At 38.2% G+C, this 60,948-nt stretch overlaps 5 protein-coding genes and 1 pseudogene across 6 annotated transcripts in view; 1 reads left to right on the top strand and 5 right to left on the bottom strand.

Moving 5' to 3' along the window:
- Positions 1–7,139: 7,139 nt before the first annotated feature.
- Positions 7,140–10,633, bottom strand: LOC146390201 (Fc receptor-like protein 5). Its single transcript, XM_084923229.1, has 5 exons — positions 10,545–10,633; positions 9,727–9,990; positions 9,349–9,606; positions 7,912–8,054; positions 7,140–7,289 (listed from the first exon to the last, which is right to left on the bottom strand). The coding sequence occupies exons 1-4, from the start codon at positions 10,612–10,614 to the stop codon at positions 7,918–7,920; spliced, it is 729 nt and encodes a 242-aa protein (XP_084779355.1). The 5' UTR covers positions 10,615–10,633; the 3' UTR covers positions 7,140–7,289; positions 7,912–7,917.
- Positions 10,634–13,422: 2,789 nt separating this feature from the next.
- Positions 13,423–16,537, bottom strand: LOC146390200 (type-2 ice-structuring protein-like). Its single transcript, XM_084923228.1, has 6 exons — positions 16,345–16,537; positions 14,939–15,015; positions 14,347–14,483; positions 14,138–14,257; positions 13,735–13,840; positions 13,423–13,596 (listed from the first exon to the last, which is right to left on the bottom strand). The coding sequence occupies exons 2-6, from the start codon at positions 14,997–14,999 to the stop codon at positions 13,523–13,525; spliced, it is 498 nt and encodes a 165-aa protein (XP_084779354.1). The 5' UTR covers positions 15,000–15,015; positions 16,345–16,537; the 3' UTR covers positions 13,423–13,522.
- A 5,123-nt stretch (positions 16,538–21,660) lies between these two features.
- LOC146390199 (Fc receptor-like protein 5) lies at positions 21,661–22,860 on the bottom strand (annotated as a pseudogene). Its single transcript, XR_014799407.1, has 3 exons — positions 22,854–22,860; positions 22,411–22,708; positions 21,661–22,299 (listed from the first exon to the last, which is right to left on the bottom strand). The product of XR_014799407.1 is annotated as an Fc receptor-like protein 5 (transcript).
- Positions 22,861–23,546: 686 nt separating this feature from the next.
- LOC146390198 (Fc receptor-like protein 5) lies at positions 23,547–36,187 on the bottom strand. Its single transcript, XM_084923227.1, has 5 exons — positions 33,389–36,187; positions 27,819–28,082; positions 27,429–27,686; positions 25,707–25,850; positions 23,547–24,010 (listed from the first exon to the last, which is right to left on the bottom strand). Exons 1-5 carry the CDS (start codon positions 33,417–33,419, stop codon positions 23,970–23,972), a joined length of 738 nt encoding a protein of 245 aa, XP_084779353.1. The 5' UTR covers positions 33,420–36,187; the 3' UTR covers positions 23,547–23,969.
- A 1,234-nt stretch (positions 36,188–37,421) lies between these two features.
- LOC146390197 (Fc receptor-like protein 5) lies at positions 37,422–47,136 on the bottom strand. The gene is made up of 4 exons (XM_084921008.1): positions 47,088–47,136; positions 39,781–40,044; positions 39,395–39,664; positions 37,422–37,540 (listed from the first exon to the last, which is right to left on the bottom strand). The coding sequence occupies exons 1-4, from the start codon at positions 47,116–47,118 to the stop codon at positions 37,422–37,424; spliced, it is 684 nt and encodes a 227-aa protein (XP_084777134.1). The 5' UTR covers positions 47,119–47,136.
- Positions 47,137–58,781: 11,645 nt separating this feature from the next.
- The window catches only part of LOC146390196 (uncharacterized), an 8,645-nt gene continuing 6,478 nt past the window's right edge, over positions 58,782–60,948 (top strand). The window contains exons 1-3 of the mRNA XM_084920996.1: positions 58,782–58,972; positions 59,727–59,911; positions 60,342–60,479. Of these exons, the coding sequence (XP_084777122.1) occupies positions 58,856–58,972; positions 59,727–59,911; positions 60,342–60,479 (440 nt within the window). The 5' untranslated portion in view covers positions 58,782–58,855. The remainder of the gene's footprint in view (positions 58,973–59,726; positions 59,912–60,341; positions 60,480–60,948) is intronic.

Raw genomic sequence — 60,948 nt, 5'->3', positions numbered from 1 at the left:
ATAAGGCAAAAAGAAAGTGCAGCTTTATGGTTTCATGGACAAAAGAATTTCTGTGGCTGCGATATGATGAGCTATATAACCAGGGGTGCACATAAGTGGTCCGCAGGTGCGCATTCGCTGTCAAAATAAAAAACACGCACAAGGGTTAGGGTTAAATTTAAAAACTGTACTTTTGAGTTAAAATATATATTTATAATTTTAATAAATGACAAATTAAAAAGACATGAACATTTTTTTTTGTATCGAAAAAATATCGAACTGTGACACCAAAGTATCGAACCGAACCGTGAATTTTGTGTATCGTTGCACACCTAATATATATATATATATATATATATATATATATATATATATAATGGAAATTATACTGCCATACTCACCACCAGCAGTGGTTACAGCCATCATTGCACAGAGAAGTGCACACAGAGTCAGCAGTTTCATGGTGGTGTTAGTGTCTCTGTGGAAAACAGAAAAAAAAGTTACTATCATAACATATAAAAACATGTATAGAACATATTAAGACCAGCGCTTATATACAGTTTATTAAATTTTATGCATTTATATAACCTGTAACTATTAATAAAACAGCAGTGACATATGTTGTTTTTCATACTCTTCTTGAATGAATAGTGTGTTAAAGACAAGCTGTGCTCTGGTGAAAATACACTGAAACCAGTGTTATTAACAGCATTTGATAGTCTACTATTATATAAAAAATTACATCATTGTGACTCTTTGGACCTGTACCTGTCATAAAAGAAACAAAGTGACTACATTTACTTCAATATGGGAGTGTTTTCAGAACCATCTTCTAGAAAAACCTGAGTGAGACATTTCTGTATCAATGACAGACTTCAGTGTCACACACTGATTTTCTTCCATTGATCCTCCATAAAACCATCAGGCTGGATCATAAGAGGTGGAAATGTTTCCATTGTGAAGGAACTGCAGAGCAGTAAACAGTTCATACTGCTAGCTTTCACTCTCCAGCAATGCAGTTGTATGTGGTGACACTTTTAGCAGACTGGTGCGAAAACAGCTCAACATATCTGCATTTCCTGCATACTCTGACCGGAACAGGGCATTATGGAAACCAGCAGCATATTTAAGGGTTTCTGGAAAATGATAAAATGGCCATTGTAGGAGAGCAGAGAATGACTCATCCTTTTCTGTCCATTCCTCCTCTTCAAGTCAAAGAAAAAGTGAGAAAGAGTGTCTATCAGGGCGATATTCTGAAACCTGATGTACACCACAGCACATATAGCAGACACGCCCAGCAGACTGGAAAAATCAATCAGAGTTATAGAAACACTGTTGAAAACACTAGCATTACATTTAAAACTGTAAAATCTGTCAAGCCGCTGCTGACAGTTTCACCTGGAGACTCCAGTTTGAAATTACAGTTAGCAGTGTTTGCAGGCTTGTTTTAAGCAGTTACTCAGTCACACTCCCAGACTCAATCATCCACCATGTCCACTCAGAAAGGGAGACAGAGAGAGAGAGAGGGGGCTTTCACTGAAAAGTATACTCAAAGAAAAGATAACAAACCATTTCTTCAAATCAAAGAAGCAATAATTCCCCCAAAATATTTCTCAAAATATTCCAGAACATTCATCCTAAAATAAAATTGATAATCAATGTTTGTAACATTACTTTAATGCCACAACCATTTTCTGTTTTACTCTGATGTAAATAACCAAAATGGCTTATCCAACTCTTATTTTGACTGTACCTGAAGCCAGGAAGGAAAGAATGAAGCAGCTCTCCAAATAAATGGAACGGCCTCTTCAAACACAGAGTGGAAATTGCTGCGGCCCAGGAAGCAGTGGGACACAGTTTCTCTCTGAGTGCCTGAGTTTTAAACTGTGACCTGCATTTACGTCATCAATGTCAACAGAAAGAGCCGTGGATTCATCTAAATTTAAATACAGATTCCAGCAATGACGCTACTTTCATAACTAAAGGAAATGTAACAAGACAACTCTTTCTTTCAGTCAACAGCATCATCCTCATTACTGTCTGTTTCCTGTCCGTGTGTTTTTCATATTGACTCTAAAACAGAATCTAGAATCTAAAAATAACTTAATGTCTGGGGGCAGCTTACTTCTCCGGTAGGCTGCTTCATTTCTGATGAACAGTGGAAAAGTGGACTAAGCCAAACACAGCCAAACTAAACTCCACTGAGCAGCTCAGAATTGGAGCCAGCTTTATGGCATAGTGGTGAGTCAACTGCTCCTGACCTTAACTGGTAGCAGTTACTGAGAAAGTTACTGGAATTGGCCATAGTCCAGGAAACAGTGGAACACAGTTTCTCCCCAAGTGCTTTAGGTGCAAGCATGCACATTTATAAAAACAACTTAAGTGTTTTTTGGAGGGGTTTTTTTGTTGTTTGTTTGTTTTGTTATTAAATGTGACCTGTAATTACTTCATCAATGCCAAACTGAACGAGCTTTAAATTAAATGGAAAATAAAATACAGATTCCAAGCTTTACTTGGAGATAAATTATCTGAATTTCAGGAGCGGGACCATGCCTCCAAACACACCCCTGCCAGTTCTTATCTATATATGACCCCCCAGTTCTACAAGCTGTTCATTTTTGATGTACCTCTTTCTTTATCTTGGGATGCAGGCAGGATACAATGGCTGCTGTTTTGCTCATCTGCAGGCGCATGTGCCTGCCTCCCAAATGGTACCCCAGATACTGTACCACCCTCTGTCTGACTGCACACATCTTCGGCTTGGCCATGAGTCCCATCTGCCTCAGAGGCTCGGCCAGACACTGCACATGCTCTGTCCAGGTGTCATGCTGCTTCATACTTGGATGATGACATCATCCAAGTATGAAGCAGCATATGCGGTGTGTGGTACATGAGGCTGTACTGTACTGCATTGCAAAATGCTGTTGCAATGCAGCAACATCTGCATTATTCTATTCTACTAATGAGGTAATTGCAGGTCACATTAAATTGAAAAAAGAAGAAGAAGATATTTTTATAAATGTGTGCTCCAACCTTAGGCACTCAGGGAATGTTCCACTCTTTCCTGGACTATGGCCACTGTTTCCTGGACTATGGCCATTTCCAGATTTTTTATTATTGTTTTCAGATGCAGTTTTTAAAAAAGGGAAAACAAGAAGAACTTATCTTTCAGTTAGTGCTCACATGAAGAGAGAAACATTTTGTGGAGGATTATTGTTTCTTGATTTATAGAAATGTTTTGTTGGCTTTTGTTTAAATAACTGCTTCAGAAAATGGCTGATCTCTCTCTCTCTCTCTCTCTCTCTGAGTGGACATGGTGGGTGGGTGGATCTGGGGATGCAGAATGACTCCATCACAGTTGTGGTCAGGTTGTCTGGGGTGTGGAGAATTTTTTTCGGTAACTGCTATCAGTTAAGGTCAGAAGCAGTTGACTCACCATGAGGTCACGGTTTCCTTCCACATACAGCTTTGCAAAAATTTCATAAAAAGCATTTGCAGCAACAAAAAACTGTTTCTGTGATGCTTAGAGCTCAAATTGCACTACTGGAAACAGTTTATTTTGATGCATATGCTGTTTTTTTGCAAATTTGTATTATAGGATTTATTTTTGTTTTTCCTGCAGTATATACAAATTGATGTAACTCAAAAATAAACCTATGAAGTCACTCAAAATAAATATCCTGTGGTTGGAAACTATTTTGTGCAACTTTTTTATATTTACAGTTTTGAGGAATAAACCTCTTAATTTTCTCTAACTAGAAATATATGTAAAAAAAAAAAAAAAAAGCCAAAAATGTTTTTTTAATTTTTTGTAGTTTATTGCACTTTTTTGCAATTTATGTAGTAATTATGCACTTAATGCATACATATTATTAAAATCTGGGCTACAATGGTTGTATTGATGTATAGCAACTTGAAATGCTCCCAAAAATGGCACTACAGCATGTAAAAATATAAAGATAAGCTCTGGCGGACTTGGTTCTATGGTAGGTCTTAAAGGGTTAATGCCAATCGAAAGAGCAGTAAATTCACTGTAAAATAAAATACAGGTTCCACCAGGGATGCTGCTTTTTTAACTAAGGAACATTTCACCTTGAAACTCCAGTCAGAAATTTTGATCAGCAGCATTATCCTGTGTGTTTCATGGACAAAATGTAGTTTCTTAAGCTCCGCCAGACTAATAATAGAGGCTCATTTTGAAACAACAGTTACTCCAAAAAAAGTTTTTCACTCAGTGTGTCCCATTTTTGGCAGTAAGAGAGGGGCGTTAGTTTCACTCTGAACCACAGGATTGCTGCTCAGGGACATCAGTACATCACACTACTATTTTCCAGGTTTTTGCAGACCTTTTCCATGCTGCTGTCTACACATACAGTGAATGTTTAACAGAAGTATGGTGCATACTGTTTCTGTATTTGTTAATAGAATAGAATAATGCAGATGTTGCTGCATTGCAACAGCATTTTGCAATGCAGTACAGTACGGCCTCATGTACCACACACCGCATATGCTGCTTCATACTTGGATGATGTCATCATCCAAGTATGAAGCAGCATGAGTCCAAGTAAAACTTAGACTCATTACGTTCTGGACCTGTGAGCGAAGCTCCTGGTTCTTGGTAGGTTATTACGAGAGAATTTGCTTCAGGTCCAGGAAGCAGTATCTGTACAACACAGAGTCTTGACTTAGACATGTTTCACCAGGAAACAAAGTGTTTGTAATGCTTCTTAGTTAAGCTCAAAGTTACTTCCTAAGTGGCAAGGACTTTGTGATCAGACAGCAAGGGGGAGACATAGACTATGAAGTGGTGTATTCAGACACGACTTCAATCATACAAATGTATTACCTCAACTTCCTCAAAGCATGAGGGGGACTTGAAGAGATCTGTGTCTCTGGTGAGGTAGAGAAAGACTGAATTGAGTGAATTGGGGCCTGAGGTGCAGTTCAGGAAAGAAAATAGTAGTTTAGACCAGTTGTTGTGCACATAGATTCACAAATCCCACCAGAACATGGAGCTGCTGACTAAGTAATTAACAATATAATGATACATTTGTTTATTTATAAGAACATTATTGTCCACTGACTGTATGTTGAGCAAATAGTGGACCCAAATGCAGACAAAAAACTGAATGTAGAATGAATAAAAAGCCCTTTGTTAAGGGTGATTATATGAGTACAAATAACAAGATAAAGTGAACAGGGACGAAAACTAAACTAAAACCTAAACTGGAAGAAACTAAACTATGACAACTATGACAAAAGACATGAACATGATTCAGGGCAGGAGCATGTGAGAAGCTATGAGGAAAAAACATGAACATGGAACATGAGCATGACCTGAGTTGAATCGTGAAATACGTGAGCTTAACGTTACGTGGAGGAAAGAAACACAGATGATCTGACAAAGACTGAATGAAAACACACAGACTAAATACACAGAGGGGTAATGAGGGAAGTGGAAACACCTGGGGAAAAGCTGGCACTAATGAACATAATGACATCACAGGGAAAAAAGTACAACTAAACACATTCAGCATAGAAGACACAGGACACCCAAGACTTTCAAAATAAAACAGGAAACACAGAGACATGACAACACAAACCTGACAATATGGAACACACAGACATAAAACACAGACTGAACAAAAAACAAAACACATAAACCAAGGAGACAGATGATAGTAATGGTTAAACCAAAGCTAACTCAACCATAAATAAGAATAATACAAGAACTTAAAATCAGTTCTGACGTCACTAGCCGTGTCTGGGCCTAAACTCCGCTGCAGGTCCATATATCAAACGATCACTATGGCATTACTGAGAGTTGAAAAACTGTCTAAAGTCTTTCATCTTTAATAAAATGATCAGCGTTCTGCTCTACAAGGTGTAACAATTGAGTTTAACATCCAGGCATCCATGACAACAGAATTTATGACATTTAACGGAGTTAGAAGTTAGCAGGAAGTTAGCTCGCTAGCTTCTATCTAAATACAATATAGCATGTCCTGACTGCGGGGTTTTGGAAACAAATTCAAACGTTCAGCTCTGTTATCACTTCCAACATAAATGAAGACAGAAAACTAAACAGCAGTGACGTTTGTAGGGTTACTGAAGTTTGGCTAGCTGGTATATAATGATGTGCTACGTGACCGCTAGCGACACAGCTATGTTAGCATAATATAAACAAGCTAACTTTTTTTCCACTCGAAAAGTTAACGTGAGTGTTCTCGGTGGTCAGGAATAAATGTAATCGCATGGCAGGATGCTGTAAAAGGACCAAACTTCAGCCAGGAGAACAACTGAGATAATCCATCCACAATACGAGGTTAGTCATTCATATACTGCTGCATGGGCTGGGCTGTAGTTACATCCTAAGGTTTTAAAAACTGAGCTTAAATGAATGATTAGCGGTAATAAAAGCCGAGGGAGGTCAACAGTGATCACTGACTGTTTTAGGAGCTTTTTGAGATTAAATAGAAGAAAATACAAAACATTAAACATGTTAACAACACAAAAGCCATATTAAACACAGACTACGTTAGGCCCGGAAGTAGGATTCGTCACGTCATCACTTAACGACCGGATACTACAGTACGTATATGTGTGTTTTCGTCATGGAGCATTGTGCTTAGAAAGTTGAGGGGAATGATGAATTAAATCAATTTTGGATTAAGGCAAAATGTGGAACTAGTCATCACTATGGTTAAATAACAAAGCAGCCATAGCCCCACACCTTTATATGTGCAGTGCAATACAACATATCAACTGATAGCTCCACATGTAGCTCCACATTTGGTCATTTTTAGTTTTATATTGACGATAATTATGACATTATGACACAAGAAGGACGTTCTTTGTACCCCTGCTTTCCTAAAAGAAACTTTTTATAAAATGTAATACACAGAGCAAATAAGAAACATAATACATTACTTTTTATTTGATTTTAACTACAATAATAAAGACATTACTACGTTAGCATGGGAGTGTTAGTATTGACATATGAAGACTAGCATGAAGCTTGTGTACATTTTGACATTGACATAATCATTGTTTTTGTCTTTTAAACCAAAAACACATCAAATGTGAGAATTATGCAGTTTTCAGTTCAGCGCAAACAGCAGATTGATCATCAGGTCATGAGCTAACAGTGTAGGCAAAACATCAGCTGTTAAAAAGTTAAAAAAGTAAAACAAATAAAAATGTTACTTTAATCCTGGTGATACATTGATCGTTATTGTTCATCATGATCTTCATCCTCAGACACTCCAGTCAGAGATGATCAGACTCTCTCATTGTTGTCTCAGTTTCAGCTGCAGGAGGAACAGAAACTTTACGTAGTGGGACTTTTTTTAAAGCAGAATTTAATCCCATAAAAGGAGCGTTATATAACAGTTGCACTTTCTATTGTTGCCATGAGAACTAGCTCTGACCTCTGACCTCATTAACAACAATACGAATCCCTGATGATAACTGTCTGTCTTTATCTGCTGTGACATTTTTTTACTGAAATCACGAATATTTGTCTTCACTCAGTGAACATCAACATACAAACATGCCTGAGGTCACCTGATGAGCCACAACCAAGGATCTGTTTCACAAAGTGTAATGAGTTGAGAAGCTTCGTTACACCACTGTGGTCAGTTGGCATCTACTGTCCAACTGGAAGAGGCTGCAAATGGAAGACGTGAATCTTTCACAGCAAGAGGTTAAAGTGTTGCTGCTGCTTTTAAGTTATTTTCAATCAGATGTATCCATCGCCTGATTTTATACTTGAATTATTGTTAGACTGACAAAATAAGTTTGAAAAATAGTTTTATGATGGATTTTTTTGACATTTGTTTGGCAGCTACGGTGCTGTATTGGACCTCTGACCCTGTGTGGAAATTGAATATATTATTCTAAAATATATATATTTTTTTGTTTTACTCTTACCTTGAGTCATCCTTTGCACATGGATATACACAGTATGAGTATACCAGTGAACAGGATGAACAAAAAGATTGTGTATGCCAGCCTGGGAAGAGACATCAGAGGAGGAGGAGAAGGAGGAGCAGCAGTCGTAGACGGAGCTCGAGCTGTGACACAGAAAAAGTTTTGTCATTATTTTTCCTGTTTAGGACCAAATGTTACATGAAAAGTAAATAAAGAAAATCCATCGTTCATGTAGTGTTGAAGAGTTTACTGTGTAAATGGACTAGCTCTTATAAAGCACTTTTCTACTCTCATTGAGCACTCAAAGCGCTTTATACAACTCGTACATTCACCCAATCACTTTTATCTACGGTTTTTAGTGCTTCTATCTAACATTCACTCGCATTCACACTTCAATAGATGCACCAGAGGGCAACATGGGGTTAGTATCTTGCCCAAGGATATTTGGCATGTAGACTGGAGGAGCCTGGGGTCAAACCACCAACCTTCTGGTGAGTAGGTGACCCGTTCTACCACTTGAGGTACAGCAACCCCAGTATGTGTGTATTTACATAAAAACATTCAACAGACACATCGAGGTGTGTCCGAAATGTGTTGTTTAACACTAAAACGGCCTTTCACTGCGTTTTATGGTGAAGCCACTGAATTTGCAGGAAGCAGCTCATATATAGTTTTTAATCAAAGAAACCTGAAGAGCTTCATGTGGATGACAAATTTTTCAGCAGTTTGCAGTTTGCGAATAAAAATGGGAGAGTTTGAAAAAGAACTTTGACCTTTAATTTGCGTTCACTACTGAGAATGCTAAATACAGACCCTGAACATTTTTGGGACCCTAAAAATGTTGGGACACTGTATGTAAGTAAATCTAATGCAGTGCAGGCCCATCTTGGGCCTAGTGAAGGGACAAGAGGGGGATAGGAGGCTCCTCCTTGTCTGCCGGAGACGAGGCTGGTGTGGACCTCGCTCTGGAGAAGGGATTCCTGGACTGCTGGTGGACCCGTAATGAACATCTGGCATAATTACACCAGGGAATTATAGTGAATATAGAAAATTGTATTTTTATGGGTTTTAGAATTGTTTTATTTAGTCTCCATGGGGATTTTAGTATATTGATAACATTTTATTTCATATGTTTTTTAAGAGTTGTTTTTTTTTTTTTTAATTTGTGCTCCCTGGTCTGGAAATAAACTGTTTCCGATTAGACCTGCTTGTGCCCTTGGTATTTGACTCGCTTGCTCCCCCTTGTATTTAAAATGATCATTCTATTCAGCATGACATTCTGGCGCATCAGCTTTCGTATCCGCATTACAAAGGCACCAAAAACTGAAACAGGAGGATGAGGGTTCTGATTTATAGTTTTACTCCTAGACTACTGGATACCTGTCCTTACAAGCCATCAGACGAAAGCTTCATGAAACTTAATATCATCATCATCACCTCTCACTTCCAGCCAAATCTCTGGTGACTCTCCTTTTGTGGGATGTTCACACTTGTAGAAGCCTTCGTTCTCCTTGGACACATGGATAAAGCTCAACCTTCCTTCAGACCTATTTCCAATAACAGCACCATTTCTGTAGAAAGCAGTACTGAAATTGGACGTAGACTCCTTTGCATATTTTTCCTTATAGGAGCAGTTTAGTGTCACACTGTCTCCCTCAGTCAGAGGAACAGCAGGACCCTGCAGGATGACACCAGCTGAAATGCAGAGAGAGAAACTGTGGTCTCTGACTCTGGTTTTTGTCCTTGGTTACAAAGTTACAAAAATGTGTTAATTTTATTTTCTTTAATATAAACTATCTGGCATTGCAAGCTTACTTGTCACTCTGATGTTGATGGTGTTGCTGCACTCCCCGCTGTCAGACTCACACCAGTACACTCCACTGTCTGATGGGTAGACACCTTTGATGATGCAGGATGACCCATTTAATTGGCCCCAAGTCTCACATGAAACAGAAGACCTTGTGGAGGTGTTTCTCTTCACTGTCCAGCTGCTGAAGCTACCTGGCACTGCACAGCTCAGAGTCACGGTTTCATAATAGAAGAAGACTGACCTGCTGGGATGGATGCTCAGAGTAGCAGCTGCAGGTTCAAAAACATCACGTCGAGACACATCAGTTAACATGCAGTATGTGGAGATCAATGACATGAACATCAGAGTAGAAACCTGTACTGATCGTAAGTGCTAAAAGAGACGGGAGACTCACAAAAGATTAACATGAGAGTCAGAATAAATATTCCATTAGACCAGCAAATATGAAGAGACGAGCTACAACAGCCATTATAACTAAAATTGGATTAAGATGTATATTATTCTGCTGTACATGCTTATATATAACAGTCACGGTCTGATGGGCTGTATCATTGGAGGGGCAAACAGGCATCCACTGTTTAGCATTAAAGTATAGTCTAGTGTTACATGTTACAGCTGCAGAGTCAGAACGACACCTTCTCAACTGTTTGAGGCTTTAAGAGCATTAAAAATAATAAATGAATCAATGCAGTTACACAGTGAAGACAGAAGACAAGAGGATTATTAATGTTCACACTGCACTGAAAAAGGCGACTCACAACCAATAAACCCATGTGTAAAATGAACTAAAAGTAACATCTGTAATAGAAACATATTGATTTACCTTTAACAAAATCCAAGCAGTGGATGAGAGTCCACAGTGAGAAAGTGAGAAGAGAATCCATGGATTTCATATTATAGAAAACAAACAAGTCCACAGTGTGTGGGAGAATAAAACATTTGTTTCTTCCTTCTTTAAATCAACACCCGTGTTTCAGTTTTAATCCCCGAATTAAGGAAGTGTGCTCAGATGGCCAGTTTTGCTTTTAAAGGTTACTCAGTGAATGTACTTGAAGTTTCTTTGTGTCAGTCAAAATAAGAGCTGGCTGACATAAACTATTGAAAAGTGTTTCAGTGTTTGATTATTTTATCTTACTAACCAGAGGAGACACTGGGTCATCTTTTATGAAAGGAACTTTCTAAACCAAGATTATAAGTATTTATATTACGTTATATGTAGTGTTCAGATTGCATTGAAACAAGCAACAAGTGTCAAAATGTCCACAAGGTGGAGACAGACAGACACACTAATGATGAGGACATTAGTGAGACTATTTTTCACCAGGAAGCATTTCTGATCACAGAGCTGAATTCAAGATTAAGGATATCGTTCATTGGTTTAAATATATATATAAAACAATCAGTATCAAAATAAAAGCTGATAGTTCAAATCCACTGAAAGGAGCTTTAGCTGTCAGTTTTGTAACCTTAGTCATGGCACATGTATTTATATTTGTCCACATTTAATTTGTGTAGATTATAATATACATGTGGGCAAACAGACCAAAGGACAACTTTTACAAGAGGGCAATAGCCGTAATCAATGCTAACAGCTGAACTTATTAGCTACCTCCCTGTACTTTTTGGGGGGGTAACAACAATAACAATAATAATATTTAAATTTATAACAAGGTATAATGATAACAATAATGTGCAATAACCATACACTTCTTCTTCTTTTTATTACTCAAGTTACTGTGTTGTGTTGTACATAGTGCAAATGTGGGACAGTTTTTCCAATTTCATTGTAGTATGTATGACTGTACAATGACAATAAAGAGTTATCTTATCTTACATTTATGTTGCATATTAGTTTTTGCAATATTATTTTTTTCTATTTATATAGTTCATTATCACTTATCTTACCTTATAATTTATTTGTGTGACATAAGTTATTTTTTGTGGCACCTTGTTGGACGTAATTTTGGTTCATCCATAATGTTTACAGTAGGAATGTTTTTGAAGTGTAACATGTGTCATGTGCATCAGGAAGATAACAGAGTAAAACGTTGAGTGCACACTGTCTTCCTGTGTTGGTGGTTATTAAAGAAGATATTTCTTTCATATTTCATCAGAAAAGAGCTGTCTCTGAGAGAGATCTTAAACATTTAACGGTCCTGAAACTATCAAATGGCATGAAGCAGAAAGCCTCGCTCATATAAGGTTATTACCTGGACTTCCTTATATGAACAAAATGCAATGGAGTACACAATTCTAGCCTCTTATGTTCAATACAATTTTGTTTTGCTTTTGAGACTCAAATTCACAGTGGTAATTTACTCAAGTGCTGTGCACAACAAGCGAGTCCTGTATTTCATGACATTTGTATTATGTCTATACTCATGCAGCACATTTTGAAACATGCTGTGGTTGCTGGACTGTTTGCTCTCCTTTTAGTTGTGGTGAGAATCACAGGAAATTGACAAGGTCAGAAATCATAAGGACACCCATGCCTCACACGTTCTTTGCTTACAAGGAGAGTAGCAGATGCTGCACGAAGCTTAAACAGTAGGCAAATAGTTGGTTCTTATGAAAGAAAACCATTTCTTGATGTAAGCTGGAGTGGTAATCATTTCCAGAGCCTTGGCACCACAGTAGCATGAACATTTTAAAACAAATTCTAAAATCAACTGGGAGCTAATAAAAAGAGAATAAAATAGGGATGATATGAGGTTACTTGCTACAGTGTGTTAAGAGTCTGGCTTCAGCATCGTGTATTGCCTTGAGACATGAAAGCGATGATTTATCTAAGCCAATAAATACAGGAATACAATAATCTAGGTGCAATGACACAAATGCATGAACAAGTTTTCTAGTGCAGAAGAGGAGGTCACAATTAAGAAATGTTCCTTAAATGAAAGAAACAGGTACATGAGATCAATTTTATATGTGAGTCAAAGCCCAAAGATGAATCAAATATTACAAACACTGGTCTTTGCAGAAAAGGAGGGAATGACTTGAGTGATTCTTGAATTAACATCAGGAGGCGCTACAATGCTAGCCTCAGTCTTGCCAGAGTTTAAAAGAAGGCAGGAGTCAGTCACTAATCTGGGATAAACAGGGTGGACAACCTGTCCAATCGGTGAACCTCAGCATATATAGCTGAATGTTATCAGTATAGGAATAATAAGAATGCAAGGAAAATACTGAATAACGCTAAACTAAAGGAATGTGGCCAGAAAGAAACTGAAAATAATAATTAATCCAGGATCGAACCTTGTATAATCATCAATAAGTCATTAGATTATTGTGTTTTATTATGCTTACTATCAAGGATTTAGGCCTTCATTTTTGTCATTTTCCCTGTGCTCAGAGATGAGTACATGCACAGCAAGCTACAGATATGTTTCCTTGTATTGTAATTGTCATGTAGAGAAAAATCTTAGTTTCCTCTTACTTTACTGTATACAAAGAGAGTACTAAGAATACTGTTGGCAGAAAGACAGAAAGTAGTTTAAAAAAAAGTTGAAATTATCATAGCATGCTCACCTAATCTGGCAGCACATTTAAACATCAAGGAGTAAATACAAATTGTACAACACATCTTAGGTGTAATGGTCTGGTAACTGGTCAAGATAACTTGTACATGCATACAAGGTAGAGAAAAAATAATGTATATAACTGCTTAAAATATGTGTATGTGCCACAAAAGAAGACGGACATGTTTGCTTGAAGCTTTAATGCCGCAAAAAAGAGCAAACACCATCATACATCAGTGTGTGTTTTATGGGAGTTTTGTGCTTGAGTGTCAGTCCAACACTGTCAATTGACAATATTCTTGGCGCAGACAGATGGCAGACGATATCCACACCATGCATCAAGCCAGCAATTTGAATCTGCAAGATTCAAGAGCAGAAATCATTCAAATGTTACTCAAATGAAAAACCTAAAGAACCAGCCTTTATGGCTTGTATATTTGATCACTTCAACCAGTCATACACATTAAGCACTCGTTGATAACTGTTCTAAATTACCTCGAGAACTCATCTGCAGACAGTTCTCATAGTAACCATTACTGGGCTCTCCCCAGCACCATTGTGAAAAGGAGAAACTGGTCCCATCACTCCAAAACCAAGTACCCTTGTAGAAGACAAAATTTGAAAAAAAAAAAAGTAGTTCAGACAGGCCTGTGTGTAATCCTAACCAACAGATCAGCTCACTTTAATGCAACCACACAGAACTCTCTGTATATCTAACTGGCAAATCTCACATTAGGCATATTATTTACCTGGTTAGTAATCTCTAAAAGGCAGATCCTCAGATCTCCACCCAAGATTGTTGATTGACAATTTTGACATAATATTGTATATGTTATCATTAGTACCTGCCTCAGGTTTCACTGCAGGTGGGAATTAACATTTTCTTTTGACAAAATACCTTGAGTCCTTTGCTTCCTCCAATCCAAACTGGTGTGTTGCCAAACAGCTGCATGATCCTGTGGTGCTCCCAGTAAGTGTGCACTGATGCAAGATTTGCCCCCAAGCCCCAGCAGTGTCTCTTCAATGAAGAGGGACAAAGCAGAGGTTTTTTAAAACAATGAGTGGTTCAATCAGGTGTTAAAGATGATAAAAGTAAAATAAAATTACCTTAGCAGAATCCCAACTCATGGGTGTTTGATTGTAGGTAAAGCAGCGACTACCGACTTGAGTCCAACCGTAAGGACACCGGGCTTGATTCCAACCATCAGGACAATAAATGCACCTCTTGACCAGGTGACTCTTGGCTGTGGACAAATGAACAGTTGTACATGTGTCTCTGGTTAATATCTTATTTTGTATTACTTTTAATTATTATATATCCAATAACTGACAAGTCATACAAGTAACATTGGACATATAAACAATAATTAAAGGTTTGGTGGTGTACTGGTGTGCAGTTATGTGTATGAAGTACAGGGCGTTGTCTTTCCTTCACGTTGATAGATTGATATATATATAGCTGTATGCTTTGTATTTATTAAGACAATATAATTAATTGTAACAATGGTAACTTATATATCTTTTCTATTATCTTGGATTCAGCATGACATTAGTTATTGAAAATCTGGAAAATGCATTTCACTTGTGGGCATCAATCCCTTTGCTTTAACTCTCACAAATAAGATGCATATTTTACTATTAATTTGTATTTTTAACTACACTCACATATAAATAATGGAAATTATACTGTCATACTCACCACCAGCCGTGGTTACAGCCATCATTGCACAGAGAAGTGCACACAGAGTCAGCAGCTTCATAGTGGTGTTAGTGTCTCTGTGGAAAAAAAAGCTACTATCAATTCAATGGATTGAAAAAGGATGAAAAAAATCTGAGTTTGTCACAGAACATTTACAAAAGATATTAAGACCAGCCCAACATACTGTTTATTAAATTTTACACATTTATATAACCTGGAACTATTAATAAAACAGCAGTGACACATGTTGTTTTTCATACTCTTCTTGTATGAATAGTGTGTTAAAGACAAGCTGTGCTCTGGTGAAAATACACTGAAACCAGTGTCATTAACAGCATTTGATAGTCTACTATTATATAAAAAATTCTCTTTGGACCTGTACTTGTCATAAAAGAAATAAAGCGGCTACATTTACTTCAATATGGGAGTGTTTTCAGAACCATCTTCTAGAAAAACCTGAGTGAAACATCTCAACAGACTTCAGTGTCACACACTGATTTTCTTCCATCGATCCTCCATAAAACCATCAGGCTGGATCACAAAAGGTGGAAATGTTTCCATTGTGAAGGAACTGCAGAGCAGGAAACAGTTCATACTGCTAGCTTTCACTCTCCAGCAATTCAGTTGTATGTGGTGACACTTTCAGCAAACTGGTGTGAAAAGAGCTCAACATATCTGCATTTCTGCACACTCTGACTGGAACAAGACATTGTGGAAACCAGCAGCATATTTGTGGATTTCTGCAAAATGATAAAATGGCCATTGTAGGAGAGATAAAATGACCAGAGCAGAGAATGACTCATCCTTTTCTGTCCATTCCTCCTCTTCAAGTCAAAGAAAAAGTGAGAAAGAGTGTCTATCAGGGCGATATTCTGAAACCTATACCACAGCACGCCCAGCAGATCGGAGAAACCAACTAGAGACTCCAGAAAAACTATTTAAAACATTAGCATTATGTTTAAAACTATAAAATCTGTGATGCCATGTGATGTTATAATTTAAGACAATTTCACCTCTAAACTCCAGTCAGAAACTACAGCTAGCAGTGTTAAGCAGTTACTCAGTCACGATCCCAGACTCAGTCATCCACCATGTCCACTCAGAAAGGGAGACAGGGCGAGATCAGGCATTCACAAAAGAGGCTATTTAAACAAAAGATAAAAAAACATTTCTTCAAATCAAAGAAGCAATAATTCCATTCAAATATTTCTCTCTTCATGTGTTTTCTTTCCAGAAAACAACATATGACTGCAAAACCAAATATTTTCAAACCATTTCAGATCATTCATCCTACAATAAAAGGATAATCAATGTTTGTAACATTAATTTAACATCACAATTTGTTTTCTGTTTTCTGCTGATGTAAACAACCAACATGGCTTATTTAACTCCTATTTTGACTGTACCTGAAGCCAGGAAGAAAAGAATGAAGCAGCTCTCCAAATAAATGGAACGGCCTCTCCAGGTTCCAACACAGAGTGGCAACAGTCGTGGTCCAGGAAACAGTGGGACACAGTTTCTCTCTGAGTGCCTGATTTTTAAACTGTGACCTGCATATACGTCAGTGATGTCAACAGAAAGAGGCTTAAATTCATTGGAAATGCAAATACAGATTCCATCAGTGACGCTACTTTTATGACTTTCATGACTAAGTGAAATGACACATGAACTCTCTCTTACAGTCAGCAGCATCACCCTCATTACTGTCTTTTTCCTGTCCAAGCCCTGCTGTGTATTTCATATTGACTCTGGCAGAATGCCTAAGCTCTTGGGGAAGTGGATCCAGGTGAATCATCTTTATGGATCCTGTTGTGTCTTCTTCAAACTTTCTAATTTTAACAAAGAAATAGTTATTCTCTTTTTTTATTTTAACCATCTACCTCTGATTCACCATGTCCCTGTGAATGACGCAGAGGGACTTTTGAATGTCCCTTTAAGACCTTTTTCACCTCACGTTTTTGTTGTTTAGTTTTAATGTTCTTCCTCTTTATATAAAAATTGAAAGTCTTCATCCATTACAACATCCTCCTCCTCCCACACTGACTGAGTTACTATGAAAGAATTTAGCCTGTATGTTCCTTCATTCCACCAACATCCACCGTTTCACCACCAGAGATGGGCAGTAACGCGTTACTGTAATCCGATTACTTTTTCAAGTAACGAGTAAAGTAAGGGATTACTATTGCAAAAAAGGTAATTAGATTACTGTTACTTTCCCGTAAGCACGCTGCGTTAAACAGCTGTGTGCAGATCAACAATGGATAATATATCGAGCGCGGGAGAGAGTATGAGCGTGCAGTGTTTAAAGCGTGGAAGTACTGACCTTACTTTGAGTTTGATTCTGTAAAAAGTGACAAAAACATTAGCGTCCGCTGTTCACTGCGTGGGAAGAAAACTTCTTTTTGCAGCGAAAAAAAACCCCTAAACTTCCAAGCAAGCACGGAGTGCGCTACGACGTAATGGGAAATTCACAGAGAAACTCCCGGATTCTTCCACTGACATAACTGCTGCGACACACCTGCACCAGGGCAAACATTCGCCTGCTAAACAGGTGAAAATAGAGCAACAGGACCGCTGAGTCTTTCATTTTATTTATTTTCTGCTGTGTTTTATGTGCATCTATTTGAAAGACTGAGTGCAAACACAAAAAAAATATCTTATTTTATGTGCAGGAATGTGCAGAAAATAGGTTTAAATGTTAAACAAATTTCTTCCAGTCAGTGAATGTTGCATATAATTTATTTTTTGCTTGATGCATAAAGTTAAAAGGTTAAAACTAATAAAACAAATTTTAAAAAGAGGTTTTTCATTTGATTACATTTTATATGATGGATTAGGCAGAAAAGTAGAATTGGGCTGAAAGATCTATCACTACCTACTCAGGGTATAAATCATGTTTTAATAAGTAACTAAGTAACTAATTACTTTTGAAAATAAGTAATCAATAAAGTAACGGGATTACTTTTGGGGGGAAGTAATCATTAATTAGTTACTGATTACTTTTTTCAAGTAACTTGACCAACACTGTTCACCACATTGCATGTAAAGTTCTTTCACCTTTTCACTCTTTTCCTTTTTTATCACTTACCTTGTGCCTTTTTCCATATCTACATTCATCTGTTTGTTACCTACTTGTTCAGCTGTCTCTACTTGGGATGATCCCCCATCCCGCATCTGAAGCATTTCATATTTTCAGATACTATATGAAGAACAAAGTAAAAGTTATCGATTCAACCTTGAAAAGCAATGCTCAATTCTTTATCCCCCGTGAGAGTCATTAAAACCTTTATTTTAAAGGAGAAAACAATGTTTTAAGCAAGGAGATTTGCAACCAAGAAGCATGATTTTAATAGCAAAGAGGAGCTGTGCATGCTTAGACAACTCCTGCTTCGTTTCTGATGAATGATGGAACACTGGTGATTGTAAATGGACTGGTTTTTACATAGCACTTTTTTTTATTGTACTTGAGCACTTGAAGCACTTTACACAACATGCCTCATTCACCCATTAATGCAAGAAACTTTTGTCTATGCTTTCTGTCTCTTTTTCCTTTTTTTGTGTTTTCTACTTAGCATTCACCACCAATCTTAACATGCTTTATCCAAAGCACGCTCTCTGCTGAATCACCCGTAATTATATTCAGAATGTTCAGTTACTTTGTTTTTAGGGCTTCTTTATCTTTCCATTCTGGACTTTCTCAGCGTGTAGGTTTAGCTACTCAGTATCTTGCCGGAGCTTCATTTTGCAATGCCACACCCGATCAACTATCCAACAGCCAAACTAAACTCCTTCACTGAGGAGTGGTGAGTCAGGTGCTCCTGAGCCGAGCTGGTAGCAGTTCCTCAGAAAAACCTCAGACAACCTAATGAGCAGCACGATGGAGTCATTCTGCATCCCCAGACCCACCCGTATACCTATATATATATATATATATATATATATATCCACTCAGAGAGAGAGAGATCAGGTATTCACTGAAGCAGTTATTTAAACAAAATACAACAAAACATTTCTATAAATCAAGAAACAATTAAAAAATGTCTTCATGTGAGTACTAACTTAAAGATAAGTTTCCTTTTTTTTACTGCATCTGAAACCAATAATAAAAGTCTGTAGAAAAAAATAACGTGGAAATGGCCATAGTCCTGGAAAGGAAACAATGGAATTGAGGTTGGAGCACACACATTTATAAAAACATCTTTTTTTTATTTTATGTAGTGTGACCTGCAATTACTTTATTAATGGCAATCAAAAGAGGAGTAAATTCATTGGAAAATAAAATACAGGTTCCACCAGGGATTCTGCTTTTATGACTAAGGAAAGTTTCATCACACCAGTCGGAAATTCTGATCAGGAGCATTATCCTCAGTACTGTGTGTTTCCCGGACAAAATGTAGTTTATTCAGAACTACCAGGCTAAAAATAGAGGCTGGGTTTGAAACAGCAGTTACTCAAAAAAAAAAAACAACCACAGGACTGCTGCTCAGGGACACCAGTGCATCACACTTTAAAACCAGAGTCTTCCTCAGTACCTTCATGCTGAAAAGTACACTATACCAATTTGGTGTCAGGTAGCAAATGGATTTGATTGCTACTGGGTAATTGACTTTACATTATTTGAAAAAAAATAATTACAAAGAATCACATTCTGATTTTATGCATATTACATGTTCAGATACTAGAAACTGGTGGAAAATTGAAATGTATTAATGGACCAATTCTTATGCTATTTTCCAGGTTTTTGTAGACCTTTTTCATGCAATGAACGTTTACCAGAGGTTTGGTGCATACTGTTTCTGTATTTGTTGTGTTGGACTGCAAAAGAACAGGCTTTTTTCCTGGCCTTGTCTTCAAACAATCTTAGTTCCTCCTGCCACAGATCCAAGCAGAGGTGATGAACAGATGAGGAGAGAGAGGAGTTCAGTCAGCATCAAATAAGTGCTCTGACATCTTGATTTTAAAGTGATGTCAGTTAAAAGAGGTGGTGCACATACATTACTTTTTATTTGATTTTAACCATAATAATAGAGACAAATATTACTACATTAGCATTAGAAGTGCTAGTATTGACCTATGAAGCCTAGCATGAAGCTTATTTGACATATCATTGTTTTTGTCTTTTAAACAAAAAACTCATCCAATGTAAGAATTCTGCAGTTTTCAGTTCAGCACAAAGAGCAGATTAAATCACGAGGTAACAATGTAGGCAAAACATACTGGTGATACATGATTGTTATTGTTCATCATGATCTTCATCCTCAGACACTCCAGTCAGAGATGATCAGACTCTTTCATTGTTGTCTCAGTTTCAGCTGCAGGAGGAACAGAAACTTTACGTAGTGGGACTTTTTTTAAAAGCAGAATTTAATCCCATGTAAGCAGTGCTATACAAAAGTGGCACTTTCTATTGTTGCCATGAGATCTAGCTCTGACTTCTCACCTCATTAACAACAATAAGAATCCCTGATGATAATTGTCTGTCTTTATCTGCTGTGACATTTGTGCTGAAAACATCAATATCTGTCTTCATTTAATGAACATCAACACACAAACATGCCTGAGGTCACCTGATGAGCCACAACCAAGAGTCTGTTTCACAAAGTGTAATGAGTTGTGAACCCACGTAATGCCACTGTGGTCAGTTGGCATCTACTGTCCAACTGGAGGAGGCTGCAAATGGAAAACATTCATCTTTCACAGCAATGTTAATGTGTTGCTGCTGCTTTTAAGTTATTTTCAATCAGATGTATCTATCACCTGATTTCATACTTGAATTATTGTTAGACTGACAAAATAAGTTTGAAAAAATAGTTTTATGGTGGATTTTCTGTCATTTGTTTGGCAGCTAAGCTATTTGTTTGGAGTTGTATCTGACCTTTGACCCTGTGGAAAATTAATATATTCTCAGTATGATTTTTTTGTGTTGTGCTCTTACCTTGAGTGAACTTTTTGCCCATGGATATACATAGTATGAGTATACCAGTGAACAGGATGAACAAAAAGACTGTGTAAGCCAGCCTGGGAAGAGACATCAGAGGAGGAGAAGGAGGAGGAGCAGCTGTAGATGGAGGTCGAGCTGTGACACAGAAACGGTTTTGTCATCATCTTTTCTATTTAGGAACAAATGTTACATGAAAAGTAAATAAAGAAAATTGACATTTCATGTAGTGGCACAAGATTGCTTCTAAAAACTGTGGAACGACTTTAGAATAGGTGCCAAGTGCTGTTACGTTAACTTTACCTTCCTCACTCTTTTGTCACGACCATGGTCCCTCCTCCTGCACATCTCCTGTGACTGAGAGGGCTTGTTACTAGCTGTGCTGGTACTACCCTTGATGGTGCACCAGTAGCCCTGACAGCTAAGATGTTGTTTACTTTACACATTTTTCTGCATGTATTGTGAGTTTATTTTTATTTTTCTCTCTTAGGGAAGTGCTCAGTATGCCAGATTACCAGTCCATGGCTGTCATCTGGCATTTCATTAAAAACAGACAGTCATGGAAATCACTGCATGGACTGAGGAACAGAAATCACTGAGTGCAAAGACAGTGCACAGTGTTTTGACAAGTGTAGGATAAAGTTCTAACATACAAAGAAGAAGCCATGATATAAACACGATCCAGAAACATCTTCTCTGTGCTAAAGTTAATATAAAATGGACTCAGGAAAAATCAGGAAACTATTCCCTGGTTGGATGAATCAAAATTGGAAATTATTTAAGGAAAACATGGAACCTTTGACCTCTGAAGAGAAGCAGGGTGTGCATTTGTGCCCTATGGGACTGACAGTTTGCACATCTGAAGAGGCACGATCAGTGCTGGAAGATATCTACATATTTGCCTTTGTCAAATCAAAGGCAAACCGGGAGTTAGAGAGTATTGTTGTGTAGGTGGGTGAAAAAGCTTAAAGGTTAATCTGACTCTATGGTTCAAATGTCTGACTGAACTATATGCTGCTGTGGTGCATTGTGGGTAATGTAGGCACCAAAAACAGAAACAGGATGATGACTGTTTTGATTTTGGTTTTACTCCTAGACTACCAGATAACTGTTCCTAAAAGCCATCAGACAAAAGCTTCATGAAACCTAACATCATCATCATCACCTCTCACTTCCAGCCAAATCTCTGGTGACTCTCCTTTTGTGGGATGTTCACACTTGTAGAAGCCTTCGTTCTCCTTGGACACATGAATAAGGCCCAACTTTCCTTCAGGCCTTTTTTCAAAAGAAGCACCATTTCTGTAGAAAGCAGTACTGAAATTGGACGTAGACTCCTTTGCATATTTTTCCTTATAGGAGCAGTTTAGTGTCACACTGTCTCCCTCAGTCAGAGGAACAGCAGGACCCTGCAGGATGACACCAGCTGAAATGCAGAGAGAGAAACTGTGGTCTCTGACTCTGGTTTTTGTCCTTGGTAACAAAACTTTATTTTCACTTAAGATACAACATCAACAATTTGGCATTACAAGCTTACTTGTCACTCTGATGTTGATGGTGTTGCTGCACTCCCCGCTGTCAGACTCACACCAGTACACTCCACTGTCTGATGGGTAGACAAATTTAATGGTGCAGGATGATCCATTTAATTGGCCCCAGGTCTCAGATGAAACAGAAGACCTTTGTGGAGGTGTTTCTCTTCACTGTCCAGCTGCTGAAGCGGCCTGGCACTGCACAGCTCAGAGTCACAGTTTCATAATAAAAGAAGACTGACCTGCTGGGATGGATGCTCAGAGTAGCACAGACCCATTTTATTCCCCTGATGTTCCACAGATCTGACTCCAACTAAGAACTTCTGTGATTTCCAAAAAGTACCACAGAGTGTCAAAACACTCAGAAGTCTATGCAGTTACACAGTGAAGACAAATGATAAGAGGATTATTAATGTTCACGCTGCACTGAAAAAGGCTCATGACTCACAAACCATAAACTCGTGTAAAAAGAACTAAAAGTAACATCTGTAAGAGAAACATATTGATTTACCTTTAACGAAATCCAAGCAGTGGATGAGAGTCCACAGTGAGAAAGAGACTCCATGAATTTCATATTATAGAAAAAAACAAGTCCACAGTGTGTGGGAGAATAACACATTTGTCTCTTCCTTGTTTAAATCAACACCCGTGTTTCAGTTTTAATTCTTAAATTCAGGAAGTGTGCTCAGATGGCCAGTTTTGCTTTCTACGGTTTTAAAGGTTACTCAGTGAATGTCCCCAAAGTTTCTGTCAGCCAAAATAAGAGCTGTCTGAGTTAAGCTACTTCAGTGCTTGATTATTTAATTACTAACCAGAGGGGACACTGGGTCATCTTTTATGAAAGGAACTTTCTAAACCAAGATTATAAGCATTTTAATTACTTTATATAAAATGTTCAGATTGCATTAAAATAAGCAACAAGTGTAAAAATGCCCACAAGGTGGAGACAGACAGACACAATGCTGATGAGGACATTTGTGAGACTATTTTTCACATTTTTTGATGTCAAAGGCACATCTGCCTGGTTACTGTTATTTCTTCATCCCACTTACCACAGCAGATAGTTTCTCTAATGCCAGGTTACAGATTAACACAAGAGTATCAGAGTATGTTTCATACATATATTTTTTTATGTATTTAGAACAGCAGTAATACAGACAGACACCGACACATAAAATGATACATTAAACCACAGGACATATTATAAATTAAAGAAGTATTTGACAAATCCCTTACAGCAGGTTTATAAAAAACAATATACTAGTTTGTATATACAATCCTATATAAAACAAATGCAGCCTGGAGCGTGAGCGGCACTGGTGAAGGTTTGCACTCGCAGAGTGCTTCTTCATAACATTGTGACATTCAATTTGTCCTTTAAACATAAAACTCATCAAATGCAAAAATGAGACAGTTTTCTGTTCAGTTTATATCATTTTAGATTCATACAAAATCGAACATCATTGCTGCTGAGAGGTTATTAAGGTTGAAAAGATCAGTGTAAGACTATTGCTTTAATCCCAGTGATATGTTGATTGTTGATCATCGTCTTCCTGCACTCGAGTTACAGACGATCAGGCCATTTCCTTTTAGCCTCAGCTCGAGCTGCAGGAAGAACAAAAACTATTTATAGTGCGACATTTTTCAAAGGTGACATTTAGTCATGTATAAGCTGCTTCATACAACAGCAACAACAACAACACCTCCTATTGTTTCCAGAGAACCAGCTCTGTTTCCACCTCATTGACTGTAATAAGGATATCAGATAACTGTCTGTCAGCTGTTCTGCCACAGAAATGACTCAACAGCAGCTGGAAACTTTGCTGTGAAACGTGATGCAAACAAGTGAACATCCATCCTCGCTGCAGGAGCATGAACATACTCAGACACAACCAGGGAGCTGCATCACATGGTGTTATTTGACTTTGCACCACTGTGGATGCCCCGCTCCCCTTAATGTGGTTAGACTGAACCAAAGATTATAATAACTGTTTCTACTCTATGGTTTCACTCAGTCAAACAGACGTTGCCTTCAGGTGACAGGTGACAGTTATCTATGTGTTAGGTCTGATATCATTAGCTTGTTCTGGCTCCAAATGCCCACCAAGCAGCAGCTTAAGAAGCAAAGGTAAAATGGTGAAATTCTGACAGTGAAAATGTCCAGGCCTGCATGAAAAAGAGGACATTTTAGATTTAATGGAGGCAGAAGTTAGTAGTAACCTATACTGTAGCCTTCTGACTGGTAAATAACCTGCTCTACCACCAATACATTCACACACACACACATAAAAAAATGACATTTTGGCTCACAGCACTGCATTAAACCCATAAATACTTGGTGCCAAGATGGGAAACACAACAATCAGCACTGAAATTCCATTACGATTACATAATTTCATATTTCAGACCTTAATGTGAGATTTTATCATTTTGCTCATTCTTTTCAAAGCTCTTGATTTTTTTAAAAAAGGTGAGGCCTACTCATTTCAAGCTGTAAGGTTGGGGAAACCTGCAGTCAGCTGAGACTGAAGAAGTCACTTGGATGAGTGACCAATTGTTTCTACCACTGAAAACATTACGTCCAGATGAGCAGAATCAACTTTTTGGGTTCAGGCATCAGGTTGATGCCTGATGCTTCAGGTCTGCAACCTCATGCAGTCAGATTCCATCTTTAAAGCAACTTTTGTGCCTGATGACTAAAGTAATAAAATCCAGCCTGAACGTCATGGATCTAAAACTGAACTTCAGAAATTTATTCACAAATAGTGACAGAGTGAGGTAATGCTACTTTTCTTTGATAATCTCCCAAAGCATTGCAATATACAGAGACAAATACCAAAACAACACTGGAGGTTTAAGAGTTATTATACTCTCAATAAGAACGCACATTTACAGCAGTGGTGTAGCTCACTGGGTTCAGCAGGTGATGCACATGTCATAAAGCTAATACAGAAACCTGGGCTTTTACTCTGAGTTCTGCTCCCAGCTTTCATGTCTTCTCTCCACTGTCTTATTGCAATAAAGGCCTTCCAAAAAAGTGCATGTTAAAGATCAGTAAGAGAGGCGCAGCATCTGCAAGTAAGCCTGCAACTAGTGTGGCACCATGCGCACAAGGGCTAATGGGTTAAAAGTCTGACATTGTGAACTTAATGTCCAGAGTGAAATTTTAGTTTTTGTAAAGTTTACTCATTATATATGATAATAACTCATTTTTGACATTGCTTCAGCACCTATGTCCTCTGACCCCTTAAAGATAATTGACATAAACCAACATAATCAGGATTTTTTGAAGTTTTCTTACCTTGAGCCCACTTCCTGTAGGTGTACACAGCCAGTATGAGTATACAAGTGTAGAGGATGAACAGCAGGATGGTGCTCAAAAGTTTGGGCAGAGCGATTGGAGGAGTAGGATCAGGATCAGGGGTGGTCACGGGAATATTATTCTCTGTTAGGAGATAAAGTTTTATCATCAGTTCTTCTGTTTAGAGCGAGCGTTAAAAAATGTTAATTTAAAATCCATATTTTGTGTTGATACATATGCAGAGTTTACTGTGCATTTCACAAAAACAATTCAAGGAACCACATCATGACATGAAAAATAGAGCTTCTGTGAAATGAGTCAAAGTTTTCAGCATAAAGATATGAGATGTATGACAAACCTTATACCTGGCCTACAGTACCACTTCCTGTGGTAGAACCGCTGCATATCCAGGAAGCAGCTCATATATGTGAAAAAACCTGACACGCTTCATGTGACATTTCATTTCATTTGCTACATAGTTAGATTTTTCAGATTGGTTTTATAATGAAACACACAGTCATTTCATTTCTGGATAAGAAAGCAAATTACTCCATAAATATTTTAAACCAAATCTAAAATTCTAGCACATTTCTCTTTTGACCTTTTTATTTATTTTCTTTTTTAGTAGGGATGTCGGCCGGCAGTGTGTTCTCATTCTGGGTCATCGATTAAAGCATTTATTTGCCAAATACCAGCTTCATTTACATCATAGTTGTGTGTTTAAGAAAAGAACTGGTTATTTTTCTAGTGTCTTCTCTAGACCCTAGGACTCTAAGACACCAGAAAAAACATGTGATAGAGTGCAAGATAGTGACTTTGTACTGTGTACTGTGTGCAGAAGTCAGGACGTCAGTGTCAGAGAAGTACACGACAAGGGTGTTGCAGGACATGTAACAGGATGAGACAGTCATGAGGGGCGTGGTGGGAATAACAGATGGGTTTATGATGGGGTTGGGATGACATCAGAGATCAGCTCTGAGCTCCTTATTTGAGATGGTGATGGACAAGCTGACAGATGAGGAGTTTCTGTGGACTATGATGTTTGCAGATGACACTGAAATTTGTATTTAGAGAGGAGTGGGGAACAGGTGGAAGAGAGCCTGGGGAGGTGGAGGTAAGTTCTGGAGATAAGATGAATGAAAGTCCCTAGAAGTAAGCTAGAATACATGTTTGTGAATGTGGGAGATAGTGCACAAGAGAGGCAAAGAAGAGAGTGCAGGCAAGGTGCTGTGGGCAGAGATGAGTGTCATGAGTGTGAGTTATGGCAAAAGGATAACAGGAAGAATGAAAGGGGGAATTACAAAATGATAGTTACAGCTGCTGTGATATATAGTTTGGACAAGGTAACACATCACTTCTCCCACCTCACAGCTGGAGGTGGGAGAAGTGACGATAAACAGCGAGAATAAAACTGAAAACTACTTGGTTAACTTTTGATTTAGGAATATAAAACTTTAGGTTAATCAATGTCCCGGAAACGTTAAGATTTAGTTTACTCTTTAAAACTTACAGCTTTAAACCTGACTTTCACCAGGCAGCATAGAGGGGTAGACATACTGGTGCATTATGGTGATACAGGTTTTGCTAATAAGTTGTGGTCAGGTTTATCCAACATACATCCCATTTAATCACCAAGTTATAACTGAAACTTCTTTATGTATGTAAAAGTATTTATAAGCTGTCAGACGAAAGCTTCATGAAATCTAACATCATCATCATCACCTCTCACTTCCAGCCAAATCTCCGGTGACTCTCCTTTTGTGGGATGAACACACTTGTAGAAGCCTTCGTTCTCCTTGGACACATGGATAAGGCTCAACCTTCCCTCAGACTTTTTTTCAAAAAAAGTACCATTTCTGTAGAATGCAGTAATGAAATTGGACGTAGACTCCTTTGCATATTTTTCCTTATAGGAGCAGTTTAGTGTCACACTGTCTCCCTCAGTCAGAGGAACAGCAGGACCCTGCAGGATGACACCAGCTGAAATGCAGAGAGAGAAACTGTGGTCTCTGACTCTGGTTTTGTTCTTAGTTACAAAAATTGCAAAATGTGTTAATTTTATTTTTACTTGAGATACAACATCAACAATCTGACATTACTTAGCAAGCTTACTTGTCACTCTGATGTTGATGGTGTTGCTGCACTCCCTGCTGTCAGACTCACACCAGTACACTCCACTGTCTGATGGGTAGACACCTTTGATGATGCAGGATGATCCATTTAATTGGCCCCAAGTCTCACATGAGAGAGAAGACTTTGTGGAGGTGTTTCTCTTCACTGTCCAGTTGCTGAAGCTGCCTGGCACTGCACAGCTCAGAGTCACAGTTTCATAATAAAAGAAGACTGACCTGCCGGGATGGATGCTCAGAGTAGCAGCTGCAGGTTCAAAAACATCAGGTTAAAACACATCAGTTGACATGTAGTACACGCAGTGTGAGAAGATCAATGACATAGATGCTGAAACCTTTTCTGCCACTGCATAGATTGAAACCAGCGACCGTTTTGGACAAAAGTTTCCACAAACTCAACATTGCCAAGAACGACATGGTAATGTTAGGCTTTTAAGCCCCACGCCCGCTACCAGGGGTAAAAAGGAGGAGCTCACGTTTAATCGGTTATAACACTGTGTCAGAAATATAAGTCCCGACATGTGTGGTATCCACAAAAACCTCTGAATCTCAGTTAAAATCTCATATAAACCATTTCTACAAAAACTAAACAGAACGAAAACAAGTCATGATTAAACGAACAGTTACGTAAATGTCTGCTAAACAAACAAAACCAAACAAGAAATTCTCCAGACTTTATGTAACCGGCTAAAGAAAGGTGAGTTATCTTCCAGAGATATCAACGATTCCAAACACCAAGTTTCACCACACTCTGACCAAAATTCACTAAATGAGCCGCAAAAGAAGACCACGAACACATAGCAGCGCAAATGCGCTAAGACAGAAATTGGCTTACTGTTCAGATTTCGCAGTTAGCCGTTAGCCACGTGATTATCAGCAGTTTCCACGGCTAACTAATCGCATCAGAGCCATTTCCGTCAACAACCTACATTTTAGACCCACCTACAGACACGTGACTGGATGGAGGTCACATGTAGTAATTTTGGGGCCACGTTGAGTTTGGCCTTGCAAGTTCTGATTGGTTGAAGTGACGGGAACGTGGCATCATTACTGTGATTCTATTGGCTAAAATGATTAAAAAGAGGTGTCAATCATGCAAATTTACCAAAAGAAACCAAAGTTACAGCCTCTCAGAGTTTAAAGGGCCAGAGGCCAATTAAACGCTACATGCGCATGGCAGAAAAGGGCCATTACTATGTAAATGTGTGGTTAATTCTTCAAAAATGTATTAAAAAACAAGCATTTTTAGGCATGTTAATAAAATTAATGAATTTCTGCTTAGTTTTATTTTGATACCAAAATTGTAAGCACAGAGTTTGTATTTGAGGAGAAATAATCAATTAATTTTGGGCATTTCATTTTAGAGCAGGAAGCTCAGAAACCCCTTTGGGGTTCAAGATTAATGATTTCTTTGAAATGTTTTCTTTCCACTTTAATCTCTAATTTTAACCTTATTCCATTTCAAAAAAAAAAGTAATTGGTTGCACAAATTTGAATTTATTTTCAATTTTCTCAAATCTGCACTGCACATCAAAAGAATACTTTCACGTTCAATATACATACACTTAATTCTTTTAGTAAGTGACGCTTAATGACACGGTCAGCTTTTCATGGTTGATCATGATTGACTACAACTGGTACTTTATGTCTGTCAGCACTAAAGGACTTGTTTCACAGCGCTCATCTGATTAACCAATACTCAAAAAATGGGAAAGTCCAAAGATCTGAATGAAGATCTAAGAAGTAACATACAAAGACACAGACTAAGACACACGATCTTGATATTGGGACAGAGGGGGAAACTACGGTGGCCCCTAGAGACAAAGCACGTACAAACTCCAAAACACTTGCAAACTCCAAAACACTTGCAAACTCCAAAACACATGCAAACCCCAAAACACAACGGAAGTGCTCCAGGACGCTAGGGGCAGTGTTGAGCTTTTGTTACCTAGTAACTACACAAGCCAGGAAGTACCAATGACCGGATTTGGGGTCTGCAGCCTTAAAGGCCGCATTTTAAGGCCGATTACGTCACAGCGACATGGCGAAGGCTGTCCCAATTCAAAGGCTGCTCGAAATGCGGCCCTCAAATGCGTCCTTAATTTCCCTGAATTTTAAGGATGGGTCGGTGTAGCCTTCATGGCCCAACATATCCCAGACTTCATAGCGCAGCAGTGGTGTGGATAATTTTGCCGAAAAAAACGGCGGAAGCGGAGCGGACAAAGAGTAAACTTTCAGAAGTAAGTACTGAATATTATGTCACTTATTTATGCGCAAATGTTTTTATAATGAAGAACATTAAAACATTACTGTTGGCCACATGTCGGGAAAGTTATGTGACATTAGCGATGTTTGTACTAACTTGATTTTAAAGCCTTTACTTCAAAATATACGCCGTTCAATAGTTGACTTTAATCTTACAGAGAATCTGATGATTTTATGGATAATTAAAGTCAGTCATATATCCACAAACACAACAGGCTGAAAGTCAGTGATGCTCCTCGGTTTGCAGTCCTGAATATCACGGCACAAGCAGGATTCACTGCACTGTTAATGTTAGCTATGTTATATTGCTGCCTCTGTTCGGTGGTGTCGAGCCAAACGGACTTTAACGTGTGTTTGAACGAGCTGACGGTTCACTCGTTAAGCTGAAAGAAAGATGCTTTAATCACAGGAGTCACACATGTGTCCACTGTACCATCTGGGAACTCTTCTTGTTGAGCACTCGTAATAACACAAACACTAAATCCTCCTGTTTGTAGCAGTGTATACACCTGAGACTGTCACCTGTCTGTCTGTCCTGCACTCTCTCTCTGTTTCTTTCTCTCTGATTGTGTAATAAAAGTATGAACATGTATTTATAAGTTATACTTGTGTTTGAATCCTGCAGCTTATCACACATTTGATTTCCATGTGTGACAACTGCAAGTGTCCAGAGTGAGGACAGACTGAGGGACCCACTGCTGCACATCATCTGTGAGGCTTTGCACCCCTGATGATCCACCAGGACAAACTCAGCAGTGTGTGAGGAAGAGGAGGAGGAAGAGCCAGCAGCAGCTGACAGATGGAGAGAATAGACAGACTGTTCCCTGTTTGTGAAGGACTGCTAGGAAAGTTTAACATAACTAATTGTCTGTCCTGAATCAGTCTTATTAGGTAATGTTCAAATAATTTTATCATTCCAGTGTTTTCAGTGTGGGAGAAAGTACTCAGGGCCTTCAAGTTACACACTATGAAAGGCAGCAACAAGTTTAATATTCAGAAACCTAAAGTATGTATCAGCAGCAGAATGGAGCTAAAAATAAATGTTTGTTTCAGTTCTATGAAGCTTTGAGTATTTTGGATTAGTAGCACTGCTATGTTTGTTGCATCATATTGCTGTAATTGTTTATTTGCTTTAAATATTCTGAGGTAAGTTGATCTATAGTGTTACATCATATTCTATAAGGATGTTATGTGTTTGTATACTTTCTGCCCAGTTTGACCCATTTAGCAGAAGTCAGCCTGTTTAAGGCTCTGATATCTATTCTGTATGACTTAAAGCAGTTATGACATGGTCTGATTTTCTCCCCCAATAAAGGAATATTTAATATATCAGTCTACTCTTCATTCTATCAGAAACAGTTATCACAGCTCGCACATTTGCTTTTTCCACACATATATAAGCATTGAGCCAAATTTAGTAATGCCAACATATTAAAAGAACAATATTTGTCTCTTATATATAATACATCTGTATATACACTGTCACAGATACTTGTCTTTAAGTGAAGCTTTAAGGTGATAGGAAATATAAATAAATGCAACTTGAATCTTTACTGAAGCTCAGTGTTTGGCACAGAGTTCATGTTCACTGCTGTAATGGCTAATAATGATTAATATAATAACTATAATATTGGCCATATTATATTTACATTACCAAAGTGATATGACTTTAGTCTCATGAACAACATTAACTAATTGTTATTTACTAACTAATCTTAAATGACTGTTCAGTACAGAAATGAAGCCCAAAAATCATGTTGTACTGTCCTGTGGTCTCAGCCTCAGATACTTATCAAATCACACAAAGCTCTTGTAGAAACAAACAAACAAATGAACAAAATATGTTCTCCTTCATTTCTGTCAAACAAAGTTGTATGACACGTTTCCAGCAGTTAGTATCATGGTTGCTAGGCAACCTGGGAAGCGCGACGGAGACTAGACCGTCCCATACAGACAAACTTGCCGTTTATTTTGCAAATCAAGCTCAACACTGCCCCTAGCGTCCTGGAGCACTTCCGTTGTGTTTTGGAGTTTGCATGTGTTTTGGAGTTTGTACGTGCTTTGTCTCTAGGGGCCACCGTAGGAAACAGACATGGGAACAAGACAAAAAGAGAAGATGGAGAGGACGAGAGACATGATGGGCTGTGGAGAACACACATGGATGCACATGAAGGACAGATGAGACAAGGATGAAACACAAGGAGGAAAACCTGGGACAACTAAGGGAGACAAGACACAGAGGGAGGGGGAGCAAGACCACAGAAGGCGAGCAGACACAGACATAAGTGGGGAAAGCTGTAAACTCAATGACATTAGAAGAACCAAAACTCAAACCTAAAACTTCTTAACAAAGCAAAAAAAATCAAACATCAACAAATATGTTAACCTAAAAAAGTAACCTCAAAGAGCTGGGTCAAAGACCCAGAACCAAAAGATTCTGCCAATAAGAGAGGTCAAACTTCCCATCAGAGTTATGCCTGCAGCTTGTTGTTGGCTGTCACTAATATTTGTTAAATGTTAACCAAATATTTCAACCTTTTTTTGTTTAGTTTTTTAAAGTCATTAAAGATGTAAGAACAGTGGAAGAAACCATTAAAAGCCCACAATTACCACAACATTCACTCACCTGATGAGTGTATGGAAACTTCTGACCATGAATGTTCAAGAAAGGTTAATGTTAGCTTCAGGGAAAACTAATCCATGTAAATATTCCACCATGTATGAAGTGATGGGAGTTATAACAACCATGACAGCTGATGTCGCATTTACGTGTGTGAGAGGAATTCAAATTCAAAATCATAAAATGCACAAAATCAGGAATCTGCGCAGCTAACAGGGGCTTAGAGACAGATTACACCCGAGGACTCAAGTCATCAGTCCATCACAGAGCTAAACGTTCACAGACAACCATCCTTACCTGTGAACAATTAAAATAACTAGTTAACCTAACAGGCATGTGTTTGGACCGTGGGAGGAAGTTAGACTACCAGGAACTCACACAGTCCAAACAAAGACACAAACTCCACTCAAAAGACCCTTTAAGCCTTTGGCTCTAAGCCAACACGGCTCATTTCTCAAATGATTTACAGAAGAAAAAGACAAATATGCTTTCTGATGTTCACATGTAGCAAAGTCTTTTAAAGAATTTCAGAAACTGCTTTTAAAACTTTAACCATCATTTAAGAATCGACTCATTGCAAATGAGAAAAACTGCATGCAAGCTATAAATGTAAAAACAAACAAAGATCTGTTGTTGACAAATATGAAATAAAAAGTCAGTTTTCTTACTGATCATGAGGCAGACTGGTGCGATCATCATCCTGTTTTAAAGATGACTTTGTTTGAAGCCTGAAAACAGTAATTTAAACCACATCCTGCCAAAGCCTTCTCACACCGTGCACAGCAAACACCCACAAAATAACATAAAAAAACTCATCAAGTACCCTATGCTGGACCTGCAACACCTTTGCATTTATATCTAGAGACCATAAAGTCTAAATGTCTTCTTTTTTTCTGTTCCTTTAGAAAAAGTAGTTGAATGTGTGGAACATTGGAACATTTTCTGTATTAATATTACAAATATAAGCCACGGTTACTTAAACTAGGCCTAAGGTTGTGCATGTGCACAGTGGTATCTCTGCTAAAGTGTAACACTAAATTCAATTTTATTTATACAGCACCAAATCACAACAACAGTTGCCTCAAGGCTTTATATTGTAAGGTAGATCCTACAATAATACATACAGAGAAAAACCCAACAATCATACGACCCCCTATAGCAAGCACTTTGGCGACAGTGGAAAGGAAAAACTCCCTTTTAACAGGAAGAAACTTCCAGCAGAACCAGGATCAGGGAGGGGCGGGGCCATCTGCTGCGAGGGGTGAGAGAAGGAAAACATGCTGTGGGAGAGAAACAGAGATTAATAACAAGTATTAGGTGTTCTGGTAACACCTAGTGGTAAATCCCGAAGAAATCTTGCCAAAGGCTATTTGAGGCAACCAAGTCTTGCATACTTTATCTTGGCATGTTACGCCAATTTTGTATTAAAAAGTGGTCAATAAAAAGAATAGAACAAGAAAATAAAATAAAAGAAGTTGCTCATCACAACTTTGATGTCAAGTTAAACATACACAGATTGTCTAAAAAGCTGCACTTGTAAGAATTCATATTAAATGTCTTAAGCTTGCATTGTACCCAAGGATTCTGTAAAATACTTACATACTGTATAAAAGATGTCAATACAGTGCTCAGAGGCACCAGGTTAAAAACGATTAATACCAAGATGCAGTTTACCAACATGTCTGTGCAAATTTGTGAAATAATAGTCTACTATGGCCTATTAAGAAAGAGATCACAAAAATCACCAAAATCGAAAGTTTATTTCAAGGTAATTTTGCAGTCCAAATTAAAATCTGAAGAAATTCTCTCCGGGCATTGTGTGTTTATGTGGACGAGAGAGTCACACAGCAACAACAAAGAGCATAATGTAGTGGTTATCCCGAGCATAAAAGTATGTTTTGTTGATATAGTGCAATGTAAGAGTTAATGGAGTTTTCAGAGTCTAGACAGTCAAAAATGGTAAATGGCCTGCATTTGTATAGCGCTTTTCTAGTCCCTAAGGACCCCAAAGTGCTTCACACTACATTCAGTCATTCACCCATTCACACACACTGGCGATGGCAAGCTACATTGTAGCCACAGCTGCCCTGGGGCGCACTGACAGAGGCGAGGCTGCCGGACACTGGCGCCACCGGGCCCTCTGACCACCACCAGTAGGCAAACATGGGGTTAGTATCTTGCCCAAGGATATTTGGCATGCAGCCAGGAGGCAGCCTGGGATCGAACCACCGACCTTCTGATTAATGGCTGATCTGCTCTGCCACCTGAGCTACAGCCACCCCCAAAACACCTTAACGCCCACTCACACTCTGGGCCAGCTGACCTCAGGAAATCACATGATCACTGAAATCACTGTGAGCGACCATCTTTGAACAGAGGTGGTGGCCTATGACACCAACTGTCTGCCATCCATAATCCAGTTTTGAAGGCGTCTGGGAAGGGACGTTAAATCCATACTGTAGATCTGTGCAAACACAGAATACTGATTAGCAGCAATATAACAATTAATTCAATTCAATTCAATTCAATTTTATTTATATAGCGCCAAATCACAACAAAAGTCACCTCAAGGCGCTTCATAGATACAGAGAAAAACCCAACAATCATATGACCCCCTATGAGCAAGCACTTTGGCGACAGTGGGAAGGAAAAACTCCCTTTTAACAGGAAGAAACCTCCGGCAGAACCAGGCTCAGGGAGGGGCGGCCATCTGTTCTCTACTAGTTTAATTTCTACCACTCTTGAGTTTATCTTGTTGTTTGGGTTGTCTTGTGTGTTTTATGGTTCCCTTTCATGTCATTGTTTCATCTGTGTGCCCTTCCTCAGTGTCTCCCAGTTAAGTCAGTCTTGTCTTCATGTTGTTTTGTCATTTTGTCTTTCTAGCCATGTCTCTCCTTCCCTCCCTCTCCCTCCATGTTTCTCCCTCTCTGCGTCCCTCGCCCTCTTGCTCATGTGTTTGTTTCATCTCCCTTACCTGTTCCCACGTTCTCGTTCTTGTGTTTCATCCTTTGTCTCCCCAGTCCATCATGTGCGTCTGTTACTGTCCGTCTTTCCTTTGTTCTATTGTCAAGTGTACATGTCCTTGTCTGGGTCTCAGTCTGCATTCCACTTCCTCTTTTTATTTTCATGATACCTTATCTCATCTGCATTGTGTTCAGTTTGCTTCCGCTGTCTCGTTATGTTTAATTTCTTCCTGCTGTGCTCCCATGTGTTTCCACTTTCCTTATCACCCCTTTGTGTAGAGGTTGTCTCAGTCTTTCCTTATCCCTGTTCTGAGTCTCTTCTCCCCTCCCCTCATGTTTCATGGTTTCCTAGTATTTTTCCCAGTTCAGGTTATTTTTGCGTTCTGATTTTTACTTATTTCTTATCCTTGTCTGTGCTTGGATCTGCAACTCGCCTCACATAATCTGCAACAGCAGGTCTTGACAGATCTATCCTCTCCTGCAGCAAGCAGCACCAAGCCGCTGTTTGGAAGGTCTTTGAACAACCATTTCACAGAAAGAGACTGTCATATAAAAAAAATGCACCATTATAATTTGTGTGTAAAGTAAAATTATTAATTTGTCTTTTTTCTTTTCTACCTAAAATAACATATTGGAATGCACTGGAATATTTAGATTATATTATTAGAAATAAACCACTACAAAAGTCACTGGGTGGAGCTATATTCTGAGGACACCACACCTCTGAGCCATTGACCTATGCTGTTGAAGTTGGAGTTGAAATCAGTCCATTGGTTTATATAAACATGGATCTAGGATGCAAGTCCTCATAACATAGCTATCCACTCACAGTGAATTTCTGAGTGGCTCTTTTCTAATCATAGACATTGAATATTCCAATATGATATTTTAGAAAAAGCAAAACAGTAGTTATTATTTTACTTTATACACAAATTATAACAGTGCCTTTTTTAATAGGACACTGTATCTGTAAAATTGTTGCTCAAAGAACTGACAGTTACATCGTGCTTGCTTTAACATTGTTTTTTCTTTTGGATTTTTCAATATGCAAGTGGCTTGCTTAGCGTTACTTGCTGAAGGAGAGGCTGGATCTTTGGATGGTTAGAGGTCAATCAGTGACGAACGCAGCACAGGCCTGTGGTGTTTCGACCCACAACCCTGAACTGGACAAACAGGAGAATATGGATGGCATCTTATTTTTCTGTACTGGACATTTTAAACATGTAATTTACCATATTATATATTATCATCAAGATATAAACTCTGCTGTGTAACAGGATCCTCTAATACTCATATGTTAGTCTAATGTATTCATATGTATTATTCTTTTAAACTTAATTATTAGCTTTTTGCATGTTTCCAGTTTATTACAGACTTCCTGGTGCTTTTTTAATCAGTTATCATGACCATGGTATTAAATTCCTGCTATTTACAGAAACTGCCACAGCTGTTCTCTGTGGTCATCACTATTCTTAAGTTTGTTTTGATTATTTATGTGGTTATCTATATGTTATTAAATAAAATCAGGCAGTGTTGCAAAATGCAACACTGCCTGATTACACAGAAACTCTTATTACACAGAAACTACCACAGGTAATTGAGTGGTAATAACTTATAAATTGCCACAAATCTGTTCAGGTTTGTTCAGTTTTTTTCTTCTTGTTGTTGTTGTTGTTTTGTAAGACGTTTTTTTAATTAAAAGAGAAGAAAACTGTTACTTACACTTTTGCCAAAGTTTCTAGAATTTGCACCAAGCAATGACAGCAATGACAGTGATGACAGTGATGACAACCCCACCAACAATGACACCAATGGCACCGGCACTAACAGGGTTGTTAGTGTTATCATTATCATTACCTGAAAAACACAGAGTCAATATGTCAACTTTTTTTTTTCTAACCATAGTCTTCTAAGAACACTTATCCTCCCATCAATCTCACAGCAGCAACATATCTGCCAAATCTTATTTGTTCTCTGTTTATCACAGATTTATAGTGATGATAACAGCATTCAGTCACTGGCCACAACTGTGCTGAGTCTGCTAGATCAAAGAGGAGGTGACATGTATCGGACTGAAAGCCATTGATTATTTTTCAATAGGCTGACAACATCCAAAATAACAGTTACAAGCTCAGACAGAACGCTTTATCCCCTAACCAGTCGCCGGTGACGTTTTTTTTCCAACGGTTCTCTAAACTACCGTAACAAACCAAACGGTTTGTGCAATCTTAAAAATTCCAACGGTTCCTGAAAGCAGCAACATTGCTTACCTTAATGATTTTAGTGTCACACTAGAGTCAGTGTCAACAGAAACATTGACAGTAGAGTCTGCATCACAGCAGCCCAGGGTTGAGAAAGAGTAAGTGAGTGCAAAAGAACCATACAGAAAACTGAATTTCAGCCCAGATCAGTGAGTAATGATGACAGGGTTTCATGGCAATAAGAACATTATGTGTTATGCCATGCTATTTTATTTTACAAACGACTTATCACCCATCAGCAAATTAGAAAAAGACGAAAATAAGCAAGACAATATCCTGATTTGCGTGTATTTACATATTAAAGCAACAACAAATGACTTGTTGCATACATGCAGGTTAATAAGGTTTTAAAATTGCATCATTGTAATTTAGACAGGACTCATTTTTGTTTTGTTTTTGCTTATTTTGATTTCACATCATGTTTGATGGAAAGAAAATCCAGACTTTAGATTAAATCTGAGCAGGATGACAATATTACATTTATATTTTTTTAACACAGGTACCTTGTATGGATCTTTTTGTGTTTAATTTTCTTTAATTAAAAGACCTAAATTTGTTCACCTGAAGCCTCCGTGACAAACAGGGAACAGCCGTCATGATCCTGGATCTGGTCACCCAGTGTTTATGTGTTGATCATTAATATTCTGTATATTTGTGGTTCTTGTGGTTTAGGGTTTTTTTTGTATTTATAGCTTCCTAAGTTATCTTTAGTATTTTGTGATTTGTAGTCTTTAGGTTTGGTTACTGTGCCTCCATTGTGTTCCTTGTGGTATGTCTAGTCACCCTGGTCCCTATGTTTGTGTATTTCCCGTTTTACTTTGACAGTCACGTGTCTTGTGCTAAAGTATCTGGTTGTTAAGTGTTGACTTATGAACCTAGCTTAGCACAAATATAGAAACATCCTCCAAAGAGCTGCTTTTTACTTTCTTGCTTTGAGTACATTTCAGAGACTTTACTTTTTTACTTTTACTTGAATAAAGAAGTTGAAGCCAACTCTGCTTCCTGCTGCTTCCAATAAAATAAACCTATTGTAACTCCTTATTCTGTGTGTTTCACTTCATAAGACAATTTTTCTGACACTTTGGTCCTTTGAGCCCGATTTCAACATCTCTCCTCTTCACTTCCACCAACGCTCACCAACACCGTGCACAGGGGAGACTATATGACTCCCGATAAAGACCTCTGCCCTATCACGTGCAAAGTGCTGTTTGGGAAGGTAAGGCCGGCAGCATGAAGGATCTATAAAACTTACAGCTTTAAACCTGACTTTCACCAGGCAGCATAGAGGGACATAGAGAACTGTGATGTACTATGGTAACAGGCTTTGTTAATTAGTTGTGGTCAGGTTTATACAAAAAACATCCCATTTAATCACTGAGTTATAACTAAAACTGCTTTATGTATGCAACAGTATTTATAAGCTGTCAGACGAAAGCTTCATGAAACCTACCATCATCATCACCTCTCACTTCCAGCCTGATCTCCGGTGACTCTCCTTTTGTGGGATGAACACACTTGTAGAAGCCTTCGTTCTCCTTGGACACATGGATAAAGCTCAACCTTCCTTCAGACCTATTTCCAATAACAGTACCATTTCTGTAGAAAGCAGTAATGAAATTGGACGTAGACTCCTTTGCATATTTTTCCTTATAGGAGCAGTTTAGTGTCACACTGTCTCCCTCAGTCAGAGGAACAGCAGGACCCTGCAGGATGACACCAGCTGAAATGCAGAGAGAGAAACTGTGGTCTCTGACTCTGGTTTTGTCCTTAGTTACAAAGTTGCAAAAATGTGTTAATTTTATTTTCTTTAATATAAACTTTGCATTGCAAGCTTACTTGTCACTCTGATGTTGATGGTGTTGCTGCACTCCCTGCTGTCAGACTCACACCAGTACACTCCACTGTCTGATGGGTAGACACCTTTGATGGTGCAGGATGATCCATTTAATTGGCCCCAGGTCTCACATGAGAGAGAAGACTTTGTGGAGGTGTTTCTCTTCACTGTCCAGCTGCTGAAGCTGCCTGGCACTGCACAGCTCAGAGTCACAGTTTCATAATAAAAGAAGACTGACCTGCCGGGATGGATGCTCAGAGTAGCAGCTGCAGGTTCAAAAACATCAGGTTAAAACACATCAGTTGACATGTAGTACACGCAGTGTGAGAAGATCAATGACATAGATGCTGAAACCTTTTCTGCCACTACACAGATTGAAACCAGCGACTGTTTTGGACAAAAGTTTCCACAAACTCAACATTGCCAAGAACGACATGGTAATGTTAGGCTTTTAATGATTTCTTTAAAATGTTTTGTTTCCAGGGTGGAATCACTTTAATCTCTAATCTTAATCTTTCATCTTTATTCATTTCACAAACAATAATTGGTTGCACAAATTTGAATTTATTTTCAATTTTCTCAAATCTGCAACGGTTCAAAATAATACTTTTAGGTTCAATAAACACACACTTAAATCTTTTAGTAAGTGACGCTTAATGACAAGGTCACCTTTTCATGGGTGATCGTGATTGACTACAACTGGTACTTTATGTCTGTCAGCAGTAAAGGACTTGTTTCACAGCGCTCATCTGATTAACCAATACTCAAAAAATGGGAAAGTCCAAAGATCTGAATGAAGATCTAAGAAGTAACATACAAAGACACAGACTAAGACACACGAGCTTGCAGTGTTGGTCAAGTTACTTGAAAAAAGTGATCAGTAACTATTTACCGATTACTTCCCCAAAAAAGTAATCCCGTTACTTTACTGATTACTTATTTTCAAATGTAATTAATTACTTACTTAGTTACTTTTAAAAACACGATTTACAACCTGAATAGGTGATAAAGCATAGATCTTTCAGCCCAATTCTACTTTTTCTGCATAATCCATCATACAAAATGTAATCAAATGGAAAAGTCTCTTTTTAAAACGTGTTTTATTAGTTTTAATCTTTTAACTTTATGTATCAAGCAAAAATTTAATTATATGCAACATTCTCTGACTGGAAGAAATTTGTTTAACACTTAAACTTATTTTCTGTACATTCCAGCACATAAAATAATTTTTTTTTTGTGTGTGTGTGTGTTTACACTCACTCTTTCAAATAGATGCAAGTAAAACACAGCAGAAAATAAATAAAGTCAAAGACTAGCGGTCCTGTTGCTCTATTTTCACCTGTAAAGCAGGAGTAGGGCAGGCGGAGGTTTACCCTGGTGCAGGTGTGCCGCAGCGAGCAGTTGAAGAATCCGCGAGTTTCTCTGTGAGTTTCCCATTACGTGGTAGCGCACTCTCGGTGCTTGCTTGGAAGTTTAGGGGGTTTTTTTCGCTGTAAAAAGAAGTTTTCTTCCAACGCACAACGGACACTAATGTTTTTGTCACTTTTTATGGAATCAAACTCAAAGTAAGGTCAGTACTTCCACGCTTTAAACGCTGCACGCTCATACTTTCTCCCGCACTCAATATATTATCCATTGTTGATCTGCACACAGCTGTTGTCACGAACGTCGCACTCGCTTACGTCACTGTCATGAGACATTCTCGCAAAAAAATCACGGTTTTAGTAACGCAGTAACGCAGCGTTCCTACGGGAAAGTAACGGTAATCTAATTACCGTTTTTGCAATAGTAATCCCTTACTTTACTCGTTACTTAAAAAAGTAATCAGATTACAGTAACGCGTTACTGCCCATCTCTGCGAGCTTGACATTGGGACAGAGGGGGAAACAGACATGGGAACAAGACAAAAAGAGAAGATGGAGAGGACGAGAGACATGATGGGCTGTGGAGAACACACATGGATGCACATGAAGGACAGATGAGACAAGGATGAAACACAAGGAGGAAAACCTGGGAACAACTAAGGGAGACAAGACACAGAGAGAAGGGGAGCGAGACCACAGAAGGCGAGCAGACACAGACATAAGTGGGGAAAGCTACGGTGGCCCTGAGAGGCCAAACGGACTGCAACTTCAGAACACACTTGCAAAAAGAAAAATGCTGCAAAAAGAAAAACACCTGCAAAAAGAAAAACACCTGCAAAAAGAAAAATGCTGCAAAAAGAAAAACACCTGCAAAAAGAAAAACACCTGCAAAAAGAAAAACGCTGCAAAAAGAAAAACGCTGCAAAAGCACACAACACAACGGAAATGTTTCTGGGGAGACAATAACCAGACAGACCAGTTGCACGAACCAAAACATGTATGTATGGCTGTTTCCCAATTCAGGGTCTGCAGCCTTACAGTACGCAGCCTTAACGGTCCTCAAGGGCCGCGTACTCAAAGACCGCTGAGGCCGGAAGTGCGAGGCTTGTAGGCTTGTGAAATGGGACGGTCGCGCTGCCCAGGTTGCCTAGCAATCATGATACTAACAGCTGGAAACGTTTCATACAGCTTTGTTTGACAGAAATGAAGGAGAACATATTTTGTACATTTGTTTCTACATGAGCTTTGTGTGATTTGTTAAGTATCTGAGGCTGAGACCACAGGACTGTAAAACATGATTTTTGGGCTTCATTTCTGTACTGAACAGTCATTTAAGATTAGCTAGTAAATAACAATTAGTTAATGTTGTTCATGAGACTAAAGTCATCTCACTTTGGTAATGTAAATATAATATGGCCAATATTATAGTTATTATATTAATCATTATTAGTTATTACAGCAGTGAACATGAACTCTGTGCCAAACACTGAGCTTCAGTAAAGATTCAAGTTGCATTTATTTATATTTCCTATCACCTTAAAGCTTCACTTAAAGACAAGTATCTGTGACAGTGTATATATAGATGTATTATATATAAGAGACAAATATTGTTCTTTTAATATGTTGGCATTACTAAATTTGGCTCAATGCTTATATATGTGTGGAAAAAGCAAATGTACGAGCTGTGATAACTGTGTCTGATAAAATGAAGAGTAGACTGATATATTAAATATTCCTTTATTGGGTGAGAAAATCAGACCATGTCATAACTGCTTTAAGTCATACAGAATAGATATCAGAGCCTTAAACAGGCTGACTTCTGCTAAATGGGTCAAACTGGGTAGAAAGTATACAAACACATAACATCCTTATAGAATATGATGTAACACTATAGATCAACTTACCTCAGAATATTTAAAGCAAATAAACAATTACAGCAATATGATGCAACAAACACAGCAGTGCTACTAATCCAAAATACTCAAAGCTTCATAGAACTGAAACAAACATTTATTTTTAGCTCCATTCTGCTGCTGATACATACTTTAGGTTTCTGAATATTAAACTTGTTGCTGCCTTTCATAGTGTGTAACTTGAAGGCCCTGAGTACTTTCTCCCACACTGAAAACACTGGAATGATAAAACTATTTGAACATTACCTAATAAGACTGATTCAGGACAGACAATTAGTTATGTTAAACTTTCCTAGCAGTCCTTCACAAACAGGGAACAGTCTGTCTATTCTCTCCATCTGTCAGCTGCTGCTGGCTCTTCCTCCTCCTCTTCCTCACACACTGCTGAGTTTGTCCTGGTGGATCATCAGGGGTGCAAAGCCTCACAGATGATGTGCAGCAGTGGGTCCCTCAGTCTGTCACTCTGGACACTTGCAGTTGTCACACATGGAAATCAAATGTGTGATAAGCTGCAGGATTCAAACACAAGTGTAACTTATAAATACATGTTCATACTTTTATTACACAATCAGAGAGAAAGAAACAGAGAGAGAGTGCAGGACAGACAGACAGGTGACAGTCTCAGGTGTATACACTGCTACAAAACAGCACAAAAGAAGGAGGATTGTGTTATTACGAAACAAGAAGAGTTCCCAGATGGTACAGTGGACACATGTGTGACTCCTGTGATTAAAGCATCTTTCTTTCAGCTTAACGAGTGAACCGTCAGCTCGTTCAAACACGTTAAAGTCCGTTTGGCTCGACACCACCGAACAGAGGCAGCAATATAACATAGCTAACATTAACAGTGCAGTGAATCCTGCTTGTGCCGTGATATTCAGGACTGCAAACCGAGCAGCATCACTGACTTTCAGCCTGTTGTGTTTGTGGTTATATGACTGACTTTAATTATCCATAAAATCATCAAATTCTCTGTAAGATTAAGGTCGACTATCGAACGGCGTATAAAGTAAAGGCTTTAAAACAAAGTAAACGCTGAAAGTACAAACATCACTAATGTCACATAACTTTGCAGGTGTCGTGCCAAAGTAGGTATCCCCGACAGAATTTGTTTCCCCTGTGCTGGGAGCACGCAGGAAGTACTGATGTTTTCATTTTGTGAAAAAGTGAAAAATTAGTATCGTTACATTACCATTCAGTTTGAGGGTTACAACAGAAAATTATATATTTATTGCTCACGGGGTATCAGATGGGATTATTTTAATAAACCATTAACATTTTGGCTAATAACTATTTTTATTCTCCTGTAACTTTACTATATAAAGAGCTAAATCCTCCAAAGTTTCAGGAGTAATGCGTCATAATAAGAAGTGTTTGTGAACGAAAAATCAGCAATGTGGGATACTGTTTGTGTGATTTACACAGGGGGAACAAATTGTGGCAGGATCAGCCTGATATTATTTGTATCCCACTATAACTTCGTTGTATAAAGAGCTAACATCTCAAAAATGTCAGGAGTAGTTGGTCATTATAAGTAGTGTTTGTAAACTAAAAATCAACAATGCGGGATACTGTTTGTCCGTGATTTGGACAGTCCAGCGTGTGCTCCCGATGCAGCGGAAACAAATTCTGTCGGGGATACCTAGTTTGGCACGACCGGCATGTGGCCAACAGTAATGTTTTAATGTTCTTCATTATTAAACATTTGCACATAAATAAGTGACATAATATTCAGTACTTACTTTTGAAAGTTTACTCTTTGGCCGCTCTGCTTCCACTTCTTTGAAGTGTCTCCCAGTCCCAGTGCACTTGTTAGCATGTTTTGGTTCGTGCAGCTGGTCTGTCCGGTTATTGTCTCCCCAGAAACATTTCCGTTGTGTTGTGTGTGCTTTTGCAGCATTTTTCTTTTTGCAGCCTTTTTCTTTTTGCAAGTGTTTTCTGAAGTTGCAGTCTGTTTGGCCTCTCAGGGCCACCGTAGAAAGCTGTAAACTCAATGACATTAGAAGAACCAAAACTCAAACCTAAAACTTCTTAACAAAGCAAAAAATCAAACATCAACAAATATGTTAACCTAAAAAAGTAACCTCAAAGAGCTGGGTCAAAGACCCAGAACCAAAACATTCTGCCAATAAGAGAGGTCAAACTTCCCATCAGAATTATGCCTGCAGCTTGTTGTTGGCTGTCACTAGGGATGGGTATTGATAAGATTTTCACGATTCCGATTCCATTTTCGATTCTGTTTAACAATTCGATCCTGTATCGATTCTCTTATCGATCCATTTTTTTTGAAAAAAGGAGAACACTAAGGTCGATTAGCTTAGAACTTTGTTTTATATCTTCTCTTTGAACAAGATAGAAATTTAGGAGTAACATGGCCTTACAAACCCAGCAGTGAGATCTTAAGAGATCCAGCCTACGGCTCTTCAATGGGGTGTCACAGGGTCCCCAGGAAAAAAAATTGTAAATGTAAAGTAATAAAATAAATATTCCTCTGTAGCAATAACAAAGTATAACATAAATTATTCTGTAGCAATTACACAAGAATATCCAGTAATGTCCCTGCCTACAATTAAACACATTCACTTACCGAAAATCGGGGCATCTGCTGTGGCAAATGGGTGCAAGCCTTTGACCACAAACTTAGTCACTGCTCGGTGACATTCGTCTATCCTGGCCTGAAAGGAGACGCTACCGGTAAACTGCAGCGAGAACTGCCAGCATCTGAGCCAGCCAGACTCTGTCTGTCTCTCTCATCATGGTCACCTAAATGCACAGTAATGGCAGGTTTTGTAATAAGGCAGATCGCGCATAATATGCACTGTTAGTTGATTATTTACCTGCCGTATTAACGGGAGAGGACGTGGAAACGTTACCGCTGCTGCTGGGTTGAGATTCATGAGTCCGGAGCAGAATTAAAAACACGACATTCATTTAAGGTCATCGCGTGTTTTGTGAGCAAATGCTTTTGCATATTCGTAGTGTTTCCTCCCTTAAATGAAATATCTACTTTGCAAGTATTGCAAGTTGCCCTGTTGTCATCCGTTCTCGTAAAGTGTAATCAAACTTTTGAGCGTTTGAGCTGCTTAGGCGCCGTGTTTCCTGCCAGGTAAATGACGTTCCGCAACGTGGTGACGTCATTCGGGGCGACTGGAATCGATAAGGGAATCGTTTGCAAAAATGGCAAACAATTCCAAGGAAGTGGGAACCGGTTCTCAACAAGAACTGGTTTTCGATACCCATCCCTAGCTGTCACTAATATTTGTTAAATGTTAACCAAATATTTCAACCTTTTTTTGTTTAGTTTTTTAAAGTCATTAAAGATGTAAGAACAGTGGAAGAAACCATTAAAAGCCCACAATTACCACAACATTCACTCACCTGATGAGTGTATGGAAACTTCTGACCATGAATGTTCAAGCAAGGTTAATGTTAGCTTCAGGGAAAACTAATCCACGTAAATATTCCACCATGTATGAAGTGATGGGAGTTATAACAACCATGACAGCTGATGTCGTATTAACGTGTATGAAAGGAATTCAAATTCAAAATCATAAAACGCACAAAATCAGGAATCTGCGCAGCTAACAGGGGCTTAGAGACAGATTACACCCGAGGACTCAAGTCATCAGTCCATCACAGAGCTAAACGTTCACAGACAACCATCCTTACCTGTGAACAATTAAAATAACTAGTTAACCTAACAGGCATGTGTTTGGACCGTGGGAGGAAGTTAGACTACCAGGAACTCACACAGTCCAAACAAAGACACAAACTCCACTCAAAAGACCCTTTAAGCCTTTGGCTCTAAGCCAACACGGCTCATTTCTCAAATGATTTACAGAAGAAAAAAACAAATATGCTTTCTGATGTTCACATGTAGGTTTTAAAGGATTTCAAAAAGTTTTTAAAACATTGACCATCATTTAAGAATCGACTCATTGCAAATGAGAAAAACTGCATGCAAGCTATAAATGTAAAAACAAACAAAGATCTGTTGTTGACAAATATGGAATAAAAAGTCAGTTTTCTTACTGATCATGAGGCAGACTGGTGCGATCATCATCCTGTTTTAAAGATGACTTTGTTTCTCTAAGAAAACTCTAACACATTTAAACCACATCCTGACACTGCCTGCCCACACATACACAACGCACACCCCCAAAATAACATTAAAAGAAAACCATCAAGTAACCTATGCTGGACATGCAACGCCTTTGCATTTATTTAGGCTTAAGGTTGTGCATGTTATCTGTGCTAAAGTTTAACATCAAAATGTTCTGGTGTCACCTAGTGGTTAATCACCTTACTTACAACATATTTGCTTTGACGGTTGTTCAGCAGTAAAAACATTCCTCTTTAATCCAAATTACATCAATAAAGGTTATTCACAGTAATCATTGTAGATAACTGCTGTGAGTTTTATATTTCCTGTTTCCAGTCAATGGGGTTTTCTGTATTCTTCAGCCTTATTTCACAGTTTAAAATATTCAAACTCAGGACACATGCGACATTTCACATTAATCTTTAACCTTGTAAAGATGAAAATAAATCTTTCCAGCACTGCATACATTAGTGTAGCTTGGATGAGTAAAGAGCTGTGAAAGAGACTTTGTTAAATCTGAATGGATGAATAAGGAGACAAAAAGCTTAATTTTGTCAGATGGGGAGAGAAGAAGTCTCTTCCCTTCACATATATCAATCATACAGATATGACCTTGCCAACTGAACAACAGCTGACCCTGGTGGTGATGTCATTTAAATGCTTTTGATTACAAATCAATGCACCATTTAAAGCCTCAATTTGAATATTGTGTGTCATGAATTTTCTTTTACTCTCTTTGAACATACTGGACCATGAATATCACCTGCTCCTCTGATGGGGGATATTTAGCAGGGGGAAGACATCCTGCACTTTCACAAGTCAGACTGGCTCATTCATGGTGGTAAACAGCAAGCAGGGAAGTCACTGTCAGAGGTGACATCATGTTTTTGTCCACTGAATTTCAGTTTCTTTTCTTGATATATTGTACTGTTTAACATTTCTTGTAATTTTAACTGTGACTGAAAAAATGAGATTGACTAGATAAGCAGAAAGGAGCTGCCTCATCATTAGGCAGGTAAAGGTGAGGAACTCCCTAATTTGGAAGGGATTTCCAAATTAGAGCTCCTTCACACCCAACAGAGCCAGCTGAGGTGATTGAACCAAGAAGCCTCCTAGGTGAAGTGTTTTGGGCACATCATAGGACAAGGAGGAGGTCAGGAGGTGAGGAGGGCACATCCAGGCCATGCTGGGGAGATTACATGTCTGAGCTGGCTGATTGTCTGTTCATGTTAGTTGTGTTTTATTGGGGTTAGAATAACATAAATAATATTTATTCAACATTACTGATAAACTAAGAAATAAAAGGATTGTGAATACGTTTTTAAGTAATAATATCAAAATTTAATTCATGTATATAGTTCATGTTTAAACATGTCGATATACGTTTTTAGGTCTATTACATTGCACCATGATGTGAATTTGATTAAAAGTGGTTGTATAAAAATGTGATGAGTAGTGCTACCCCTCATGAAATAAAATACAGAATAGCTGGAGAGTAACACAACAATGTGTGATGCTGCAGGAACTTGCGCGTGCACAATTTGTAAAAAGAGAGAGAAAGCTGAGTACCTTCCGCTGATGTCACATAGTCCGAGATTTTCACTTTTTATTTCGTGGATAAAATGTGCGAGCGCATCACTTTTCCTGTCTTTTACTGTGGATGATGTCATCTTCTGCAGGAAATTCGCTTAATGTAGAGGAATTATAGTTTGGTAATAGAAACGTCTGTTGACCCACTCATGGAAATTCAAGTGACTTTTTGTGTGGCAGTTCTGCTCTTCAAGGTCCTTCACTGTGGTAAATGTTTTCTAATTTCATAATGTAGACGACTTATCTGTATCGGTCAAGCTATTTATTCATTAAAATGCATTTCTAATTTGATATGGGAAGTACAGAAACAACCAAAACAGTTTTTTTTAAGTTTGGGCTCTGAGCAGACTCATTGCTCATGTTGTTCGTTTGTTTGTTTGTTTGTTTTTAAATGGGATCTGAAGCGGGTCTTTTATGCTCATGTAGCAGGTTGGATTTTATAGATGACGTTGTGTTCCTGCATAGTGAACTAATGACTGTATTGCTCTGAACGCAGCATGAACATTCACCCCTCCCCGAGCTGTCGAATCAGACTCCTGGTCTTTGGCACTCATTCCTATGATAGATGGCGACAATCATGACCCTAGCGTTGCAGATCGGATTCATGCCCCCTGACCAATGTTTGGCTGTGTAACTGTGAAAGAGTGGTGAGTAGGATCCTCCTATGAGGTCTGCAATGTGGTTTATAGTAAGGTGGACCCTGGATGACTGCTCTTCTCTCTTGGTGTGCCCTGCTGACGTCTTGTTGTCATCGTTTGTTATTTCTTGTGTCTTCTGGTACCTTGTTTTGTTTTAACTTTCTTTTATCGTGTTTTAATCTTGTCGTGTCACATTTGGGCCTCTGCTTCTCTGCGCTTTGATGGTTTCTCAGCTTGAGTGCCCCGGATGTTACTTTTAATTGTAGTATTTTAAAGGTGTGCATATGTACTTCAGTTTTTATATTATTCACTGTTTGTTGTTTCTTTTTTAATTGCTTGATTTATAGGTTCATTTTACTTTCTTTTATTTTGGTAGAGAGACGGCCGCTTGTGAGCGTAAACTCCGGGATACGAGCACATTTTAAAGCACAGTTTAAGTTGCAGTGTGAATTGCAGTGTGACGTCACGGGTGAGTAGCCGGTAGCAGCCCTTGGGCACTCCTCCCTGTAGGCTGCCTGTTGAGCTGCTATTTTAACTAGAGCAACATGATGCCAGTGAATCTTATCTCTTTAAGTAATGTCTTTTTTTTAAAAAGTGTTTTAATTAAAGCTCTGCTGATGTTGTAAGTTCTGTCACTTCATTTGTTGTTTTCTTTGTTGCAGCTCGATATTATTTAGACTTATTTCATTTCGTAAACTTTTTCAAATTGACTTGCCATGCCTCTGCTTTGCCAGTAACCTGTGTGTCTTTGTAACTGGTTAATGTAATATTTCCTCGGTTGTAACGTCACCCCCAGGTGGCGTTGTTAGTCTCATTTAGCTTTACCTTTCAGTTCCCTCCTTCATGCCGCCATTCACGTACTATGTAAGTTGATTTGGTTCAGATTGTGTTTTCTCGATTACCATCAAACACAAGCTGGTGGGATGCAGACTGGGCATTTGGGCCTCTGGAAAGTGTCCATTACTATCATCACAGGATATGATGTATGCTGGTGTAGTGAAGTGGAAAAGGGTTTAGAACGTATAACATCAAGACTCAGGAGAACAATTTTCAAAAGCTAAAACTGTCCAATAAGGGATTTCTCTGTGTTTTATATGAAATGGCCTCTGTGCATGGCAAGATAAAGTTCAGTTGACTAATTTGCAATCTTGGTGTCATGACTTGAATTATGACGAAGCATAGTATAACTTGCATTATATGACTATGTATCTACTTATTTTAACATGGTTGTAGACTCTTTGTAAAGCTAATCGTTCTGTTTTTAACATTACCATTTATAACTTTTCTATTTCTTATTATTTCATTTTGTGAACTTGCAGATGGCCAACAAAGACATGAGTGTTTGGAAAGATGTGCCACTTCTGGCACTGATGCAGTGCCAGAAGTGGCACTTGTTGACATCTACTTTTGCCGCTTTGGACATGAGGGATTCCCTTATGAATCTGGGAGAAAGAACAACGAGTTTAATAAAGCAGATGGTTCATTCACACTCTTCAGGTTGCAGCAGTCTGATGAGGGACTGTATGAAATATGGCATGGCCATTACAGGAGCATGTGTGTTGAACTTGGTAAGAAGTTATCCAAGGCAAATTTTTTTCATTATGCATGTGTACAGGGAATAAAAAGATTCAAACATTTTATCGTTGGCACCACTATCTACAACAGAAGTTAAGCAACAAGATAAATGTATGACTAATAATCAAAGAAAAATGTGTGAGGTTCTGTGTTGTTGTTTGTTTCGTGCGTGTGTGTGTGTGTGTGTGTGTGTTGTTTTTTTTTTTTTTTGTATTCCTGAGACAGATAGATATTCTTAAACCGCTAAAACTTTATCTGCTGTCTGAAATATGAATTAGGGATACATTGTTAATTGATCAGTGCATCTATCGATCTAATTAAAAACACATCTTTTCTTTTTAGTTGTGACACCTGATGAAAACAGCTGCAAAGAAGCACTAGGTAAATATCTTGTTCTCCGTCATTTTCATTACAAACACAGTGTCAGGGTTCCTGGGTCGTTGACCCAGTGTTTTCCGTTTTGTCATGTTCAGTTTATTTTCACATCTATGTTTTCTGTGCCAGCATACCGCCTGCGTATTGTGTTCCAGTTATTTCCATGTATCATTAGTCAGACTAAGTTCAGCTGCGTACTCACCGGTTTCTAATCATTCATCACCCAGCGTGTATTTAAGTCCTCAGTTCCATCCGATCGTTGTCGTGTCATTGAAGTACATGTGATGTTATGTTGTCGTTTCCGCCTGCATTCAGCCAGCCAGCCATTCAGTCTTTCAGTCAGTCCTTCAGTCCTTCAGTCCTTCAGTCAGTCGTCCAGCCAGCCAGCCATTTCCTACCTCTGTTCTGTTCATCCACTCCTTATAATAAACCTTCACCAGTCTTCACCTACCTGCGAGTCCTGCGTTTGGGTTCCTTCTTCCTCGCCTCCACACAACGCCTGACACACAGATTTTGCTTCATTTGCCCAAAAATTGGTCTTCTTTTTTTTCATAAGATGTGCATGTCTTTAGTGAGCTCCACTAAGTGCACTTGATATTCATCTCCCTAATGCAGTTGTCTATTTATTCAAATTTCCCAGGTGGTCAAAATGGTGACTGGACTGTACCTTCAGACTCAGCTGACAGTGGTAAGTAAAAATCTGTCATTCCCAAAAAGCAAAGAAGTTCACTAACTGTGACCACATCCTCAGTTACGATGGATGATGTTGGATGAGGCAACATGAACTGATGCTGCTGTTTGGGGAAGGCCTCGAAGGGAACTGGCAGTAGCTCCCGGGCCGAGCAGATCCCCATGTAGCAATGAGAAGTGAATGAAATAGGAAAAACGGGAAAAGGGTCCTGGGAGGGTGGCCTCAGTGAGGAGTAGAAGCTTATCGTGTACCCAGGTTTAACCCTTTAAAACCGGTTGGAGCGGACACGCTCCATTTTGCGTAACTATTTTTAAATCCCGGTAGCACTGCAACCACGTAAGCTAGCGCAATAATTTTTTTTGCATATGAAACCGGAGGAGTTGTACTTACATCTTATGCCATCAGCTTGTCCTAGGTCACAGTTTCCTTCCACATATAGCTTTGCAAAAACTGCATAAAAAGCACTTACAGCAACAAAAACATAATATTCCAGAAACAGGCTTTGCCGATCCGATCAGCTGTTCATAACACTTCCTATGTCCATCAGCGTGAACTATCGCATGTCCGCCATGACCTGCCCGAAACCGGAAGTGACGTCATTTTCGCGGAAATGTAGTTTTTTACCACCAAGGCCTCATGAGCCTATACTGGTGTTTTTAAAAGTTATGTTTGACTTTATGACTTTCTGTGTCGTTTCTGGGATGCTTAGGACTCATATTGCACTGCTGGAAATAGTTTATTTTGATGCATATGCTGCTTTTTTGCAAATTTGCATTATAATATTTATTTTCGTTTTTCCTGCAGTATATAAAAATTGGTGTATTTCAAAAATAAAACTATGAAGACACTCAAAATAAATTTCCTGTGGTGGGAAACTATTTTGTGCAACTTTTTTGTATTTACAGTTTTGAGGGATAAGCCTCTTAAATTTCTCTAACTAGAAATATATGTTAAAAAACAAAAACGATTTTCAATTTTTTTGTAGTTTATTGCACTTTTTTGCATTTTATGTAATTACTATGCACTTAATGTATACATATTATTAAAACTTAGGCTGTAATGGTTGTATTGATGTATAGCAACTTGAAATGCTCCCAAAAATGGCACTACAGCATGTAAAAATATAATATAAGCTCTGGCGGACTTGGTTCTATGGTAGGTCTTAAAGGGTTAAAGTATGAAACATTTTTTTTCTGAAATGTGATTACATGCTTATGCATTAGATAGACAGATTAGATAGATACACATGTAATCCATGTTATTTTGTTTTGTTTTTTCTTTTTAAACTTCAGGAATATGCAGTACCAGTACTTTGCTGAAGTGCCAATGGCATACTGTCAGAAACATACTTGCAAAACTTCTAACATCATTAGAAATGAAGAAACCACAAAAGAGACAACTAATTATATGATCAGGCAGATGCTCTATCTGGATCATCAAAGTACAAACCCCTGGGCATAAATGTTTGGCACATCATAGGGAACTTGTTTTGATAAGCAAGGTGGTTTTTTTCTTCTTTTTCTTTTCTTTCTTCAATAATCAGATATACAATAAATACTTTGAAAAGGACAGTGCTGTACCTTATTTAGATGTTAACCATAGTCCAGGAGTTTTTAAATAGTGCCGAGGTCTGGGCTTTGGGAAATCCATTCCAGAAACTCAGTGGGCCTTTTTATGGGCATTTTCTGAATGGCCACAGTTCAGTTCTACATAAGTACCAGTTATCTGGATATTTCACTACTTTGCTAAGTTCTGGAAGATGACCAATGTTGTCACCGTCAGCTGAGAGGAAATTGATCGGGATGCTTGGAAACAACCGAGGAACCACCAAGACTCAATCCTGCCATGGAGACTCAATCATTCCACAGTAAAGCTAATTTTACATCCACATGAAGTGAGAGGGTGTTGACCAAGAAACAAAAAATCAACTACTCCAAAATCAATGCCTTCACACTCAACTGAAATTTGCTGTCCACATGGACAGTATGTTACTTTTTACTTATATGGACCTAACTGTACAGGAAAATATATTCTCATATGTATATGGACTTTATTTTTTATATTAATGTCATTTCACAGGGTGGACTTAAGTGAAATTAAGTTGACACTGCGTTTCTCAAACAAAAACCTGTCAGGTAATGACGTTGATCGTTTCTATGATCACAGTTATACCATAGACATGTTTGGGTATGTCTACATACAATGGAGACATTGAGAGCAAACAAGGACACACCTATTCCAGCAGGTAACTGTCCTGACAGTTAAACCGCCATCTGACACACAGACATGCTACCAGTAAATGTCAATACCAGTATAACAAAATAAGAGCATTTGTTATGCAGACAGAGAAATATTTTATTCTTGAATCTCCTTTTGGCAGGGTAAACATTGGCAGTTGAATAGCATTGTCGGTCAGGGATTAAATGTCTAGTGATTAAATGCTTTTATCAGTAGATTTGAATGGAAGGTTTTCTGCTAAAAAGCTACAAAGATTTGACAATGCATAAAAAGCTTTTTTATACTATATATTAATTTTAAATATGACAATAAACCTTTGGCTGCACCAGTGCAAAACGGGACAGGGAAGAACAAAAAAAAGCTCAGACAACACAGACAAGTGCGCTCCAGATTCTGGTTAGACCAACAGATGATATGTCATTGGGAACAAAAGCTCTGAAGAGGATTGAGTTCATTTCCAGCTTACTGTTTGCCATTCCATCAACTTGACCTACCTCACAGCAACACAGCCTGTTTTATGTTTAGTGTGTCCTTTCACACTGTTGCCTTGTGTTTCAGAACAGAAAACATAACATTCAAACAAAAGGGAACAATGCTTTTCAAATGTATTTCATCAGTCTCCAAGACAAATGCTGCACACTGAACTCCAGTCAGGCTCTTCAGTGGTTTGCCTCATATCTCTCACACAGGAAACAGTGTGTGGTGTTGGATGGGGTTAAATCTCCATATTTAGACTGTGATACAGGGGTTCCTCAAGGATCTGTTCTTGGGCCCTTATTGTTCTCTCTTTTTATCAATAACTTACCTGAAGTCTGTCCAAATATATTTGCTCAAATGTATGCGGATGATGCAGTTATATATACGCAAGCAAATAGTGTCCAGCAGGTGGCAAAAGATCTTACAGCTGCTTTAGCATTACTGCATAGCTGGCTGGAGTACTCGTGCCTAATGTTGAACACCTCAAAAGCTGTCTGTATGTATTTTTCAAAACGCCCCTTAAACTTGAAGCAGTCAAACATATTCCTGGATGGAGTAGAGCTTGAATTAGCTCCAGAATTTAAATATCTTGGGGTCATTCTAGACCCAACATTAAAGTGTCCCAGGTACTTAAATTTAATAATCGAAATTTTAATCATATACGTAATAATTTAAATATGAATGTTGGAAAAACTTATTTTTACTCAATGATCATCTCTCATATGGACTATTGTTTGACGTCCTGGTCACTTGCTTGTCCAACAACACTTAAAACTATTGAAAACATTTATAAAAGAAGTTTAAAACTACTTGACAAAAAACCGACTTCCCACCACCACTGTCATGTGTTAAAAAAACATAAATTACTGAACTTCAATAACTTAGTGAAACTTAAAAGAGTGTGTTTAATATATAAAGTCTTACACTCCCTTGCTCCACCACCACTAAAGCAGTTCATTAGGCATAAAGAAAGCTCAGACAGGACCACTCGAGCTTCAATCCGAGGAGACTTGTTTATACCCTACAGACGGACAGCATTTGGGCAGAACGTCCTCTCTGTCAAGGGAGGCCATCTGTGGAACAGTCTTCCTCAACCCATTAGAGAATGCTCTACACTCAATTTGTTTAAGGCAAAGGTTAAAAACTGGTTATGGACAAATCAAGTGTGTGATCATGTATAAGTTGTATAGTTTTAATGTTTTATTTGGGAACAGAATGGTGTGTATGTGTAAGTTTGGTGATGGAGTTTTTATTATGAATGAATCATGAATTTTTATGAATTATTATGTCTATTTTTTATGCTTAAGGACAACAGATGGAAAATAGCCCTTGGCTATAATCTGGTATGTTTACATTCATGTAATTTTTTTTTTTTACATTTATGTTCATTAACATGCACTGTCCTAAATAAATAAATAATAAATAATAAATAATTCCTGCTGTTTAATTTAAAAGATATGCACGTATTTATATAAAAATATTTATGCACATATAGAAAAATGGCCCAAATATAAGACAAACAAAAAATAAAAACAACACGACTAGAGGAAGAAGAGAAGAAAAATAGTACATTCGTGTAGTTTAAAAAGCATGACCATATATCAAGTAATCCAAAGTATTCAGAATATGTTACTCACATTGAGTAACTTAATGGAAGACATTACAAACTTCATTTTGGGGCATGTATTTGTAATCTGTAGTGGAATACATTTTAAAAGTAACCTTCCCAACACTGTTTGTTTCACAACCTTTTTTTAATAACTGACTGCTCAGATGGGAAAACCAAAAGAAGCTGAGTTTATAGGATTTACCCAAATTCAAAGCCAGTAGTTTAACTAGTTTAACTCCAAGGGTGTGTCAGTGTAAGATCACCACAGTCAAGGACACATTTTGTGGTTTCATGCTTTTCAGTAATTCTGTGTCATTTTCTTTGTTTAACCATAGACTAATCCTTTTTATTTATTTATTTTAGACTATTGTATTGTACACTAAACCCGTGTCTCTATGCTTGACCACTCTCTGAAATCTCTTTTATTATTTAATGGTTTTGTATTTTCTGTGTTTCATAAACAAAGACAGATCAACATCAAAACCAAACTAGACAAAGTCCATGTCTGGATATGCTTGTTTATTATGACTCTGTCTAATTACAGGTTTTGACATTTTCAGTTTAAAATTAGGACACTGCCAAAGATGAACTGTAAGAATGACCTCTATACACAATCAAGGGTGAAATGCCACAAAATGCCAAAGACAAAATTAGTAAAAAAAAAAAAATACTATTATAAAATACTGTAAAATACACTATATTAACAGAAGTATTCTTTCATCTGCCTTCACACACGTATGAACTTGAGTAATATCACATATTTAATCCATGGGGTGTCGGCCCACCCTTTGCAGCTATCACAGCAACTCTCCTGGGAAGCCTTTCCCACGAGGTTTAAAAGCGTTTATGGGAGTTTCTGATGATTCTTCCAGAAGCACATTTGTGAGGTCAGACACTGATGTTGGACAAGAAGTCCTGGTTTGCAGTCTCTGATTTAATTCATCCCAACTGTGTGTTCTGTCAGGTTGTGGTCAGGACTCTGTGCATGCCAGTCAAATTGTTCCACACCCACCTTGCTTATCCATGTCTTTATAGACCTTGCTTTGTGTGCAGGAGCGCAGTCATGTTGGAACAAGAAGCACTTTGCATTGTGCTTGGTGATGTAAGGCTTGGATCCAGCCATAGAAACCCATTCCATTAAGCTCGTCACACACTGTTCTTGAGCTAAAGGTCAATATAGTTTATTTCAACTAATAAAAATAAACTATTGTCAGAACCTATATATCTGCCCCCAGTGACTTGGCTTAGCCTTTACCAAAATGGAGCAGTTATAAAGAAATTATGTATAACTAAGACATTTTGGCAAAATAACTGTCTTATGTTTGACCAAAGGAAAAAGAGTAGCCATTATTTGCACAGGTAAATGAAAGCTTTTCAAACGTTAAAAAGTAGGTTTATAACATCTGAAAGGTTTATCAACATGTCTTACATGGGAGAGTACAGTAAATTAGACTTTGACATCTCTGAAGATAACCACATTGTTATTGTCACTCAAAAACTGGTGAGTTCTTTTCCTGAAGTGCTCCATTCAGGAATGTCTGTAATGTGGTGGCAGTTATTACATTCACATGCTCCTCAGAGCAAATCAACGCAATGAAAATGATACGTTTCCAATTCTGCTAAAACATTATTACTTTTATTTTATTGGTATAGAGGCAGTTGAAGGAATTTCTTATACTAGCATCACACTATTTTAAGAAAGAATAGAGTTTTCCATTAATGCATAAGAAATGAACATAAACAAGCAAGCTTCTTTCATATGCTATTTATTTATTTTGTTGAGTTTATATAATAATATAATATAATATAAAACAGAGCACATTTATGCTCCCTCCATCACTTTTGTTATTCAGAACCATAATTCTTGCTTTTTTAAGAAATACTGTCTTAATAAACTGTTATACAGATTTTATTTTCCCTAGTAAGACGGTCAGTAATTTACTGTTTTCTGTACATTTTCACTGTTGGTACTAAGACAGAAAACAGCCTTCCATATAATACATTTGTAATCTCGTCTTTAGTCCATGTCTGATTAAACTAAGCAAAGCACAAGCTGATCTCGTCAGCATTGGCTGCATGAGTTCTGTAACAGTATTGCAGTCCATAGTGTGAAGTTTTGTTTTGAGCTACCTTAAACTTTTTTCTCTTTTGCTGGAGTACTGATGAAATCAAACAGTAATAATAAAGCTGTGAGAGACGACCATGAAAAACTTCTAACCACTGTTGCTACAACTTACTTTAATTAAATAGGATCATGAGACAAATCTCTGCTTGTATCTATGAGTGATGATGTAAAACCCAACCAGAAGTCTCACTGTGTCTCCTGTACTGAGTGGGACATAAATGATGTTTTAAAGGGAGGGGAGTAAAGAAGGAGGAGCAGTGAAACAGTCCTCTTTTTAACCGTTGCGCTCGTTTAATTTCAGATGCATACTCGAGCTGAGTCCGTTTTTGTGTTGTATCGAGTATCTGACTGTATAAAGCAGCAGTTAAACTGAGGACATAATGACCACAGGCTTGCTTCTTCTTCTCCTGGTGCTTTCTGGTTCTCAGGCATCCCATTACTTTGGGACAGTGATGACCTTTACCCCTAAAGAAAGCACGGATGATGGATCTCTAAGGGTAAGGGCATAGTGCAAAAATATTGATTGCTGTTATAATGTGTTCTTTTACAAAATTTGTATTTGTAAAAAAAAGTGAAAAAGTGCTCAGCTTTGTTTGATTGACGAAATGGGGGGAATTAACGTGATGTCGTGAGTGTAAATCAATCACACATGGGAGTGTCAAAATCTGTGGGTGAACTACTGACAATGTGCGAACTTATATACAAAGAGGGCAAGTAATTCCAGATTTTACAGATCCGTCTCAGTGTGGTAGCTGAAGAAGAATCAGCATATATTTTCTACTTTTTTATGTAACCTTTCTATTAGAAATTGTTGGGAATTGTGCAGGATGGGACAGCTGCTCTCTGGATAAATTTGACAGCTTAGGTAAAGCCCAGGATTTATCTTGCATTCAGTTCTTCTTTGTTGTTCTTACCACAAAATGGTCCAGTCTGCTTAAAGCTGTGAATTGGAAAAATACACTGGTATCATTGTTGTGTAATATATGTAAGTCAAATGTAACTTTTCACATGTGTTAGTATGCAGTGGTTTTATTGTGTGAAGTGCCATGAATTCCATGATCAGAGGGTGATCATGAAGCTGTGTGACTTCCAATTTGTTATTACAACATAATCAGGGTATTAGCTACCCAGTGGACAACACAGTACTGTCTATTAATTTTTTAAGTTGCAACAATCTTGTTATAATATTATAAAATCATATAACAATAGCATCATCTTTTCTTTCTTTCTTTTTTTTTTACAATATCGCAGGTGGTCTTTGACTACAAGTTGAGCTTTCGCTCATGCACAGATGAAGACAAGTGGAAATGTGCCAGCGGTGACTGTGGTAGTGAGAGTGTGGAGCTGAACATCGTGGATGAAGAGGACAGAGAGTGGTGTCAGAGGGAAGGAGTCATGACTCGGGAGGTTTCCAGCAACTCTCTGTTTCAGCTACGGTCAGTAACACGTCAGCTGAAACAGCAGATTCAACAAAATGCCACTGACCTGATTGCATTCACTCAGTGGTCAAACTTGTATGTATCACTTGACAAAAACATAGTACTTGGTGCACACTGTAGATCGGTTACTCACAATAAGAATTACAGAGTTTTGACAACAACTGTCCCCTTTGGAAGAAAAAACCTTAAGTGTATATTTTTTCTGCTGTGGTGAAAGAATTTTTTATCGAAGTAACAATTATGGTTAAGAGGTTAAACGTCCCTAATTGTTTAAAGTCTCCAGGCTTTGGGGGCTTCCTGATCTGTAAAAATGGTCTTTCCCATATCTTAGAAATGTCTTGTGCTTATACATTACTTGGAATCATGTACAAATTAGTATATTAATGTGTGTACTATGGACCTTACAACCTTCAATTCAAATCCGTAGTTTGGCTGGTGGTGACTGGATTAACAACAAAAATGGTATTGGTAACTGGAAAGCTGTAACTCAGGTGGACCTGAGGACTCGATCTGACACAGCTCAACCCAACAAATCACCTCAGACCACCATCCTGCCAGCTCTGAGGTAAAGCTATTAACTTGTTATGGATAGTTTTTTTTAGTATTTGCAAACCATCATTAGAGGAAAGCATCAAACATTCATCATATATCTTGATTGCAAATCAAAAATAAATTCAATACTTCATGGCATATGAAAAGAATGAATTATCATGTAATATATATCCTAAAACGGGTGTCGAACTCCAGGCCTCGAGGGCTGGTGTCCTGCAGGTTTTAGATCTCACCCTGGGTCAACAAACCTGAATCGAATGATTAGTTCATTACCAGGCCTCTGGAGAACTTAAAGACATGTTGAGGAGGTAATTTAGCCATTTAAATCAGCTGTGTTGGATCAAGGACACATCTAACACCTGCAGGACACCGGCCCTCGAGGGCTGGAGTTCAACACCTGTGTCCTAAAACATGTAACTGAAATATGGGTTCCTGAAAAATTTGATTATTTTCTTTACATAGAATCATGATAATAATCAGGA

The sequence above is a fragment of the Perissodus microlepis genome, chromosome 3 (assembly GCF_051167445.1).
Source record: "Perissodus microlepis isolate ML-2025 ecotype Zambia chromosome 3, ASM5116744v1, whole genome shotgun sequence".
NCBI lineage: Eukaryota > Metazoa > Chordata > Actinopteri > Cichliformes > Cichlidae > Perissodus > Perissodus microlepis.
This window is presented reverse-complemented; position numbering and strand designations above follow the sequence as displayed.

What these genes read in the sequence shown, in the direction of transcription:
- LOC146390201 (XM_084923229.1), bottom strand. Translation starts at nt 10,614, where the DNA reads ATGAAATCCATGGATTCTCTTCTCACTTTCTCACTGTGGACTCTCATC. An exon ending in CTGCTTGGATTTTGTTAAAG is followed by an intron (nt 9,991 to 10,544) that starts GTAAATCAATAT and finishes TTGAACCTGCAG; the next exon opens with CTGCTACTCTGAGCATCCAT. An exon ending in GATTTGGCTGGAAGTGAGAG is followed by an intron (nt 8,055 to 9,348) that starts GTGATGATGATG and finishes TCTGTGTCACAG; the next exon opens with CTCGAGCTCCGTCTACGACT.
- LOC146390200 (XM_084923228.1), bottom strand. Translation starts at nt 14,999, where the DNA reads ATGAAGCTGCTGACTCTGTGTGCACTTCTCTGTGCAATGATGGCTGTA. An exon ending in GAGGAAGCAAAGGACTCAAG is followed by an intron (nt 13,841 to 14,137) that starts GTATTTTGTCAA and finishes GTCTTCTACAAG; the next exon opens with GGTACTTGGTTTTGGAGTGA. An exon ending in TCTGCAGATGAGTTCTCGAG is followed by an intron (nt 13,597 to 13,734) that starts GTAATTTAGAAC and finishes TGAATCTTGCAG; the next exon opens with ATTCAAATTGCTGGCTTGAT.
- LOC146390198 (XM_084923227.1), bottom strand. Translation starts at nt 33,419, where the DNA reads ATGATGATCGCACCAGTCTGCCTCATGATCA. An exon ending in CATCAACATCAGAGTGACAA is followed by an intron (nt 27,687 to 27,818) that starts GTAAGCTTGCTA and finishes TCTGCATTTCAG; the next exon opens with CTGGTGTCATCCTGCAGGGT. An exon ending in GATTTGGCTGGAAGTGAGAG is followed by an intron (nt 25,851 to 27,428) that starts GTGATGATGATG and finishes ATCTCCTAACAG; the next exon opens with AGAATAATATTCCCGTGACC.
- LOC146390197 (XM_084921008.1), bottom strand. Translation starts at nt 47,118, where the DNA reads ATGATGATCGCACCAGTCTGCCTCATGATCA. An exon ending in CATCAACATCAGAGTGACAA is followed by an intron (nt 39,665 to 39,780) that starts GTAAGCTTGCAA and finishes TCTGCATTTCAG; the next exon opens with CTGGTGTCATCCTGCAGGGT. An exon ending in AGTGAGAGGTGATGATGATG is followed by an intron (nt 37,541 to 39,394) that starts GTAGGTTTCATG and finishes TGTGTTTTTCAG; the next exon opens with GTAATGATAATGATAACACT.